Source organism: Notamacropus eugenii, chromosome 4 (assembly GCF_028372415.1).
Source record: "Notamacropus eugenii isolate mMacEug1 chromosome 4, mMacEug1.pri_v2, whole genome shotgun sequence".
Taxonomy (NCBI): Eukaryota; Metazoa; Chordata; class Mammalia; order Diprotodontia; family Macropodidae; genus Notamacropus; species Notamacropus eugenii.
The window spans coordinates 227,193,854-227,265,942 of record NC_092875.1 but is presented as its reverse complement, the minus strand read 5'-3'; positions in this window follow the sequence as shown (position 1 = coordinate 227,265,942).

Sequence of the window (72,089 nt, the reverse complement as noted above, 5' to 3'; positions counted from 1 at the left end):
TTGAAAAAATAAATGAAAAAATACAACATAAAAAAAATTTCTGGTTTTCTAAATCAGTATGGACTGGTGGGGATCCAAGTCTGTTTAAATTTGACACCACTGAATGAGGTGAATCCTAAACTCCCCTGGAGCTTTAAATGGATCATAACCAGAGTACAAAGTAGTATGTAATGAGTGCCTCAGTAAGGGCATAAACAAAGTGCTATGGAAATTTTAAAGTGAGAGAGAAGTTATCATGGAAAACATTGTTCTTGTTTTGGATTTTCTGAAATAGTCCTTGATTTGAGACCTGGGAACAAATGCAGCTGTATACCATAATACTGAGTTAAATTTGGCAAAAGAATAAGAAGGAATTGGATTGATGAACACTGCGCTTATGCATACTCTAAATATGGAAAAGATTGAGTAGTTTTCAAACAAAAATATGAAATACCCACTTTCCCTACAAAACACACACACACATACACACATGCGCACACACACACACATACATGTACACAAGAACCTCAGTCAATTTCTTCAGGGTTCCAAGGATCACAATCTGAAAAATACTGCATTATGTGTATGGTACTCTTTGCCTCTCTGTTAGCCAGTAGGGTCTCAGCAAATCTCAGGTGAGAGGCTCCTGCTGATATAATACGTCTGATGTTCTAGTTCCCAGAAACAAAACACAAATTATCTAAATAGAAAGCATCCCCTAGGTGAGAAAAAATCAGTTTCAGTATTCAACCCTTATCTGGTTCACATAGCCCTGAGCCAGACCCCAGTCAGGAGGCCTTTGTTTCTCACATCAACCTGGAAGCATCACAAAATTGTTGCTATTATTTATTTTATGTTGTTAGCAACAAGCAACTTTCTAAAACCAGAAATTGTAGAAATTGCCAGTCTGTTCCGATAGCATGAGTTTCTTTCCTAGAAATTCTCTATACCAATGAAATCACATAAGTGTCTATCATCAGCCAGGCACATTGATAGTTACAGAGCAAAATGAAAAAAGTCTCTTCCTTCAAGAAGCTACATTCAATAGAAATATACAACATATTCAACGTCTATAGAATGTATACTTAAATGTATATATATATATATAAATTTAAAAACCAAAAGGGGCCTATATAGTGGACACCTTTCTTTAAGCTTTGGAGGTCTCCCTCTCTCTTTTTTTAATGAATCCTAACAATGTACAGTAGTAGAAGCAGAGCCAGGTTGTGAGAGAAAAGCAAAAGCCTAACACATGTACAGCAGAAGGTTGGATCAAAGAGGAAGAAAAGGAGAAAAAAAATTAATGGAACAAAAAATAACTTCCTTAAAATGAAATACCTTTCTTAGGAAAGCCATGGATGTCTACCCTCAGCAAGAGAAAAGTTTTAATCAGTGTGAGTTTAGCCTCCAGCACCCAAGCTTTCTCTGCTCAGACTGTTTTAAATGAGAGATGGAAGCTAGAGCAGGGCTGACTGAGGTTAATTGGGAGGGCTGGATCCGCAAAGGGCAATGCTGTCTTTAAAGGGCAATGACAGGAGACCGCTGCACTTGGGAGCTGCATGGAACATGTTACTCACTAGTTTCTCTGCTTACGGTGGAACTGTGGCACAACAGTGGGGAAGCAGGAAGGCATTCTCTTTCCACTCCCCCACCCCCCCAACGCTCATGTATTTCTCCCTTCCCCCTCCCTTTCTAGGGTAAAATTCTCATTACACATGAAATGAAGAGTGATTTCTAGGGAGGAAATGCTATTTAATGGACAGAGAACTGGCCTAAGTGCCAGAGAGACATTTTAATCCTGATTCTGTTAATAAGTAGTTACGAAGAATCATAGAATTATAAAGCAGGAAGGTCATATTACAGATGAAGACAGAGGCCCAGAGACAAAAGGTGAGCAGAGGTTTTTCTTCAGGATGGAGAATTTAGAGGCCACTAAGCATTATTTTAGAATATGCTTCTTTCTTACACTGATCTCACCCTTATGACTTCACCCTTATGCCAATACAGTCTCATTCTGATTTCAGAAGCTTAGACACCTTGTGGGGTGCTAAGGTAATACTTCTCCCATATAGGTGGCCATAGCCCAGACAACTCACTTTTCTGTCCTCTTGCCTGTCCCCACCCTCCCATACTATGTTTGGCCCTATTTGTAAAAAGAATATTAATTATGACTCTGAATAAAGCGACTTGTCCAAGGTCTCATAGCAAGTTAAGCTGGCACTTGAATCCAGGTCTCATGACTCATAATTCAGCACTATTTTACTTTACTATGTTGTTATATGAACTTGATCAACTCACATAACTTCTCTGATTTTCTTGTCTTTTTTCCCCCCAGATGAAATTATGCAGATGGATGAAAAGATTTCAAATGTCCTTTCTAGTCAACAGACACTCCATCTTCTAACATTTAACCTGATTTTCTTGGAAGGAGGATTGGGGGAGGATGTCCTATAATTAAGGAGAGGAATGGCATTCTACACATGTTACGTTTCATATTTACTTATGGGAAATACTATGCCTCTCCTCATTCCCCTCAATCACTCAGAAGTGCCCAGCTCTGAAGAATTCTGCTGGCTAAAAAAATCTGAAAGGAAATATGACTGAAATGTGCCACAGATATCCCATTTCCAACCAAGATAATACACCACAAAGAACTTGGATTATTGTGTTATTAGTTGTGGGACTTTTGTCTCTTTTGATATAATACATATTTCTATACAGTCCCCCAGTTGTTTGATTTTATATCTGCAACGCCTGGATCATGGTCTAGTCCAGGGTTCTTAATCTTTGTGTGTGTGTGTGTGTGTGTGTGTGTGTGTGTGTGTGTGTGTGTGTGTTTGTGTGTGTGTGATGGACCCTTCAGATGTTTGGATGAATAAAGACTTCAGACATCCCAGAAAAGTGTTTAAATACATAAAATAAAATTAATAAGATAACCAAGAAAACCAATTATTTTGAAATATAGTTATTATATGGAAAGAAATCATGACCTTTAGCCTAGGAATCCTTGACCAAGACTATCTTGGGTGTTTAACAACAGCTCATTGAGTTATACTTCTGGCTTCAATGATATAGTGTATTACTTTTTATCAGGGAAAGAAATGAGTCAATCTTATTTCTATAAAAATTGTTTTTTCCCCTTGTCTTCCCTAATTGATTCAAGAAGAATATTGCATGTCTTAAGCTGTCTTTTGCCTACCTCTTCCCAGATAACAACTGGCCAAAAGATGGATATTACCACATTGGCATAAGCCATGAAATCATTTGACAACCTAACTTAATTCGCATATCCACCACAGTCAATGCTGTAATTTTGAGTGAAATACTACTATGTCTCTAAAAGAGAGGAAGACAAAATAGCCAATATGTTTGGGGGACAGTTCAGATAGTCACATACATTAATGTAATATAACTTGTCTTCTAGGGTGAGTGGTTAGGAAACTATGGACTTCTTTTTTAAGACATAATGCTATATTTTCTTCAATTCAAATCTGTTACCAATGAATGGTCTCATCAATTTCAACCAGTGGGATAAGTGGGAGAGAAACTGGGAATTACAGGAATAAAAAAATATGAAATCTTCTGAAATATAATCTCCATAAGAACAGCATTGGCTCTTTCTGTGTGTACAGTAAGAAAGATCAAAGTTACAAATATATTTTTTTCTCAATCGGAAAGTTATCACATGATCTTAATCTGAGATCTTGAAATTTTATTTTTCAGGAAGGAAGTGGTATATCTGAAAGAGGTCAAATATTGACCCCTTCTCTAATCTCAAATGAAGCTTTAAACAGAGCTATAACTAGGAATTTTATTACTGAATTAAGCAACACAAAACATGCCCTTCCAAAGCATATGAGTGGTATCTTACGCTATCTTTTTTTTTTTTTTTAAGACAAATTCCATTAGCCAGGGAAGTGGAAAAGGTATAAGAAGAGTACCTGGGAAATCATTCCCCTCTGTGGTGTTCAGTACAGGGAGAAAAATTAGAACAGAAGGGCCAAGACATGGTTCCTATTGACAAGAGACCTCGTTATAGTAGGAGGTCAATTTAAATTGAGGGAAAAGGATGAGAAGTGACATTTCTGAAAAGTACTGTCCTTGATCTCTTGGCTTCTGTATCCTGGCCAAATCACCAATGGTTCAAAACTAGTTGTAAGCTGTGTTAAAGTTTAAAAAAATGCAATCAAATTAACATCTACCCTCTATCTATCCTATACCCAATTCAGTATACTTTTTTCATCTTAAAATGTTGGGGTAGAGGGAGCTATTACTGGACCAAATCTAGCAGATTCTCTAAAATATATGAGGTATAGAACAAAAGGGATAAGGTAAGTTATGCAGGAGTTATGGGGGTTAGTGAGTTTTTTTTTTTCAATTTTTTTAATGAGACATCTTCAAATCAGAATTTTTACTTCTAATGTGATAATAGATGATATAAAAGGATAATATGAATTCAAAGCTAAAAAGAAAACATTTTTCCTAAAATATCTTGCCCCATTTCCACTTGATTATACCTTTGGGTAGTCTGACCTTTTCCCCATTACTATACTTTGAAAGATTTCATTTAAACAGTAAAAGGCAAAGGAAACCAACAAAAACAGGGAACATCTGAAACCACGCCTGAGTTTGGATTTCATGCTGCACATACTGTGTGGCCATGTGTGTGCTTGAATTCGAGTGAGTGTGTTTGCAACAGACAGATTGCAACAGTCTGACTCTGAGGGAGCTTACATCAGTGCCATCATTTTTGATGTAAATTGGTAATTGCCCAGCATGTCATCTTGAATTCTGTCTCAAGCTGTTTATATTTCCTCCTCCTAATTCTACTCAATGTTTTCATATTTTGGATTGAGATAACAGAGCAGAAAGGACAGGAGTGCCAATGTGTTCATGCCTTATTAAAATGATTATCTTCATTATCCATTATTAAGTATGGTCTAGACAAAGGGCAATGCATAGGGCAGAGCTCGGTTACCATAAAATGCATTAGCCCTTTGTGCCTAGTTGGGAGGTGCAGAGGAACTAGCCTCATTGTGATATTAATTTCAATGGTATATATAGGCATATACATGTACATATACATGTCTATACACACATACACACAAATATATATACATATAATGATAGAGCTATATATGCACATAAATACACTATATGCAGGATAAAACATATGGCATAAATTTAACTATATATATATATATGCATATGAAAATGGCACTTCATGCTTTCGTGTTACAAAACATATGTGTGCACTATATCATTTGGTTCTTCCAAGCCTGGAAAGTTGGTAGCATACATGTTGTCATCCTCATTTTATAGATAAAGAGGCAGTATGGTAGTAAGACAAAGTACTGGAATCATCATAAAAGGCCTCCTGAGAGAGGTACCATTTGAGCTGAGTGCTCAAGGTAGCTAAGAGTTCTAAGAGGTAGAACTCAGAAGGAAGAACATTCCAGGCATGGGGGACAGACTATATTAAAGGCAAGAGAAAGGAAATAGAATGTTGAGTTTGGCTGTACTGAAGAATAGATGGAGAGCAAGGAATAAATAGCTTAGAAATATCAGCAGGATCCGGTAAATTTCAGACAAAGGAGTTTGAATTTCATCCAGTGAGCAATGGGGTGCCACTCAAAACTTAATGTCTGAGGAAATGGTTTGACCTATACTAGGTCAAACTAGTACTAGTTGTGTGACCAGGCAGCTGGGGAATAATCCTATCATTTCTCCCAGATAACACTTTCAGTCTCAGAAGATTTGTTGAGCAGCATTAGAATTGGGAAGTTTTTCCACTGAGAATCTCCACAATGCAGTCACAGATCTGGACAAAAAAATACAATTAAAAAATACAAATGAGGAAATACATCAAAAATGTTATTGGTCAAGAGCACAGAAAATGGAGATGAGTAGACATGGTCACACAGGTCGTCCTCATTCTCTAGCTCATGGCCAGTAATGTTTCTGAGATCTCTCTAAGTCTTTTGATTTTGAAAAAAATAAGTGTGTTGAACCTGGTGGGGAGTTTCACTATCAAAGATCCAATATTCTGTATTTTTCTTCCCCTGGTGCTACCTGACAAGTTCTATACATAGAACTTGTTAGAAACCTTTCTGTGCAAAACAGTTCTCAGAAGAGCTATTGGTAAATTATAGTTTTCATTTCCAAACACTAATAAACATGATTGTATCTAATTACAGACTGGCAGCAACATCCAGCAATTTTCTTTAGTAATATTGCTTTAGATATCCAACCTGGAAATAATCAATTGCATTACCCTAAGCTATATTTATAAGAATTTGTTACATCCGCTGTATGCTTCCAAATGTGCTTTTTCTTCTACCTTTTCCCAGAGCACTCTTTCTTGGAATATATAGCTAAAATTAAAATATGTGTATGTATATATACTCACCTAAGTGCTATACATTTTCCCCAGCAAGGACAATGGTACTCATTTGGAAGACTGAACCTTAAATATTCCAGGAATCTGAGTATTAACATGATTAGTCTAAGTTTTCATCTTAATAAAATGATAATTAGGGATGGACGTGTTGGCTCTGAATTTGTTCTGATGAACTTGGTTTCACTGTCTCCATGCCCAAAGATCTGATTTACTTTGATTAAGGCAAGGATAAGTTGGGTTATTCACTAGATTTAATATAAGAGGTCATACAATTAGTGTTTTGGTAAAGTACCCAAAAGGTTTGACTCAGTGCACAATATATTTATGCAATTTTGTAATTTTCTACTCAGTGGGTATCTACACACACACACACACACACACACACACACACACACACACACACGCACGCACTCTTCATGTGAAATTAACTTAATGTTTTTCTTCAACCATTTTCGGGTCAAATAGGACTAAAGAATGTGTATTTTTAGTGCTTTTTGCCTCAGACCTACCCCTTTCAACTCTTCATACCGATGCTTGATAAAGACAAAAATTGAATATAAAAAGTAAAAAATAATTACCTTGGAAAAAGTGCTTTTTTTTCCCCATTCTAGACTGCAGGCTTTAGGTCCCATGTTTAGCTGTATCCTGATAACAAAAAACAGCTAAACCCATCACAACTTCCAATCAGTCAAAATGTCAATGAAATGAATTCATTGTGTGTTCAACTATTCTTCCAGCCACTCACAACTAAATGTTTCCTTTCTCTTCTTTAAATTCTGAGTTTTCTCAGGTTATAGTTATAGTAACACTCAGGATGTGAAGTATGGTGTGTGATCTTTATGTTTGATCATTTACAAGTACTGAAAAGTGGATTCAAACTTTCTCCACATTAGCATGAAAATGTGGAGTAAATAGTATTGCTGGTTGATAATTCAAACTTAAATTCAAAGTAATTACATATATATATATATATATATATATAAAATATACATACATACACACATATATGTATGTATAATTTGATTGTTACTATGAGTAGTACACGCATTAGTATTCCATTTTCCGGAGAAAATCTAGGCACAGAAAGTTAAAATTGTTGGCCCCAATATCACACAACTGATAGGTGACATCCCTGGGTTTTAAACCCTGGTTTTCTCAGTCCAAATTCAAAGCCAGAGTTCTTTTCATTAGACCAGAATTCTGAGAGCCAGAAAAAGAAACATGATGAAGAAAACTCAGTTGAATATCAATGGAGGTAGAAACAAGCAACATTGTCAAATTTATAGAAAGGGCAAAGCTGGAAGGCATATCTAATACTGAATAAAACTGTCAGGACTATGTGTAAATCATTATTCTTAACCCTCCCCAGGGCAACTGCTCTACATTAGCACTAATGTGGGGTGGGACTATTGAGATATTCTTCAAACAAAGTCTGTGCCAGTCATCAGATGACATTGAAAGGTAGGGCTGTACCAGCACACTTACACTGTATATGCAGTTCAAGCATCTTAGCCCTAAGCAACTTGCTCTCTACACGCTGAGCATTCTCATATAATACCTATTCCTTTTAAACTCTTTTAGGTTTCTTTCTAAAGGTAAGAAATTCCCAACTACAAATCATGTGTTATCAGACTGATACCAGTAGCACAGTATCTTAATCCTTTTCTCAATTCAGCATGACCACAGAAAAATCACTTGCAACTGTATAGATTAGCATGCATTACAGAAGTTTTTTGCTTTGTTTCTTTTTAGTAAATAGAATATTAGAATTCCCATGCAGTGGGGTCACAACTCAATAGGGTATGAAATTTCCACTCTCACCATCATTCTCTTTTTCACTTGATTTTCTTCAAATTCTCAGTTTTCTCAGGTAATAGTTACCTTTTTAGTAAGAATGTGAGGGAGGAACCATGATTTTTATAGGTTCATTTACAACCACTGAAGGGTGGATTCAAAGTTTGTCAACATAGGCATGAAAATGTTGGCCAATTACTACTAATGGTTGACATTAGTTTAGTAGTGTTTTCACAGTCCTACTTCCAAGGTACCATTGAGAGATTGGGGTGGGCATAATCGTTTCACCAAGCTAGAAGTCCATGGAATTCAATCCCATCATGGTTTTTCATTGTCTTCCTGCCCATTTTTTCCCATTGTTAATAATCCTCTAGGAAATATTTGTCGGAAACTCAATGTATATTATCAGTATTTTTTCTTTTTCTTCCTGGCCTCTCATGCCTCTGTCAAAACACTATAACTTTTTAAAAAATTTAACTCAGAGTATGAAATTCATATGACCTTAATTCCATTTATTTAAAATGCACACAAATCATCTCAGTCATACTTTCCTTGCTCTTCTTGGTGGTTAAAGATATAGAAAATGGCAAATAGAAGCCAAGCACAATCATATTTGGAGGTAAAAGAACCAACTTCTGCAATGTTAATGAGAGTTAAAAATCTTCCTCACCCTTTAATAGACCTCAGGTGAAGACCATTAAGGGAAGCTTGATTAGGAGAGGTTTGTTCTGTGGGAAGGCCCACACCTTTTGTTAATTGATGATGCACTGGGTGGCAAGGGTAGTGATGCCCTCCAGTTTTGAAAAGTACATATATGTGTGTGTGTGTGTGTGTGTGTGTGTGTGTGTGTGTACACGTACATACATACATACTCTGAGGTAAGGTTTTGCTTCAGGGCTTATTCTTAGGAAGAACATTCCTGTGCCAGATGAGACTCTGGGTACCTGTTAAGGACTCCACCCCCTCCCCCTTCTCCCCCTTCAAAATCCAAGTGCTTCTCTCTCTGGAAACTATATATGTATGTAATGGTAAAACAGCTGGATCCATCTGTTGATCTGTGATGTATTTATTGCTTATGGTCAGACAGTTAGAAACCCTGTCTGTTGATCTTTGTTACCCTGTTTGTATTTTTTCTGTTGTTATATGTAATTAAAGAAGACTGTTGACCCCTCAAAAGTTCCTTTCCTTTTAGAAAAGCAGATCTAAGAACCTGAGCTAGCAGGCCATCCTGGAAGTGTAGCTTGCGGCTACAACTTCATGAGTACAAGATGGCATTGTGTTTAGATAGCAGTTTATATTTTAAAAATTGGTGATTTTCCTGAACTACAAGGTCAACATGAGACATCGTTGTCTTATAGCAACTAATCCCTCTCTCTAAATAAAAAACAAAACAAAACAAAACAAAAAATCCTACTGCATTTTAAGGTTGCATGAAGAAAACAGAAGCATCCAGACTTAGGGAAATGAAATTCCTGATATAATGTATCTTAAGCACACCATTTATGGATATTTTTTTTCTTTTCTGGGTCTGATAATGTAGGAAGGCCATTGATAAGTGAGAAATAGTTAGGAAGAGACAATCAGAATGGTAAAAGTTTTCAAGTTCATAGTGAATCAGATGTTAATGGACCTTAATCAGCCTACCTCCACAAAATCTCTAGAATCTGTTTCCTTTTCTCCACTCTCAAGGCCATGTTTCAAACACTGCTCTCTTTTCAACTGGATTAGTGCTGCAGCTTCCTAGTTGTTCTCTCCTCATATCCCTGTCTTCTCTAGTCTATGTCTACATCTATAACAAAACTGATATTCCCAAAGCACAAGTCGAAATATGTCACTTCCCTGCTCAAGAAATTCTAATGGTTTTATCATTTCTATGATAATATACAAGCTCCTCTTTTTGGTCCTTAAAGCCAAATATAGTCTGGTTTCTATTGACCTTTTCATGCTTATTAAAAATATCTCTCTCCAGTTTTGTTTTAAGCAAACTGATTCAATTACTGTTCTTCATACATAGCATTCCATTTCATATCTCCTTGCTTTATTCATGTCTGGAATATCATCCTTCCAGAACTCTGCCTTTTAGAAACAATGTCTTTATGAAACCTCATCTCATGAGCCACTATTTATGTGGGGAATTTTCTGATTTCAATAAGCTCATAGTTCCTCGCCTACTCAAGTTATTCTGTATTTATTTTTAACATATTTTATGCACAATTCTCTCTCTCTCTCTCTCTCTCTATATATATATATATATGTATATATATATATATTTTCTCAAATGAGTTTAAGCTCCATGAGAGAAGACATTGTTCTCTTTTTCTTTGTTTTCCCAGAGATTAGTACAGTGCCTAATACATATCAGGTGTTTAATAAATGTTCCCTGATTGATTGAAATGAAATTGTTTATCATGAAGAGAGTATGAAAGCTGCTGATCGTTGGTTGGTTGTTGTCCATTATTGAAGAGGACCAAAATGACATTACCATGATAAAGTGAAGTTTCAGTGTGTCTGACTGTGGCTGATCAGACCAATACGAGTTCAGAGTGCTCTACTACAGATTGGGCACAGATAGCCAGTGTGAATATTTGGGGTGCCTATTCCAAATTTGTGCATCCTCCATTTCATTTCTGCTGTCTCAATTCTGCTTTGCTCATAGAGCACAGCAGCTTTTCTGATGTGGGCATGCCATGCTGAGCAGTCCTGTGCCAGTGTCTCTCACATTGCACAGTCAAATCCAAAGTTCTTGAGAGAGACCTTGAGAGTATCCTTTTATTACTTCTTCTGACCATCATGTGATCACCTGCCCCATGTGAGTTCTCCATAAAATAGTCTTTTTGGCAAGCATACATTTTTCATTCGAGCACAGTTAGCCCATTGGAGTTGCACTCTCTGAAGCATAGTTTGAATGCTTGGCAGTTCAGCTTGAGCAAGGACTTCAGTATCTGGTACCTTATCGTGCCAGGTGATCCTCAGAATCTTTCTAAAACAGTTAAAATGGAAGCAATTCAGTTTCCTGGCAGGGCCCTGGTAGACTATCCATGTTTTGTAGGCACACAACAATGAAAGTCAGCACAATGACTCTGTAGGCTTTCAGTTTGCTAGTCAGTCAAATACCTCTTCTCTCCCAAACTTTTTTTTGGAACCTCCAAAACACTGAGCTAGCTCCAGCAATGTGTGTGTCAACCTCATTGTCAATGTGAACATCCCTGGAAAGTACACTACCAAGGCAAGTGAACTTATTGACAGCATTAAGAACTTGTCCATTTGTTGTAACCTATGTTTCCATGTATGGATGGTATAGTGATGCCTTACAGAGCACCTGTGTTTTCTTGATGTTAATTGTTTGGTCACAATTAGCACAAGCAGCAGAGAATTGATCCATACTTTTCTAGATCTCAGCTTCAGAGGCTGCATCGAATGCACAATCATCTGCAAACAGAAAATCATGCACCAACACTCCCTCCACTTTGGTCTTGGTTTGTAGCCTTTTCAAATTGAAGAATTAGCCATCAGTGCAGTAGCTGACCTTGATACGACGTTAAACTTCAGTGAAAACATTTGACAACATAACTGAAAGCATAAGACTAAAAAGCATGGGAACAAGCACATAGCCCTGTTTCACTCCATTGATGACTGGGAAGGCACGAGAGAATTGTTCACTGTCCTAGGCAAACATGTCATCATGAAATTGATGTATGGGACTGATGAACTTCTCTGGGCAACCAAATTTTGACATAATTTTCCATAAACCCTCATGACTAACAATGTCAAAGGTCTTGGTCAGATCTACAAATGTTGTTTACAGACCTTGTTCCACTCCTGGCATTTTCCCTGGATTTGTTGGGCAGGAAACACCATGTCGACTGTTCCTCAGCTCTTTCTGAAGTCACACTGGCTCTCAGGTAGATGACCATCTTCCAGGTGAGCCTATTAAGGAGAACTCTAGCAAGAGTTTTGCCAGCAATGACTAAGAGAGAGACCCACCCTCCCTGTGATGGTCATGTGACAGTCTATTCATTTTATCTTTACAGAGATGGACAATGGAGGCATCCTTGAACTTCTGGGGGATAACCTCCTCTTGCCATACAACCTGGAAAATTTCATTCAGCTTTTGTATGAGCAATGGTCCCCTACCTTGTAAATCTCAGCTGGAATAGAATCAATATCAAGTGCTTTGCCACATGAAAGGAGCCTAATGGCTCAAAACCTCTTCTTCAGTTGGAAGTGCAGCAAAGAAGGGATTGACTTCAACCTGAGATAAATGGTCAATGGCCTCAGCATCGATTCATGATGTTCTGTTGAGAACACTATGGAAGTGTTCAGCCCATCTCTCTAGGATCATGTCTTTATCTCTAATCAATGTGGCTCCATCAGCATTGAGTACTTGTGATGCACCATAGGTTTTTCGTCTATAAATATCTTTCAGGGAATCATAAAAGTGTTTTGGATTGTTACTGTTATCAGCATAAAACTGAATTTCATTTGCCTTCTCACTGAGTGAAGTATCCTACACCTCTCTAAGCTTTACTTGTACTTTGCTTTTGATGGAATTAGATGCTGCCTTCTTAGAGGTGGATAAACTATCCTGCTGGTAAATCCTGTGGAGTTCTTGTTTTTTGTTTAGCAACTTCTGAATTTTCCCATCATTTTCATCAAACCAGTCTTGGTGTTTGAGAGTGTTCTGACCCAGATGAGCAAGTGCAGTGCTGCACATCAAATCTCTGAAAGCTGCCCACTCCTTTTCTGCTCCATTGTTACCAACTGTGTGTTGACTCAACTTTCCCTCCAAGTTAGCAACAAGCTGTTCACACTCAGAGAAGAGCTCTAATTTGTTGACATTAATTCTTCAGGTCATCATTTTGCCTTGGGGACAGCACTTTTGATGAATTCAAATATTTAGCTTAGAAAGGATATGTTCAGTCCAGCACCCTGTACCACGCATTGCCTTTGTCACTCTCACATACTGTCTGTCTGTTCTTACAATCACGTAGTCTATCAGATGCCAATGTTTGCTGCGAGGGTGCATCCATGAAGTTTTATTGCCTTGAGGTAAATGGAAGACAGTGTTGGCAATGAGAAGGTCATGTCACCACAAGTCTTCAGCAGTAAATGACAATTGCTGTTGTTTCCAACTCCATTCCTGCCTAGGACTTCCTGCCAAGTCTGGTAGTCTGAGCCTCCTCTAGCATTAAAGTCACCCAGAAAAATAAGCTTGTCCTCTTTTGGTACTTTGATAATAATGGTCTTGAGGTCTTCATAAAATTTTTCTTTGACTTCATCAGGATTTGTCGTGGTGGGAGCATAAGCACTGATGATGGCATGGCGTGGCATTTTCCTGTGAGTGGCAGTTGCATTGCCATGAGCCTGTCATTCACTCCTTTTGGTAGTCAAATCAACTTGTTGAAACCTACACCAGTTTCACAGTGCTCCCCTTCACTGTGACCACTCCAGAAAAATGTGCATCCAGCTCCAACTTCAGTAAGCTGGCCTTCATTTCCCAACCTTGTTTCACTCAGGGCTGCTATTTGGATGTGATACCTGTTGAATTCTCTTGCAGCAAGAGCATTTCGTCTTCCAGGTCTACTGGATTTTGTGTGATCTAAAAGTGTGCACACATTCCATGTGCCAATGGTGAGTAGAATCATATTTGCAAATGGTTTTTGTACATTTTGTACATTTCTGTGTGTTTTGAACCCATAGTGGAATTCCCTACCTGCCACAGTAATCAGGTCAGGTTTGAATAAATAGGCAATTTTTAGGGCTCCTTTTCTAGCCCCCTTCCTCACACCAGGAGGTGAGCAGTGTGATCCTTAACAGGTTGCTCAGATACCCAGGGGGCTTCTGAGTTTCACTGCTGCTTCCAGTGAGAAACAACCCTATGGCCTAGGCTGCTTGTGTGCAGGGTTGTGATTACAGCTCCCATTGTATCTGCAACTGCTGCTTCATCACTTGCCTGTGGCTGTAGGACTTTGAGGTATAATAGTAAAATGTATAGCATACATTTCGTATAATAATAAATAGATATAAATAAATATAATAAATATTGTGTATTTATACCATATATTATTTTTATTTATTATATTTATATTATATATTTTATTATATTTATTATATATTATATATTTAATATTATGTAATACGTATTATAATAAATATATAAAAGTAAATAATAGTATAATAGTAAAATGATATAGGTGATGTTATTTGATTCGTGCATAAATTTGATTTAAGTGAGGCAGAGTTGCAAAAAGTCATCAGTCTCCCTCTCTTCTCCAGAGTATGGTCCAGTGGCAGGACAGAGTTCAAGATGGCTAGTGATGGCTCAGGATGCAGTGGATGACCTAGGTGTCTTTGGTGTCTAACTAAGCTGTTAAGTGCTCCACATTGCCTGCTTCAGCTGTCTTCATGGCCATTGGAGCAAATTGTTCTCATTCGCCCATTCCACCAGGGGAAGTCATGAATGAAAACTGTATTAAATAGTTGAAGGGCTGCCTGACAGAAGAGGATTTCAGCTTCTTCCATCTGCTTATTAGAGTTAGAAACCATAATAAAATTTGCAGGGGCACATTTAAGTTTGAGTTACAAAAAAGCTTCCTTAATAATTAGAGCTATCCAAAAGTGAAATTGACTCCACTAGGGGACAGAGGTCCTCTCACCAAAATATTTCTGGTTCAGGTGATAAAACTACATTTTTGGTATGATGGTGATGAGATTTCTGTTCAGATACTCACTGAACAAGAGCAAAGCACTATTAACCAAATGTGGCCTTAGCCATCATTTGATCCAACCACCTCATTTTTAAGTTAAAGAAACTGAGATTCACAGAAAAAACAATTCTACTCTAAGTTTCTATAATCATCTGTGGAATAATGTCTTTGAAGCTATATTTTCAATGTCAAGGTGAGTATGTTGAAGGAAAGGATACAATTTTACTTGCAACCAGTATTTCAATTATCTTTTAGCAAGTCATAATCTTAAACAGATGGACGTGGTGATAAGGTTAGAAAATGGCTGTGAGACTGGGCAACTTACTAATCCTGTCTGGATCACTGTTTAATTTTGACTAAATCATTTCAAAAGTCCCTTACCATTCCACGTTTCTATGTGACTCTAATTCTAAGTTCATAGGAGTTGAGAAGAAAAAACCAGAATCAGAGAAGGTCATTTTTTTCTTTTTGAAGTTGGAGGACTTTTGTGTCCCCTTGGCTAAAAGGAGATGATAACACAATGAATAATTAAAAATGATACTCCTCTTTATTCATGTCAGTGAATTTTTCAGTTTTCATAGACTTGTTAGGCAGTCCCTATGTCTTTTTCTAGAGTGATGATGTTGGTGGAAACATCATTATTCAACAATCTTTTCTGAGTTCCAAGTATTTTTACAACTACATTTTTAGTTCTTATCTATTCTTCAGCATTTTTGTTCTTGTCTCTGTATCTTTAGCATCTAACAGTTCCTAGAACATAATGTGTATCTTTAATATGTTTATTGTTTGGTTGACTGAGAATAACACATTAAAAGATGCACTGTACAATGTTGAAAACAATGGAAAAATCAAAATTTTTGTAAAGAACAGTTCAGTGGGAAAGAGAATCAAGCTAGCTAATCGGTCTGGCAATGACAAAATAGGTCATTAATTATTAACATATTCACATTTCAACTTATCAGAGTAGGCCCTAGGCAAAGTCAGAAAGTCTTTAAAGACTGCTTGGCCCTTTCTCCCTTTCACTACATAGTAAATCAAGGTATACTATTTAATTTTCTTAAGTCCCTTAGACTCTTCAGGTTACATCATGGTTTACTATGTTCCTTACCTACCTTCTAACCATCCACCTTTGTCCAAAGGGAAACAAACAAACAAGCAGATAAAACCTTTCACTTTTTCAAATTCTAGGCTCTCAAAGCTTTGCTAGGTAACAAGTTGGCTAATATCATAAACTGAAAGGCCCTTATAGTGTCTTTATAAGTAGGAAAGTCCACTTGACTTGGAGTCTGGAGACTTGAGGTCAAGTTGCATCTTTATGAGCTGGGACGAGTAATTTAGTATCTTAACATCTCAGCTTAAACATCAGCACATTGATGGTGAAGATTGTGGACTAGGTTAACTCTAAATTCCTTTGTAAATGTTATAGAAGGTTTTAAAAATTCACTTGAAAGTGACAGCAATTTTCATTTGGACAGAAATTTTCAATATCTTAACTAACAGTAATGATTAATGCACAAATTTTAGGCACAATTATAGGCTAAGAAGAGAATATTTTTTTCAGCCTTGAAAAAGCATTCTGAGTCATACATACTATGTCAAATGATATGCCAGTGTTTTTATATCAGAACACCAGTACAAGACTAGAGTCAGTATGAAGAAATATAATTATACACCCCTACGTACATATTTTTTAATTCTTTTCTTTGATTTCATTGGTGTGTAGCGGAGGTGTCAGACATATCCCACAAAACTTCCCAGTTCTGCTAGAACCAAATTAAAGTGTAATTGTGAAATATTACAAATAAATGAAAATATAGTACAATAGATAATGTTAACTTGTAATTTTCTAAGCCAATATGCTTCTTGTAAAGATTTGTTTCTATTTGAATTTGACAACAATGGGGTAGATTGTAGAGGGGTAATTCCTTCTTCCAATATACATGGGACTCTCTTCTAGAAGATATAGTTTTTGAAAATCATTGGGCACAGTGAAAACCTAAGTGACCTGTCCCATATCACACTGTCATTATCTATCACAGGAAGGACTAGAAACTCCTGCCTACCTGACTTCAAGTTTGACTTTCTATTCATTCTACTATGCTGCCTCTTTATATCCCTTTAGCTTTCAATTTTCTTGGTTTTATGAGCTTCTTGTGAGTATGTGTTCTTGTGTGTGATACTATTTTCCTCACATCTGTGACAAAGGGGAGTGAAAGAGTGACGCTACCTTAGTGCAAAGAACATTGAATAAGTAGTCAGAAATGCTCAGTAAGAATCCTTGTTTTGATATTTCATATGGGTATAATCATGAGCAAGTCAGTTTACCTCAAGTATAAAATGCTATTAGCACACTATCAATCGAAAAGATTGCTGAGAAAAAAGCACTTTATAAACTCATGCAAATACGAGCTATCAGTGGTTTTCAAGATTATGATCAAGTAGCTTTATTCCTTATAAGCTGCAAGAATGTCCTACCTTGTATGATCTACAAAAGCAAGCTTGACTTTTCTGAGTCTCAATTTCTTTGTCCATGAAATCTGCCTCCTTCTATCTTTGTTATCCTGGGTTCTTATCTCTCCTTTTGAGACCACTTCCCCTCATCGGTACAAGATGGTTGTTGTGGGAAACACAAAAGTGAGGGAAAAGAAAGAGCAAAGCATTTGGTGCCAGGTTCTCATTGCCTTATGACTGAGAAGATGGAAAGTATGTACAGGAGGTAATCAATGTCCTCCATTGACTTTGTTTCCCCAATTTTAGGATTTGTTGTTGTTTTTCAGTTGTGTCCAACTCTTCATGATTTCATTTGAGGTTTTCTTGACAAAGTTACCGGAGTGGTTTGCCATTTCCTTCTCCAGCTCATTTTATAGATGAGGAACTGAGGCAAACAGGATTAAATAACTTGCCCAGAATCGTATAACTAAGAAGTATATGTGGTCAAATTTGAATTCAGGAAAATGATCCTTCCTAACTCCAGACCCAACACTCTATCCTCTGCCTGCCCAGATGCCTATAAATTTACTTTAGAAATTACAAAGTGCTTATTTCAAAGAACAAGTGATATGTAAATAAAATTAGTAACATTTCAATTTTACAGAGAAGAAACTGAATCTCAGAGAGTTTTAGCAGCTTACCCATCACTATCTGGCTGGTAAGTTCTGGAGCCAGAACCAAACTTTTGATTCATACTTCAGTTTTCATCTGATAACCACACTTCCTTTCAGATTATGACATTTGGTACCGCTTTTATGGATTATTTTTTTTCTTTTGGGGAGAAGCCCAGACATTTTATTTCATTGATATAAGGAAACCTTCAAGAAAATAAAAATTAGCAGTGGATCTATAATTTATAGACTTAGAGAATTACCTGGAACAATGAAATGTTAAATGATTTACCAGGTTCACACAGCAAATATGTCTCAAAGTTGAGATTTGAACCATCATTTTCTGATTTTGAAGCCTGTATTTATTATCCTATACTGACTCTGTGTATATAAGTAAATTAAGGTAGAAAAAAGTAAAAAAAAAATGCAAAACTATTTATATGCATAAAATTAATATTATAATCTTTTAAATGATCTGTTTTATTTATCCTTAATTACAAAGCAGCACAATAATTATAATGAATGTCATTTATTATGACCACTTAATTTTTATATATGTTATTTGATTATAACATTAAAATCCATTCAGCTAGGCAAGGCCTCCCATAGACATTTGCTCATACCCACAACTTTAATAAGAGGCAGACATGTTTGGAACTCAATTAAACCCAAAATAAAATGTTCCCTTTCAAGCCATCTACCAATAGAAATCACCCTAAATCTCTGTTCCTGACCTAGGGCAGCATGAAAAGACCCTGGAGGTCTTGAACTAATCTGGAGATCACCAGGGGACTCTCATTGGAACTAAGAAATTAAACCACTTACTGCACATAACGACAAAGAATAGATCATGTTGTATGAGCTTCATTGCTTCAGTAGCTACATGGATGTTGTCATTCTGTGCCTGGGAATTAGCTTTACAACTGAGGGGCAACATAAAAGTTGGACTCTCCATCATTCCCTTCCCTGCTGTTTGGGTAGGATTAGGAGGACTATCTGTTCTCAGATTCCATTACTGAATCTATTTCCCTTGCTGGAAGACAAAAACAAACAAAAAAGAAAGAAAGACAAAAAAGAAATAGAAGAGAGAGAAAGTAAGAAAAGAAATAATAAATATTTTTATTAAAGGTTTTTTTTTAAACTAACCTTTCCACTAAACTACATCTTTCTATAGTCTGTTGAGTAGAATAAACCTTATTTTTGTGTGTGATATATTGAGAGTTGTTTTAGGAAATGGAGTAAAGAGTAAAAGAAATGTACAGTGGAATGAGACGAAAATGGTGAATGAGGACAAACCCGTAGATATAAATGTCTATTTCTTTATTTTATGGAAAGTATGAAAAGAATCTCTTTTTCTGATATAAAAACTGTCATTTCCCTTAACTCTTGTTAGTGCTTAAAATCATAAGAAAGAAATGTATTTTGGACTGCTGAAGTTTTTTTAAAGTTAAAATATTCAGCCAGTGTGCTACTATTGAATGTCACATTTAGGGGATGATAAGGACACTGCCACTTCCTATTGACAGAGCTACAATTTAAGCAAATGCCACACTGCAGGGCCACCTTCATGGGCAGAGGGAGGTGAGAGCACAGATGGGAGTCAGGGCATGGGGTAGGTGTGGGGTGGGAAATCACCTGCAAACAGTGAGGCAATATGAAAGAAACAGAAGACATTGTCATGAGCACTACTGAGCAGCCTTTTTAGATGACAGGAGATTAAGGGGAGGTATATGATTTATAAGCAAAACATACAAGCCAAGGTATCACTGCATAATGTCTTCTGTATTTTATTCTGCATATTGGCTCTGGAGCAGCACAAGTTTCATCCATGGACCAACATAAGGATGTAATATGAGCTCTGGATTGCTTTGTCTAAAGGGTCAGCAGCTAAAGTTCTCAAAAAAAAAAATTCAAAACCAAACAACAAAAACACATACACAGAGATAATAAGGAAAGCCCAAACAGTATAGCTGAGCTGCATCAAGCCTTACTAGGGACTTGCCTAACTGTCCATTCTCATACATCTCACATGCTACATTTTGAATCTCTGAAAACAATGGGATGGTTTGGTGATTTTCCAACAATACATGATATGTGATTAACCAGTAACTCTGCTTTTCTGATATAAATGTGGGTAGAATAATAGAAGCTCAAATTTATAGGATGACAACTATCTTCCATTTCAATTCAGTTTCAAAAACATTTAAGTAATACTATGTACTAGGTACTAGGGATTTGAAAACAAACATAAAATACTCCTGCCTATTCTCAAGAAGCCAACATTTTACTTGGGGGGAAGGAGGTTTTCCAGCCCCCATTATTGTATGTAGTAAGCTCCATAAATATCGAATTTTGTCCAAATGCCTCACCCCACTGAGACTACATTATTCCCTGTTTCATTAAATCAAATTCCAAGTTTTCAAGGCGAATTTCTACCACACAGTACTTTAAATGACATGATTGTTTCCCATACTTTTCTAAATGGTAAAGTTCAAGAAGGGATTAAAATATGACTCCAGCTTTAATGATACCTCAAAAATTAGTAATTATAGGCCATCTTCAAAATGAAACCATCTCACTATAAATGTGATACCCTTATATTGGCATATCCTTTCATTGCGTGGAGCTGATGCCCAGTTCTCACAAGCTAGACCAATAGAACACAAGGTTTGGAAATGTTGATCACATCAGAAACATTTTCAGAATAGTCACCTTAGAGACTTGCTTGCTATATGAATGCCAAATTACCTTTTTGGAGGGTCTCGTCATTAAGTTTGCCACAGAATGATTGATTTTCAGTTGTACAATCTTTCAGGATCCATCTATGAAGGCAAACAATTATTACAGTCTGTATTATTGAAAATAGGATCAATACCAATGAAATTGTAGATTTTTAAAGTTTGCTTGTATATCTAGAAGGATATACAACACATGCACAGAAAGGATAAAATGAAAATTGAATGTAGAACCCTTAACCCTACCCCAAAAAGATACTATTTAAGTCTCTCTAGTACCTCAGAGAACTGCTCTAGATTGGACAACGAATAGTCTATTATTCAGTTAAAAAACATTTAAGAAACACTAATTATGTAGAAGACATTGTATAAATTAAATAGAAAGTAATCAAGGGAGAGAAGTAATTAGAATTAAGAGAAATTGGGAAAGGCTCCCTATAGGAGTTGGAATTGTAGATAGGACTTGAAGGAAACCAGGAAAGTCAGCAGGCAGAGATGAGGAAAGAGAAAATTCCTGGCATGGGAGCCAAGAGATGGAATATCTTTTGTATGGAATATCAAGGAGTACAGTGTGATGAGATCTAAGAGTGTGTGTTGGAAAGTAAGGTACAAGAAAACTGGGAAGATGGTGGGGAGGATCTAGGTTAAAACAAGCTTTGACAGCAAATAGGGTTTTGTACTTGATCCACAGGTGCTAAGGAGCCACTGGAATTTATTCAATAGAGATGAGTGACATGTTTGGACATACATTTTATTAGAATCATTTTGGCACCTGAATGGAGGAGGCATTGGATTGGAGAGAAAATTGAGGCAGGGTAGATCTAGCCACAGACTGTTGAAATAGTCAAAGCATGGAGACAACGAAGACCTGCACCAGAAAAGTAGCAGTATCAAAGAGGAAAATATTGCAAAAGGGAAATAGACACACCTTGGTAACAGATTAGCTACAGGAAGGAAGAGATAGGTACACCAAATTGGAACTAGGAGGATGGTGATGCCCTTGACAGTAATAGTTAAGTTTGGAGGGAGAGAGGGTTTGGGGTAAAAGAAAATAAGCTTAGTTTTGGAAATGCTGAGTTTAAGCTGTTTACTGGACATTGCGTTAGAAATGTCTGAAAGGCAGTTGGAGATACGGGATTGGATGGAGGTCAGCTGAAAGGTTGTAACAGGGATAAGTACTTTTGAGAATCATCAGCCTAGAGATGGTAATTGTTGTAGGATCACCAAGTAAAGTAGTATACACACATATATCCTTATCTATCTATCTGCACATTATTCTATCTGTCTGTCTATTTTTTCTGACAATTTTGCTGATGGTAAAATGTTTCAATGGGTGAAGGAATGGCAACATCCTTTAAAGATTCCCCATTGTTAGGGATATGTCCAATCAATATTCCAGATAAACCTATAGTTTGGCATCGGTCTGCATCTAGGGATGCCTTATCGACTTACTTAAGAACACGAAACACATTCCCTTTCTGAATTAAATCATGTGGAGCCTTGGTGAGCCTTCTTCTAGTCATGAGTGGCTAGTATTATACTGTGAAGAAATAGTCTTTTGGTGGGCTGAAGAGCATGTTTTCCACTAAATTCCTTTTTTTATAGAAGCTAACTGCAATCATGATTGATTGCCACTGGATGTAGGCTTAGTAGTATCAGTATTAGAAATCCCAAGCCCCTCAAGTTATTCAGTGATAAAATTCTGAGGGGAGAAGTAGTCTACTACTGTTCCAGGACTCACTTCAGCAGTGAAACAAAGTCGAGGAAGCAATATGGAAGGGGGTGCTATGTAGAAAATGATCTAGACAATTTAATCAGCAAATTCTAAATCTTCTATTATCTGGATGTTTGGAGTGAATGTCTCCAAATATCTTTCCTTTGCTGGCTTACCTTTTACATCACACCGCTCAGCTATGGGTGGTCTCCACTTTTCTATCCTAGCTTCTCTTTGCTTCTAACTATACATTCTCTCTTGGTAATATCAGCTCTTATAGGTTTAACTATCAACTCTCTGCAGATTAATCCCAAACCTATGTATCCATTCCTGTTCTCCCTCCTAAGCTTAAGTCTCACATCATCAATACCTATTGGACATTTAAATGTAGATAACCTGGCGATTTTTTAAGTTCAATGAGTCCAAAATCAACTTACTAACTTTCTTCCTAAACCTTCCCCTATTCTATACTTTCCTATTTCTGTTTAAGGCATCACTTTTTTTAAGTTTCCCAGGTTTAGCACCTTAGCATTATCCTGGACTCTTTATTCTCTCTTATACCACATATCCAATCAATTATGCAATTTGTCCATTTCTATATTTACAATATCTCTCAAACTAACCCCCCTTCTCCTCATAGAATCCATACCTTGTGCAAGCCCTCATGAACATTCACCTAGATTATTGCAATTGCCTCCCTTCCATAAGCATCTCACCATTTCAATTCATCTTATACACTATGGTTAAAGCAATTTTCCTTAAATACAAATCTGACCATTTTTCCCTCTTCTTGTCAAACAACAGAAATTCCTTACTACCATTAGGATAAAAAAAATTCCACTCCCTAGCTTTTAAAGCTCTTCAGAGTCTGGTCCTAATCTGGAAAGCCAATCTCATGGTATATCATTCTCTCTCTCCTGCACTCTCCATTTAAGCCAAACTAGCCTTTTCTTTGTTCCCCATGGATTCGATTTTGTATTCTATCTCTGTGCTTTTGCACATACTGTCCTGCATGTTTGTAATATAATCCCTTGTTATGTCCATCGTATATGTTCTGCCTCTTCCTTTAAGTTGCAGCTCAAGCATGATCTTCTATGTGAATACTTTCCTGATTTCCCCTAATAGCTAGTTGTATCCCTCTAAAAGTATATTGTATTTAAGTAATGTGTATGTATTTGTATTTATTATGATATTTAAAAAAAAAACCCCACAAAACTATTACTTGTTTTCTCTCCTCCATCAAAATCTAAGTTCATAGTGAGTAAGGTTTGTTTCATTCTTTATACTTTATTCACAGTACCAGGCTCAGAGTAGGTACTTAATAAATAACTTTTTGATTGATTAAGATAGATTAAATTTCAGGGATCTGCAATAGGATGAATTTCAGAAGCTCGCTTAAATTCAACAACCAATGAATTAACATCTCTTAAGTGCCAGGCACCATACTCCAGTCTAGTAATATAGTGAAAAGAAAATATAATGTTAGCAATGGGTCACATTATAGGGGTTAAAACCCAGAGTAAAAGAGAACCCTTCATAAACAATCTGAATTTATTTTTTACAAAGTTCTTAACTATAGATTCCAAAGAGTGGGTTAGATCGGTGAGATTCTCTGATTCATATTTTGTGTATGTAGTCATCTTGATTATATAGAAGATATAACTTTTCATGTATTTAAATGAGGAAGCAGATGGCTATACCTTTGCTGTCTACAATCTGTTTCTACTTGCTTAAATATATGAAGTATACATTTCTTGACTGGAGCAGGTTTTAGTCTTTGGACTTTGGATTTAGAGTCCAGCTTGTCCCTTATACATAGAGTCTGACTATATCAGGACCTTTTATCTTTCCTTCTTGAATTTATTTGTCTATCACCTATCATCCAGACCAAGATAATCAATAGGGTAGCTATTTGGGATAAGCAGTGTTTATAGACAGTGATCCTAGGGTACTTCATGAGAGCCTTTACAATGGACTACTATTTGGGTCTAGTCCTTTAGCCACTTCTGAAGGTATCTACTTGCATTCTCACTTAATACACACACACACACACACACACACACATATTTTCATTTTGTTGATAACAAATGTTTTATGAAAAATGTAGCCATTTCTAACTTCTTTCTTCATTTTCTCTCTTCTTTCTGAAGATGAAAAATCAGACATTATGTGGTCAAGGTTCTTTTTTTGCGCCACTATCTTCTGAGAAGTGTGCTAGTTGCTATGGTCAATTCAATGAAACTTTGATCAATTTAGGGAGCATTTCTTAACTGTAAATTACATATAAGACACTGCCCCAGGCAATGGGCTACAAAGACAAAAAGGAAAGAGTCCCTGTCATCTAGATGGCTGTATTCTACTGGGTATACTGATATTGTATTTTTGCTTATTGTTAATGTAATTTTGTTTCTTAAGGGAAATATCTTTCTCATCCATTAATAGACCCATGTGATCTGGTTGGGTCACATGGAAGCCTGAGTCTTATCAGTCAAGTTACATGGAACAGGAAAGGTGTGGAGCAGGAAGGGTAGAATATGAAGAGGCAGATCTAGAGCAGAGCTGAGATGAAGTTAGTAAGAGAGCAATCAGAGCACAGAAAGACAGAAAGTAGCAAGGGTGGGAGAGCTTGTTTGTGATTTTGTTTAAGGCAGCTGGTCTGTGGGAAGCCTAACAGCGGGAAGGCTTGGGGTTGATATTGCCCACAACATTGTTATTATGTATGGATTTCTTTATTGCTGTGATGGATTTGGTTTCTGGTGTTGGGATTTGGCTTTTTGGTGTTTGAATAAATGGTTTGGTTTTGTCTTCCGTGTGGAGAGTCTGCTGTATTTCATGATTCAGAATAGTGCCGGCATATTCATGGCTTCCGTAGGCGCTGTGAATACCCTTTTGGTACTACACTGGGGAAATGTAATATCAATAGATTTGAATAAATATAAACTTATGCAATGTAATTTTAAGAGAGTGCCCTTAGTGGGAGGATTGAGGGAACTAAAGAGGTCTCATAAATGAGATAGACTTCTTGGGCAGGATTGTTTAATAATAGGTTGTTCTTTTCTTTCCTCCACCAATCATTGTTATTTTGCCCCAGTTTTCCTGAAGGACTATATTTTTCTATGTAAATTTAATGTACTTTGAATAATATAAAATTATATTGAAAAAGCAAGTGGGAGCTAACTTATCAAGGTAATAATTCAGGTTGAGGATCTTATATTTTATCATAGGAGAAATAGAAGTTTTTGAGTAAGACTGATTTGGAAATATCTTTGTTTTATGAAGACTGCTTTTTAAGCTATATCAAGGATGAAGCTTAGCAGAGAGAGAATATAAGTCTAAATTTAATTGGAATATTGAAGTAGTCCAGGGGAAAGGTGATGAAGGTCTAAATTAGGATGGAGAATGGGTGGAAAGGAACGGATAGAAGGCATGTTGGGGAGTTAGAACTGATAATACTTGGCAACTGATTGGATCTTGGGGCTGAGGGAGATAGATGGGAGTGCCAAGGATGAGTTTATGATCTTGGTTAAATATTTGCTATTAAAAGGCATAGAGAAGTTTGGTAGAGGTATGGTTTCAGGGAACATGAGTTGTTTTGCACATAGCATTTGATGTGCCTGTGGGACACCCAGGTGGATTTATCCAAATGGCAGTTTGTAGACAGAACTAGGGTTCAGGGTAAATTTACTAGGCATCTTCTGAGTGATAACAAGTAAACCCATAGGAATTTATGAAATTACCAAGGGAAATAATGTAAAGAGAGGGGAGAAAAGCTTTGTGGTATACAAACACTGAGAAAAAGTGAGAGAAGGTTGATAATCCCACAAAGAAGAGTAAGAAGGAATAATCAAACAGGTAGTAGAGCCAAAAAAGACCATTTTCATGTAAGACAAGGAAGACCAATTTCTAGAAATGGGAGATATTTGATAATTTCCACAGCTGTAGAGAAGGAAAGTAGAACAAAGACCGAAAACAACCCCAAACACTGTATTTAGTAAGGTTTGTTTTTGTTTGGTTTTTTAGCATTTTAGTATTTTTGCAGTTTCCATTGAATAGTGTATTTGGATGCTAGATTGAAGAAGGTTCAAAAGTAATTTGGAAATAAGCAATGATTGCAGATGATTCTTTGTAGGAGTCTAAACCTATTAAAAAAAAGAGAAGAGTTATAAGATGATAGCCAGAGGAGTTGGCAGGATCAATTGAACATGATATTTTTTTTAAAGATGGAGAAGACGTGGATGTTTCTATGGTAGGAAGGAAAAAGTAGATAAGAGGATACTTAAGATTAGAGAAAGAGAAGGAATGTTGTATTTAAATTGTATATATTCATATTTAATCCCCTTCTTATATATGATACATAGTACAGGGCTTTGCATGAATTTAGTAATTGGGCATTTTACGTACACGTACTTTTATCAATTTGGTGATTTGAGATTAATTGGACTAAATTATAGTATTACAGTGTTGAAAGGTATTTCAGGGCTTATTCAGTAATCAATGTTTTAATCTCACCTCTTTGACAAACATCCATCCAATGTTCACTTGAATTTCCATTGACAAAGAAGTTACTGATTTTCAAGTTAGATCATTCCATTTTTGCTGCAAGCCTGTTTTTCAAAGTTTTTCATTGTGGTAATTCAGAATATGTCTTTCTGTAACTTACTTTTTTCCTAATAGGATCAAGAAAAATCTCAGACTTGAGAGCTGGTACTTAATGACCAAGTAATCCAGTTAAGACCTGAAAAGAATTCCAATGTAGCATACTTGATAAGCAAATTTTTTTTTAAATTATTTATTTATTTTTACTTTTCAACAGACACTTTCAGAAGATTTTGAGTTCCAAATTTTCTTCCTATCCCTCCCCTCCCTCTACCCCAAGAGAGTGTGCATTCTGATTACCCTTTCCCCCAATCTGCCCTCTCTTCTATCACCCCTCACCCTTCTCTTATCCCCATCCCCTCTATTTTTTCTTAGGGCAAGAGAGATTTCTATACCACATTGCATATAAAAAACAATTTTTAACATTCATTTTTCAAACTTTGAGTTCCAACTACTCTCTCTTCCTCCCTCCCCACCCATCCCCACTGAGAAGGCAAGCAATTCAATATAGAATATGCATATGTAGTTATGCAAAACACTTCCACAACAGTCATATTGAGAAAGATTATATTTCCCTCCATCCTATCCTGCTCCCCATTTATTCTGTTCTCTCCTTTGACCCTATCCCTCCTCAAAAGTGTTTGCTTCTAATTATTTCCCCCTCCCATTTGCCCTCCCTTTTATCATTCCCCCAACTCCTCCTTATCCTCTTCCACTCTTCTTTCCTGTAGTGTAAGATGGATTTTCATACCAAATTGAGTGTGCATGTTATTCCTTCCTTAAAATAAATATGATGAGAGTAAAGTTCACTCTTTCCCTCTCACCTTCCCCCTCTTCCCTTCCATTGAAAAAGGTTTTTTTGCCTCTTTTATGTGAGAGATAATTTTCCCCATTCTATTTCTCTCTTTTTCTTCCCAATATATATCCATCTCTTGCCCCTTAATTTTATTTTTTAGGCATTATCTATACCTATTCAACTCACCCTGTGCCTTCTGTCTATATGTATATAGTTCCTCTAACTACTCTAATATGCAAAAAGTCTCAAGAGTTACAAATATGACCTTTCATGTAGGAATGTAAACAGTTCAACTTTAGTAAATTCTTTAAGAATTCTCTTTCCTATTTACTTTTTCATGCTTTTCTTGATTCTTGTATTTAAAGCCAAATTTTCTGTTCAGCTCTGATCTTTTCAATAAGAATGCTTGGAAGTCCTCTTTTTCCCTTGAAGGATTATACTCAGTTTTACTGGGTAGGTGATTCTTGGTTTTAATTCTAGCTCCATTGACCTATGGAATATCATATTCCAAGTCCTGAGATTCCTTAATTTAGAAACTGCTGGATCTTGTGTTATCCTGACTGTATTTCTACAATACTTGAATTGTTTCTTTCTAGCTGCTTGCAATATTTTCTCCTTGACCTAGGAACTCTAGCATTTGACTACAATATTTCTAGAAGTTTTCCTTTTGGGAATTCTTTCAGGAAGTGATTGGTGGATTCCTTTAATATCTATTTTATCTTCTGGTTCTAGAACACCAGTGCAGTTTTTCTTGATAATTTCTTGAAAGATTATGTCTAGGCTCTTTTTTTTAATTATGCCTTTCAGGTAGTCCAATAATTTTTAAATTGTCTCCTCTGGATCTATTTTCCATGTCAGTTGTTTTTCCAATGAGATATTTCATCTTGTCTGCTATTTTTTTCATTCCTTTGGCTTTGTTTTATAATTTATTGATTTTTCATAAAGCCACTAACTTCCATTTACAGCATTTTAATCTTTATGGAATTATTTTCTTCAGTGAGCTTTTGGACGTCCTTTTGTATCAGGCCAATTCTTCTTCTTAGGGCATTCTTCTCATTGGCTTTTTGGATCTCTTTTGCCATTTGGGTTAGTCTATTTTTTAAACTTCTATTTTCCTCAGTCTTTTTTTGGGTCTACTTTGGCAAGCACTTGACTCGTTTTTCATGATTTTCTTGCATCACTCTCATTTCTCTTCCCAATTTTTTGCTCTACTTCTCTTACTTGTGTTTCAAAATCATTTTTGAGCTCTTCCATGGCCTGAGACTAATTCGCATTTTTCTTGGAGGTTTTGGATATAGGAGTTTTGACTTTGTTGTCTTCTGTTTGTCAACTGTGATCATCCTTGTCTCACTAAAGTAAGATTCTAAAGTCCAGTTCTTTTCCCAATTTTTGCTCATTTTCCCAACTATTTACTTGACTTTTGAGCTCTTTGTGAAGGTAGTTCTCTGCTTCCAGGGATGGTGGTGGGTGTACTGTCAGCTGCTCAGTACCACCTTCCCCATCAATCTGTGAGCTTAGAGCTCTTTAAACAGTCACTGCCACTGCTACTGCCCCTGCCCCTGCTGCTGCCAGGGGTTCCTCCTCTGTGTGATCCTCCATCCCCTCGTCACCCTGGTGCTGGTGCCTGACCACTCTACTCTCTCACACAAGTCCCACAGGTTTTTTTCACTGACCTTCCAATTTATCTTTGGCATTTTGGGGTTTTGGAGTCTGAAAGCCTCCACAGGTAACTGATTTTCAATCCCCCCAAGGCCTGCTCAGGTCCCGTCTGTGCTGATATGGCACACACTAGATTGCACTCTGTTTTCAGTGCTGCATGGGACCTGTTTTCTGGCAACCTTGTAGGGTGTGTTTCTCTGGAGATTTGCTTCACTCCATCATTCTGTGGGTTCTGCAGCTGTAATATTTGTTTAAAGCCATTTTTTACAGGTATATAGCTGGATTTGGGGGCTGAGTGCTAGTAAGTCTGTGCTATTTACCTGCCATCTTGGTTCTACCTAATAGGTGGATTTCAAACTTCTCTTTAAAGACCTCCTAGGAAGGAAAACCCACCACTTCTAGAGGTAGACCATTTCACTTATGGATAACTCTAATCAATAGAAAGGTCTTTTGTTTTATCTTGTATTCTACCTAAAGTTTACATTTAGTTCTTTGTACCCTCCACTTATTATACTTGGTTCTTCTGAGACCAAATATAAAGAGTCCAATAAATCTTCCACATGACAGGTCTTCAAATACTTAAAGAAATCATCATATTCTCCCCTGTATACCCTACCCTCTACAAACATTGCCAGTTCCTTAACCTGATCCCTGACTTATACTGAAGGTTTTCACAAACTGATTGTTAGAAGAGTAAATAAGATATGCTTGGCAAAATTTGTCACTCCAAGAATTTCTTCCATGTTAATCAGTATTTTTTTTCTATAACAATATCATAAAATGAAAAAAAAATACAAATCATCTTTCAATTTTTTTGTAGCCAAGTTCCTTCTACTTTCAAATTGACTGAAGGGCAAAAATGAAGATGTCAAAAAAAGCATAGTTTTGGACTGCCCACTAGTGATCAATGATATCAAATTAGGAGTTAGAGACTTCTCTGGTAAATAAATGGAACTCTCAAGAAAAGTTATTGATACCTTGGAGCAGTTTCTGTTTCTTCTACCTATGGAGGCTGGCTTCTTTTCTGAAACTTAGAGTCCTCCAGTTACCCAGAGCATTGAGAAGTTAAACAACTTGTCTAGGGCCCCATGGCCAACATGTGTAAAAGAAAAAAACCCTTAAATATATGTTCAAAGATGTAAGCACATCTCTTTCTTCTGCATTTCACTGTTGATTTTCTGATGTTAGGAGACACTTCTTTCCTATTTCTAATATATGAGTTGAATACATGCTCTTTAAATAAAGCAAACAAGAAAACATATATCTTTCTTTATGTTAATCACATTGTTTTATTTTATTGAACTAGAAGCTACTTAAGAAGTAGCTGAATTTATTGGCTATTTGTTCCTGAACACAGAAAAGTAACATTAAAGATCACAAAGCTTGAATCATTATACTTAAGAAGACACTTTCCAGAATTTAAGTAACTGTCTAGCATGTCAATGGTAACCTTCATTGGCAGTGGAATTTTTTTTCATCTTGGAGTTACCTATATCATTGAAATCATATGTATAAGTTATATCTCTTATTCTGATGCTGTTAAATTGATTGATGTCTAGTATACAAATTGAAACCATTTCTTGGCATGTTTGTTTCTTCGTTCTTTTACTACTACTCTAGAAGAAGGAGAAAGTTGATCAAAGAAGACTGGTGTTTGTGTGTGTGTGTCTGTGTGTGTGTGTGTGTGTGTGTGTGTGTGTGTGTGTGTGTACATATACACCTTTGGCAGACACTGCAGTTAGAAAATGGGATATATCCAAAATTGAACAAGATGAGAATGAAGCTAAAATGTCTTTGGGAAATTGTGCTGTACCTTTAATGATCTCTGTATAAAAGGCACATCCTTTTAAAGATATTCTAGCAGTGAAGTTGTATTTCTGTAAGCATCTGAATTTAGCAATCTTCAAAAAATTAATAATTTTCAGGTCACTTAAACAGCCATGAATTAGTATGTTGATAGTATGCTTCAATACACACTGCCAATGAAATTATCATTGTCGATTCTTTTTAAAGATTCTTTTAAATTTATGGGATAAAACAAGCATTTGCCTAACATAGTATAATAGAAAAAAGATTGCACATGAAACTGAAAATCTATTATGTGTAACTTGCTATTTATATATATATATATAAATACAATTTTGTTTTTACAAATATGATTTATATGCAATACTTTTCTTTTTTTTCTTCCCTACCCCTACTCTAGAGATAGCTACCATTAGACACAAATAGGTGTGTGTGTGTGTGTGTGTGTGTGTGTATATATATATATATATATATATATATATATATATATATATATATATATATATATATATATATATATATATATATATATATATGTAAAACTCTTCTATACATGCTTCTATTTATTAGTTCTTTCTCTGGATGTAGATAACATCTTTTTCCTTTTGTCCTTTATATTTAATATAGTATTTATAATATTCAAAATGAATTATTTGCTCAAAGGTATTCTTAAAACAATATTGTTGTTATTATATATAATGTCTTCTTGTTTTTCCTCATCGTTATTGATTGCTTCATCATAATTCACTCTTAAAGATACAAAATCATAGAATTAAGAACTCGCAGGGACCTTAGAGGTCATCTAGTACTACAATATCATTTTCCAGGTGAAAAGTACAGAAGTTAAATAAGAAATGGTAATATAGTTAGTAAGTAATGGGGCAGTGATTCAAACACAGGTCCTCTGAATGCAATTTAAATTTTTTTCCACATTCTACATTCCAGCAACCTGCTTCTATATCACTCTATTAAATATGCATCTTTACATAATTTGTCAATGTACTAAGAGGAATTAATAAATACTGAAGATTTAGCCCTGTTGGCTGAAGGGATTAAGGAATTAAAATTCAGTTTCCTATTTTAAAAAATCATCAGTGATAATCAGTGAAAAGAACTGACAAAATTGATAGTAAAACAAAAGGGATTAATAATTTAATATTTGTGAATGATTGAAGATAGAGGCTTCTTGTAAATAAATAAGAAGATTGTCTGAAAGCTATTTACTAAAACAAATTAAAAGTAAAATGTAGAATAGTGGGTTAAATTTACTGGAAATATTTGCTTAGGTTGTTCTTCTTGAAGTCCTATCTTCCTTCATATCTGTGTATGTGTTTTCATTCTTATTTACTATATTAGAAAGAATATCTAGAGAAACAATAGAAGTTGTAACTGTGTCATTTTATAGAAATTCTCTAAATATTCTATTGTCATAGAGCTACTGGAAACAAGTAACATCAACAAAAGGAAAGTCCAATCAATCTTTCTGTCATTAGTTCAACACTCCAAAAGGTCTGACAAAGATTCTTTACAACCCTTGTGGTGCAGTGATATAAACTTCTTGTCTCCAGATAGCAGTGCTGAACAGGCTAGGAGTAATTATTATTGACATATAATGTAATTACCAATAACATATTGGGTTCAAACGAAGAGGTACATTTTAATCTGCTCATGAAGCAATTGATGTGTTTAGCTCCCAGTGGTGTTAATGGCAGCAATTTATATGAATCCCAGTGTCAACAGAAAAGAAATCAAGCCAGAGGAATGGAACATCAAAAACTCAAGCTGTTTTATGTAGGGAACAAGAACCTAGTACTTTGAGAAAGGTTAATCTTAAAACAAGAGGCATTTTTTTGGGGGGAGGAGGAGAGGCAGCCCTCTCCCTGTCAAGTCCCCTTTCCTCAATATTTTTCCAAAAGCTTAAGAATATGTAAGAGAATTAGGAGTACATTCCCTAAAACATAAGGGCAGATTAAACTCATTATCACTATGAAAGAGAGAATGGAAGTCAGAGAAGAGATACAGTGACTTGACTTGTAGAATGTCAGCTTTCTGGGAACAGGGTCTTTCATTTTTCATCTTTGTTTCTCTAGAGTCTGTTATTGTTGTGTTCATCCTTCATTTTCAAAGAAGACTATGATGACATCAGAGAAATGATGGCATGACTTGCACTTGACTTTGTTTGGAGTGAGGGAGGGCCTCACTCACTCCTTCTTAAGCATCTGGATCCAATGACTAGATATACATCAGAATGACTCAGAGATGGCCCAGGATACAATGGGAGACCTTGACCTTTTGGGGCTAGTCCTTATCATATATTCATGGAGAGTATTGAGTGAATATTCAACATGCCCATTGAGTGAATAGGCCTCTTCAAGAAGTAGACAGGGAATGGCCCTTTTAATGAGTAAAAGAAAATATAACTAAATCAAACTGGGAGGGAAAGAGAAACTGTTACTATTGATAATCATTCCAAGTCAACCATTAAGTGGAGCTTGAACAGGGCTTATTGTTGTCCAACCTATTGGCTTCAGAGTGCACTGAGTTTAAGGTTTTAAGAATAACAAGGAGAGAAGGATGGAAGGAAGGAGGACATCTATCCAATAAACTTCAAAGGAAGGGGAGAGGGAGATAGAAGGGAGAGGATGAGCTGGGTTACCCAACTATCTGGGTCCCCACTCTAGCAGCTTGGTCTACTCACAGATTGTGTTCATCCTTTGTTTTTGAAGAAGACCATGACATCCGAGAAATGATGACATGACTTGCACTTGATTTTGTTTTGAGTGAGGGAGGGCTGTTCAATGTCGCCAGCCTCACTTTCTCTTACTGAGTCATCTGGATCCAGTGACTAGATATACATCAGGATGACTGAAGATGGCCCAGGATGCAATGGGAGACCTTAGCATTTCTACTCACTAAGAGGGAGGTAACACTATTTGAGTGAATAGGTCTCTTTAAGAAGTGGTCAGGGAATGGCCCTTTTAATGAGCAAAAGAAAATATAACTAAATCAAACTGGGATTGAAAGAGAAGTTGTTACTATTGATAATCCCTCTAAGCCAGTCATTAAGTAAAGTTTGGGCAGGGATCTATTATCATGCAACCTATTGGCTTCAGAGTGCACCAGGTTTAAGGTTTTTCACAAATGTTTCTTGAATTGAAGTAACTCAAACTAGAATCATAACTCAGATCTCCCAATGTCTACATTGGTTATATTTTTCACAAATATTTCAGTCTCTTAAATCACATACTGTGAGTATGATGAAAGCCCACTAATTTGAAATGAGGCTCATTTGTATAAATGAAAAAAAAATGGCAATTATGAGTTAATTTTTTAAACATTGCTTTATTAGAACCATACAATCCTAGAGATTGAAGGGATATGAGATAATTTGATTCAACTGTTTAATTTTGCAGATGAGGATAGTGAAGAAAAAACAGATATTAAGAAACTTATTCATTTTTATTCAGCTAGTTAGTGGCAGAAATGGGATACAACTCAAATCTTTTGTCCCCTAGTCCAGTATTCTTTTCTCACATTCAATTACATGGTGTTGAAGAAATCATCTGGAAAAAACTGTGACCAGTTTGAAATCTCCTACAAGCCTATTAATAAAGAGAGGTGTGTGGTCTGTAATTAGCACATCAATTATTTTCAACAATTTTTTGCAGCTGTTGGTACTTTTATTGAAGAAACATCTTCCTTAACATTTTTTACATGAATAATTTGCTTAGACTTTTTTTCCCACATATGTAATATACAGTTGAATTTTGTCCCTTTTTGATGCTGTTTGATTGATGACATATGCTAAAGTTATGTATGAAGTCTTAACTAATGGTTTTTTTTCACTTTTACAATACAAATAAATTTTTATCCCTTAATGTATGACCTTTCAAGTCTATTAAGCAATTCACAAATGCTTATTAAGAATTATAAGTCAGAGACTGTAAGATATAAAGAAAAAGTAAAAAAAAAAATATTTCCTACCTTTCAAGAGCTTTCATTCTAAAGGTGGAAAGAATATGCACATAAATGACCCATTCAGAGTAGATGGAAGGTAAACAGAGGTGAAGGCTCTAGTTGTTGAAGGAAAGAAAGTTGCTGAGAATGGCTTTTTGCAGAATGTACTGTTTGAGCTGAGACTTGAAGAAGCCACAGATTCTAAGAAGTGCTGGTAAGGAAATAGCATTCCAGGCATGTCAGATCAGGGTCAACCATTCAAAGACACAGAGAGGTAAGATGGAACATCATGTGATGTGTGAGTAACAAACAGGCAAGTATAACTAAACAACAGAGTTCATGGAGGAAAGGAATGTGTAGGAAGTCTAGGAAGATCCAAGGAGAGCATGTTGTGAAGAACATAAAATGCGATGTTTGGGGAAAATATTTGGGAAGGAATATCTTTCCAAAATATGAAGAAAGTTTTATTGTTGACCTTTTTACTTTTGGAAATGGCCAGAGATTAAAATACTCCACTGAAGATTAGATGGTGCAGGTCTGCTCTAAAGAGACAGATGATATGTTTAGATTATAGGTATATCTATATATTTATGAAACGAAGAATTAGATAGCTTGTCAGCCTCAAAACCTAGAACATCTGGGGTCAGTTATTTCCTTGGAAATTAACTGTGTGAACCTGGGCAAATCATTTAACTGTCTAATGCTTTTCTTTAATTTCTAATAATATAAATAGGAGAGAATGCACAAATAATTTTGATAGAGTTACTTTTCTGAACTTCAGTTTCCCTATTCCAGTGCTATCACAGGTTCAAACCACTCCCTGTTTCTGGGTGAACAATGTCCTTTTCACTTATTTCAAGCTTATACTACCCTATGGTATCGTGTGTGTGTGTGTGTGTGTGTTCGTCCTTCGTTGCCGAAGAAGACCATGGCATCAGAAAAATGATGACATGACTTGCACTTGACTTTGTTTTGAGTGATGGAGGGCTGTGCAGGTCACTAGCCTCACTTCCCCTCCACAGTCATCTGAATCCAGCGACCAGATGTTCATCAGGATGACTGGAGATGACCCATGATGAGGCAATTAGTGTTAAGTGACTTGCCCAAGGTCACACAGCCAGTGAGTGTCAAGTGTCTGAAGTGAGATTTGAACTCAGGTCCTCCTGACTCCTGCATTGATGCTGTATCCACTGCACCACCTAGCTGCCCCCTATGGTATTATAGTTTTTGCCAAATACCATATTTCTTCATTAATTTTTCAGAACTGGTTAGTTAGCTCTGTAGTATTGGCCCAAACCATAAAAATATTTTATAATAATTGACTACAATAGTAAGTTTTTTTCAGACATCTCATTCAATTCATAAATTTCAATATTTTATATTAGATATTGATTTCCATGACCATCACCCAGTTATTTGTTAGCCATTTCCATGGAGGATATGTTGGTAGATAAACATTTTGCATGCATGTTTGTGATTTATTTATTTCAACCAAAAGCACAAGAACGCTTCTCTAAATATTGTTGGTGGATTGAGAGACAAGGCAAGGTAGACAATAAGGAAAGCAGTGAGGACCATAACATGTAAATGTAGAGTGGTAAGTTATTGGATATTATAAAGGAAGGCAGTGTTGGGGCTTTTACCCACAGAAAGGAGTATAAGCTCATCAACTTGACATTCAAGGCCCTCCATGGTCTTCTTTCCTTGATTGTCCATCGCATATTCTTTAATTCTTTAAGTTTTTAAAGTCTTGTTCTACCTCGTCTTCCTGTCTTGCCTCACAGTATCCCCTGCACCTAGAACAAAGACCTCTCTACTTCCATCTTGTTCTATTAAATTCTCTCCTCTCCTCCAACAACCAATGCAATCTATTTCTTTAAAATCTGTCTCTTTAAAAGCCTTTAAAACATTTGGGATTTTTTGTATGTTGTTTTATAGCATTGAGACATAAAGGACTAATTTGGGAGGGGATGATTTTTTTTTTAACCTGTGCTGTGGTACTTTAAAACTTAGCCATTTTTTACTTTTTCTGATGCTGGATTAAGTTGAATCTCTCCTTTGTTTAATTTCTTACAAAACTTTGAAATTTTAAGTTAAATCAACAAAAATTTGTTGTCTACTATGTGTGAATTGTAGACTATTCAGGATGTTCTTGGAGAGGGGATGATTGGCATAAAATACTTCCTACTTCCCTTGTCTTCATGGGCCTCACAGTCTAGAAGGAAAATATGATCTATATCTATGTCCATATAGATGTAAATATATAGATATACCTATATCTAAACACAGGTAACTATAATTCAACAAATAAATTGAATCAAACATCTATTTAAGCAACTATAATGTGCTTTACAGAGGGTGAAAAAACACAATGTTATTAATATGCAAAATTTAATGTGACATACTTCTTTGTTTTTTATAATATTAGGTCTTATATGGCCTCCTAATGACATAGTAAAATCATCCCAAGGCTCTATGGGAGAAGCTGCTGAAGTTGGGATTATAGAGATCTATGTGAACATAGAAATTGTTATCTAATATTCACAAATTTTTTTGAGGAAATTGAGTTTTTTAAAAATAACTTTGTTTCACTAAGATCTCTAGTTCTTGTCTTAGAGATAAATGTTTGTTGGAATAAAAATAGTGACTTTTTATCACGATGATGTGTACTTATATGCTATGATTCCTTATGCAAGGATTGTAGTGATCTCTTTAGCAGGGGCCATGTTTGGGACCTCTTAGATTCTTTCATTATTTTAGTTGATAGTAAAGAAGAGCTTTTGAAGGAGGGCTTTTGGTCAAGTAAAACTATAAAGTTTTAGAAGTGTTAAAGAAAAGTTCAGACAGCTAGATGTTATAATGGATATAGTACCAGATCTGGAGTCAAGAAGACTTGAGTTCAAATTTGACTTTAGGCAATAATTTGCTGTGTGACCCTGAGCAAGTCACTTAACCCTATTTGCCTCAATTTTCGAATGTGTAAGATGGGCTGAAGAAGAAAATGGACAACCACTCCAGTATCTTTGCCAATAAAACCCAAATTGGGTCATAGAAAACCAGACATGACTGGACAACAACAAATGGAAAGCTAGGTTGACTCTACTGAGTGGCAAGGTGGAATTAGAGAAAAGGTAGTATAGTAAAAAGAGCAATGACTTGGTAGTTAGCAGACCTGGGTTCTAGTTCTGGCTTAATCTCTAACTAACTATGTGATCTTGGGCCATCGACCACATTTATGGTCATTGATTTCCACACAATGTAAACTCTTTAGCAGTTAGGATGGCTTCATTCATTGTATTTGTGTCCCCTGAACCTGATATAGTACCTAAAATATAGCATCTGTTTAATAAATAACTTGTTAATTCATTGGTTATTTGAAGTCTAAATTCCCTTTGAATACTAGCATTGTAGGGTTACATGAATAATTCAATGTTTTACAAGTCAGCCCCCTGATTTCTTCATAAGTCCTTTTCATTTTAACTCCAGATTCATAGCTATATATTGGTTAGCTTTGAGGCTTTTCTTTTCTAAAAGGATATTTTTAGAAGAATTTAAGATAAAGTTAGATTTTAAGTTAATTTAATTATGATAGAAAATAATTAGTACCACTTTTAATAGTTATAGAGTTTATTTAGTAAAAATCCAATGGTTGTGGGATAAAGAAAGACCAGGGCATTTCCTAAAGGAAAGATATGTCACTATATAACTTAATCTTATTTAGCTAGAAAATCAAAAATTATTAAACAATTTGAAACAGGAAGATGGCTAAGTTTTAAAATACCACACCACAGATTAAAAAAAAAAATCCTCTCCCAAATTAGTCTTTTATGTCTCAATGCTATAGACCAACATACAAAAAGCCCCAAATATTTTAATTCTAAGTTAAAGATTCCTATGGTAGTAAGTAGTTCTGCAAATATCCTTTAAGGACTCTTTACTTCTGTGTTTTGGATAATCCAAATATGAAATTGTAACATCTAAGCAAATGTTAGACTATCTAGAATAAGGAATGAATCTTCCCCAGCTTCCTAGTGCTGCTGATACCAATAATGATGATGGTGATAGTAATAATAATGATGATAACATCATATACTAGTGTTGGTTGTATGTTTCAGTGTTACAAAGTACTTTGCATATGTAATCAATTTTAATCCTCACCATATTCCTTTGAATAACATTTATTAAATTCCATTTATTAAACATTTATTAAATTCCCATTTATATAGTACTAAGGATTTTAATGCCTTCATATGTTCATGTATAGTATTACGTGTGTTTGCATGTATAACTTATACACATATATGTAATTTTATTTTGCTATGTATTTATGAGCTTTCATGTGCCCTTGTGTGACACACATCTATGCACACAATAAAATATTCATATATGTAAACTTTAAAAGGTGAATTATATACATACATATATATATAATATGTGGATATGTTTATATCTGTAGATATGTGTGTATGTGTTTGTGGGTGTGTGCATACAAACACCCACAAACACATAAAGAAAATACTGCATAGTAGATAGAAATTCAACTTAGAAGAATTCTGTTCAAGTCCTACCTCTGACACGTACTGGTTTTGTGAACAAGTTACTTATCCTCTTAGCAACTCTATAAGGCTATAAGTTGCAAAAAAAAAAAAAAAATAGATATTGTCTGACATTGGCAGAGGGGTTTCCTCATTCACTTCTCTGCTTCAATCAAATCACAAGTCCTGTCATTATCTCTATCCTACACAAATACATAGGCATATAAAAAAGATCCATAGCTAGATAGATATCTGTCCTACACTCAAGAAGATCTTTCTAATTGTCTATGTCTGTCTACCTATTTAACTAAATTATGGACTTCTGATACAATAATTGAGATAGCTAGCACTACTCCACCCATTTCTGCTATGATTTTACTTATACATTCACTTTCTCCAGGTTCAAAGACAAGGTGATTGGTATGATCTGTGGTCACATCAGTAAATTATCAGAATTGCAAAAACTTTCTTTATCTTTAACTAGCTAAGTCATACTCTAAAATGAAACTGAAAAATTTGTTCTCAGGAGTTTTCTTTCAATCTCAAATCATAAACATATAAACTTAGAGAAAATTGTTGTTAATGGTATGTAACTTAGCAAAATTCATCAACATAAAAATAGAAATAGACATTCAAACATTCTCTCAGCCAGACTGAGGAGGGGGGCAGGAAAGTGGAGGTTCTAAAGGGAGAGATTTTGCTTTAAACTCAGGGAAAAGCAGGAGGAAGAAAGAAGCTGTTTATGGGACTTCCCCAACTGCTGTTTTTGCTTGAGCTTACATTGAGTCTAATATGTTTTCATCTCTTCTCCTCTCCAATCTGCATGATTATCCCTCTCTTCTGTGACTAGCCCCATCTCACTGTCATATCTCTTCTCTGAAATTCTAAAACTTGGGCAAGAAGCCGTTTTCTCAAAGTCACTGGAAGTCCCTAATAAACTAAGCTCTCCTGAATGCCTTGAAACAATCTAGTCTCAATATCCGCTAGAAGATAAAGAAGGTACTCATAAGTCTGTGTTTAGGTGATGGTCCTAAAAAAATCATTGTGTTGCTGAGTTTTGGTAACCCAGCAATATGTGCATCCCCAAGGCAAAAAATTTGTATTTTTTTCTAAATCATTTAGAAAACATATAATGTCAGTAAATGGACATCTTAACTACCATAACATCATCACTTAGAATAACAGGAATGCCTTATCTAACATTTCAGTCAGTCGTCACATGATCCCATTTACATCAAACACATATGAATATAATAAATGATAGGAATACAGCAATTCAAGTTATCAGTTGGCAGGCTACTTCGATGACCAAATATCTTTATTATAGGCAGGAAATATTATGTGCATTCATTAATTACCAAATGTATAACCATAGTTCACAAGAAAACTCTCATGAATGAAAGAAATGTCTAATAATAGCAATACCATTAGTTATTTAAAGCAATATCATATATACTCATATGGGCAGAGATAAATAAACAGCAAAACTATTCATATCTAAATGACAGATATAGCTATTCTAATATACATTTGAGACACTAGGTATAATTAACATATGCTTCAAAATACACCAATATGAGCAATTATATGCAAGGTCTACAACACATTTGCAAACATTAAGATTATTGTCTGGTTCCAGCTCCCTCTATATATGTGAACTGGTTGATGGTTTGATTGATCATCATTACCATCAGATCTCTAAACTTCATACCTAAACTTGATCTCTTTGAGTATCCATCCTTTCCATCAGCATTGTAAGCTGAAATTCTAAGGAAAAAAAAGGTTACCTTCAGTTTTAATCCTCCCTCTCTTTTATGAACTGGAATTTTTTCCTCAGTTCTTAGGATCTATAGGATCTGGGACACCCTCATCCTCCCTACCCTGGTATCAAGCATTAAGACTCAACTACAGTACACTGTGGATTTATACAAAGATACAAAGTTGTTGGGTCCCTCCTGCTCCTTTTTTCCTGGTATATTTACAGCTGAAGGACCCTACCTAGTTCCCAGGCTAAAAGGCTCTTTTTAGACCTTTTTGACTAGAGGATGGTCTTCTGAGGATAGAAGCCAGAATGCAGAGAGATAAGAAGAGATTGAAAAGAGACCCAGTAAAAAGCGCTTCATAAACATGCCAAGAATTTTTGGTATTGCTTCATGATCTTTGTGCCTTCAAGCACAATGTGATTTCACTGTTTATAGAGATAAATAGTGAAAAGATTTTAAACATTTTTATTCTTATTGTTGTTTTATTGGAGCTCATGATTACCACTCTATTTTTCAGTTTATCTAGGGTGTAATAGAATCTGTACCAATTTCAGCCTTGGTGACATGAAAGTATGAGTCACCTGGAGCCTGTGGTGGGAGGAGTTTGCTGAAAGGGTGGAACAGGAAGAGGTGGAACAGGAAGGGTGGACCAGAGAGGGTGGAATGGGAAGAGGCAGAGCTAGAACAGAGGGGAAATTAGTGAGACAGCAGTCAGAACTGAAGGATGCAGGCAAGCTTGTAGCTGGTTGTGAGTGAGAGAAGGGCATTTTGTTTAAGGGAGCCTGTTTGTGATTTGTTTAAGGGAGCTGGTTTGTGAGAAGGCTTGGGGCTGGTGTTGCCTTCTACATTGTTCTTGTGTAAAGATGTCATTGTTACTATGATGGATTTGAATTTCTGGTGTCTGAATAAATGTTTTGTGCTGTTTTTCAGGTGGAGAATCTTGTATTTCGTGATTCAGAATTGGCCAGGATATTCATGGCCACTGAAAATGCTGTGAATATCATGTTGGCACTACAGTGGACCATTCTGCTTTGTGTACCTCATTAAAACAACACATTTTAGTTTCTGATCCACTCTTCATCACTTTGTGGGCAAGTTCACCCCATTCACACTCATGGTTATGATCCTTACATTTGCTTTTCACTACATCATATTTTATGATAATTATTCCTTCCTTTGCTCTCTGACCACCTTTTACAAGGAAAAAGAAGGTGGAGTAAAAAAGTAAATTAAATCAACAATAGTCAGTCAAAATGAAATATTTTAATCCTTCCCCTTTCCCTTTTCAGTCATTTCATCCCCAGATTAGTGGGTCTTGCCCTTTTTCTTCTTTTAGTTTCCTTTTATTGATTAGACTTGGGGCAGCTAGGTGGCACAGTGGATAGAGCACCAGTGCAGGAGTCAGGAGGATCTGAGTTCAAATCTCACCTCAGACATTTTACACTCACTAGCTATATGACCTTGAGCAAGTCACTTAACCCCCAGTGCCTTATCCTGGGTCATCTCCAGTCATCCTGATGAATATCTGGTCACTGGATCAGATGGCTCTGGAGGAGAAGTGAGGCTGGTGACCTGCACAGACCTCCCTCAGTCAGTCAAGTGCAAGTCATTATTTCTCCGATGGCATGGTCTTCTTTGGCAATGAAGGATGAACACACAATTAATCAGACCTACATTAATATTTTTAGACAGGTCCTGATGAAGCACCCACTAACCTTTAATTATTATAAATAGATAACTACTTGATGGGCAGTGCTCACAGTAAATATTAAACGAGGCTGAAAGAGAAAACAAGGTTATAAAATAAAAGAAGGGGGGAAGAAACAGTAAAAATAGAAGATGGTAAAATATAAAATAGACGTACTTCAAATCACAATAGACACTGCCAGAGTAATCCTTGGTCTGATGCAACACCTTGAATTTAGGAATAAAATCTATATCAAGGATGGGATAGTTCCTTCACTATCCTGGGTAGAGCCTCACTTTATACTGGCTGCTTTGATTGGGACCTGGATTGATCTTCACTGTGGGAGACAGAGAGGGGCATGGAGAGTCAATCCACTTATTGCAAATTGTTTTGGATCTGAGCTTGTATCACATATCCTTACCCTTGGTTGAGAAATGTTCTTAAAAATAAATGAACTTTTTCCTTTATATATCCTTTCTTGTTTATTAGCCTCCCAAATATCTCTCTATTAAAGTTTCTATAAAATTCTCTTAGCATTGTAGGATAAATTATCCTTTATTTGAAATCTTTGGCTTTTGCCTTTTGAATTATAGTATTCCTTTATTATAATTTGTACATAATATTGTGTGATCATGACTATGAATCCTTATGACACATTTGCTTTCTTCCTGGAGGCTCCACAACTTTTTTCTTTCATAGACTAAGAAGTTTGGGAGTTTTGGCAATTGATAGCTGGTCATGTTACATTTGAGGTTTCTTTCAGGTGATGATATGAATTACTTATATTCTTTCATTTTGTTCTCTGTCTCTCTGGTATTACTGAACATTTTTTGCTTGTGATTTCTTGAAATTATATAATATGAGTTTTATTTGTCATAATTTTTAGAGAGTATAATGATTCTTAAATTATTTCTTTTTGAATGTTTCGGTGTTTTGGTTTTCATATATATATATATATATATATATATATATATTTTGCTCTGTTATTAAAGTTTTCAATTATCTTTTTCTGTTCTGTTTTTCAAGGTGCCAAACACTTGGTAAGTTTATATATCTTTTACTCTAGTGTGTTTACTTTGTTTTGAAGGTTTTTCCTCAATAACTCTAAAATTATTATTCATTTTTGCTCCTTTTGAATAATCCAATATTTTTTCAAGGTTCTACCTGTAATTATTGAATATTGACTTTTTGCTGGAATTTTATCTTGAGGTTCTCTTAATCCAATATGTACACACACATGCACACATACATGCACACACATACACACAGAGAATATGTATTCCATATATACATAAAACACACATATACATGTATACACACATATATACATATGTGTACACACACATACACATTCACACATATGGAATATTCTATGATTTGCTCATATCTCTAACCTGTTGATTATAGATGACTTGTAGAGGTCTCTGTCTTTGCTATTACTTTAGAATTTCTTTTGACTCTAAAACTGCTTGTAGAGTAGTCAGTACAGGCCTTCACTGCTGGATGGGATTTGGAGGGGAGCAGGATACCATGCTGATGGTTCAGGCAACAGCATGGAGCTAAAAATCTTAGACAATTTTAGTTTCTTAACCCTGTTCCTGTTTATGATATTGGTCTGACAAGACAAAAATCTTCATGTTGGATAGGGAGGCTTAGTCTGGGCTTCTGATTTCTCTTCTCTGGTCACTCTTTTAAGTGAATAATTGAGTATTTGTATCTTAATTGTCTCTGAATTTTTGGATTCTGATTTAGCTCTGGACTAGGATTGTTCCAAATCCAAGATATGCCCTCTTCCACAATCTTGCATGGGTTTTTTGGATTTAGGACTTAGTTCCTCCCATAGTCTTATTTGGGAACTTATACCCACAGTAGGCCCTACTACTCTTCCTTCCATGGTCCTGACCATGTTAGATCAACCGAGGATTGAGATTTCCTGAATGGTTACCACTATGCAGTTGCTCTTGCCTATACATCTTGTTTCTGAAACAATCCTAGAAATGTTGGTCAACATCAGAATTAAGTCTTAGATACACAGATCAACACTTGATCTTTGGTTGTTGTTGCTTTTTAAAAAATAATATTTTTCTTGCTGCATGGTGAGGATTTTCTCATTGTTTTTTCTCCTTGTGTTGTTAATCCTTTTCTTTGTTTGGCTCTTGCATTATATTGTCCCTCGTAGGATTCTGATTAGAGATGGACTTGACCAGAACCTTGCTTGTGAAAAGTTTTGCTAGAAGTTCCCTAGATTTCTCTTGTTGGAAGTTAATGCCTCAAAGCCCAACATTCCAAAAATATTCTTATGATATTTTCCTATTTGATGATATTGTTGTGGCTTTATTACTTTTTATTGTCAAGGAGATGACTCATTTTCTCTTTCCCATTTCCTCATGATGATTAGGGGTCTGTTATCTTTGGTTAACATTAACAGATGCAGGTAATTAGTCAGGATGTTATAGGGTTGGAAAAGTAAGAAGTTGTAGAGAAAATACTATACCTATGGGTAACTAAAATGATCATAAGATTGTTGATTTTTTTTACATAATCTAATTAACCAAATCAAAAACAAAGAGAAAGAAAACTGACAGCTAAGTAGCAAAAAAAATGTTATTTCATTTTATTTTTGACTAATGATTATTTTCTGTCTGTATATGTCTACTTTGGGTTGCTTAAGCCATCATGTCTCATTTTATCATTACCCCTGTGACAACTCTTCTCTTACTCAGTTCTTAGACACTTCTCTGCCTTCAGTTTTTTCATTTACTATTTCTCTACTTCCTGAGTAGTTGAACTGCAACTATAGTGGGATGACTGGACTTTGTTCCAGACAACATTATTTATTGAAAGATTTTAATATATTCATTGAACTTAGCACCTAGTTAGAACGCTGAGAATAACATCTACTTAATAGGAATAATTAATTTAAAATACATAGAAATTTATCACTGTCAATAATACCCAATTTTAGCAATTATAGAAACTAATTTTCTTTCTGAATTTATCTTAATTACTTCTTATATTATTTCATTTCATGAAGTGATTTCAATGAATTGTGGGTATTTCCTACTGATAACACCAGTGATCAAAATTGTTAGATAATTTTCTTCTGAGTTGTCAGAAGTTTCTTTAGTTATTCTCAGACAACATTTTGGGAATACTTTGAGGTAAGTCATACCTCTAGTAATATCTTGAGACTTTTTAAAAGGAGACTGTGATGTAGTTTGATCCTACCTAAGGTGATTTTTTTTTAAATCTATGTGAATGATAAGGAAGTTGGACTTACTCCAATGCATAACTACCATATGTTCAAACAAATTTAGGTTGTCTACAATGAAATGAGTTGCTACATTTTTTTCCCATTTTTATCAGTTATTCCTATAACAATAATATCATATTTATCAAGTGCTTTAGTATTTGCAGATCAGTTTCTTCTCATAAACCCTGAAAAGTAGGTCTTAAAAATATTAGTCTATCTTTACCTCCTGCCAATATCCTAGAGACATTGCTAAGATGATGATATAAAATTTCAAATTTTCTGTAACCACTTAAACTCACAAGATCTTTCACATAAAACTGAGACTGAGTTCCAGGGAAAGGCTGATGTTCTCCTATTCCCCCCTCCACCCACCTTCCTCACAAGTGATTACTAAGAAACTTGGCTTTCTATTCATTCTTTTTTTAAAATCTTTGTATTACAACTGGTGTGTTATTTCTATATATCTAATAGGATATAACCAAATTTCCTCAGACAATCTAAATGAACTTCCTTTACAGCCTCACCAAAGTTCATCCATTGACTTTCAGACACTGAAATTGATCCAAGACTTTGTTTTAAGTGACTATGTTTGGAGACAGAGCCAAGATGGTAGAGAAAGGGCTAATATTGCCTGAGCTTTTCCCCAAACCCTTCAGAAAAACCTTTAAATAATACCCTAGAACAAATTCTGGAATGACAGATCCCATAAAATGATGGAGATAAATATTTTTTTTTGGCAAAAGACAACTAAGAAGGTCTGCAGGAAAGGTCTATCACACCTGGGTTAGACTGAAACATAGTCCTGTGCAGGCCATACTAGTAGACTAGACCCCTGCAAACCAAGAGCAGGTTTTGTGAGAATCATGAAAAGGTAAACAGAAAAGAAAAATCATAAGGGACTTAAGAAGGTTACACTGTTTATATTCCTATGTGGGAAGATGATACTTGTAATTCATTAAACTTTCTCATTTTTAGGGTAATTAGAAGGAGTATGTATAGACATAGGGCACAGGTATGAGTTGACTATGAAGGGATAGCATAAAAAATAAAACTAAGGTTTGAGAAGGAACAATGAGCTAGGAAAAAGTGAAATGTAGAGGTAGAATGGGATAAATTATCTCAAGTAAAAAAGATAAGGAAAAGTTTTTACAGTGATGAGGATGTTGGCTGAAACACTTGAACCTTACTCTCATTAGGAGTTGCTCAATGAGGGAATAACATAGACACTAAATTGGATATAGAAATTTATCTTACCCTATAGGAAAGTAGGAGAGGAAGAGGATGAGAAGGAAGGGTGATAGAAAAAAGGTAGACTAGGGAACATGGTAGTCAGAAACAAAAAACTTTTGGGGAGGAACAGGGAGAAAGAAGAGAGAGAATAGAATAAATAGGGGAGAATTAGGATGGAGGAAAATATAGTTAGCAAAACTAAATGTGAAAAAAATTGAAGAATATTTCTCTGATAAAAGTCTTATTTCTCAAATATATAGAGAACTGAGTCAAATGTATGACAAAATAAAGAGCCATTACCCAATTGATAAATTATCAAAAGATAGGAATAGTCAGTGTAATAAAAGTTATCTGTACCCATATGAAAGACATGCTCTAAATCATTATTTATTGGAGAAATGCAATTTAAAACAATTCTGAGGTACTACCTCATACCTATTAGATTGGCTAATAGGACAGAAAAGGAAAGCAATAAATATTTGAGGGGCTGTGGAAAAATTGAGACATCAACACATTTGTGGTGGAGTTGTGAACTGATTCAATAAAACTTTAGAATAATTTGGAACTATGTCCAAAGGACTACAAAATCCTGCATATCCTTTGCTTCAGCAATACCACTATTAAATCTGTATCCCAAAAGAGATAAAAAAGACGCAAAGGTAAAGAAACTATATGTACAAAAATATTTATAGCAGTTCTTTTCTAGTGGCAAAGAATTGGAAATTGAGGGGATGTCCCTTGACTGGGGAATGGCTGAATGAGTTGTGAATTTGATGTAATACTATTATTATGATATAAGAAAAGATGAGTAAGATGCTTTCAGAAAAACCTGGAAAAACTTATATGAACTGATACAAAGTGAAATGAGTAGAACCAGAACATTGTACACAGTAACAGCAATATTGTAAGATGATCAATTATGCATGATTTAGCTCTTCTCAGCAATACAATGATCCAAGACTACTCTGCAGGACTTATGATGACAAATATTATCCATCTCTAGAGAAAGAATTGATGGTGTCTGAATACAGAACAAAGCATTTCTTTTTTCCTTTTGATCTATGTTTTCTTTTGTAACATGACAAATATGTTTTGCTTGATGACACACTTATACCTATACCAAATTACTTGCCTGCTCAATGAGGGGCTGGGAGAGGAAGGGAGATATTTTGGACCACAAAATTTTAAAAACGAATGTTAAAATTGTTTTTATATGTAATTGGGGAGAGTAAAATAATAAATAATTTAAAATATAATGTGACTTTGATTAAATGATTCACTAGACATGTATTCTGACCAATAACTTAAGAGGGGGTTGGAGATGAATTGATCAATGCCCTTCTTACAGGATAATTATTGAGCTCTTGCTAGCTGCATAGTGCTTTGATAGGTGATGAAGGGAAGTACAAAAAGAGTCCATGGTATGATGCTTGTAAAACAAAAGCATACAAATCAATCTGATGAGCAACGCTGATTAGTTCTGCGACTACTATCCAATAATATAGAGCAGACTGTATGATATCAAAATGTGTATTGCAGATATTTATGGCAAGAAAGTAAACATCTAAGAGGTGTGATGTGAAATAAATTCTGGTTTACAAAGGTGGAACTGCTAAAGAGCATTATAGAGAAAAGCAAAGACATGGATTGGAAATGAACATACCATCACTGAGGTACAGTGAGGAGATAACTGTGATTGAAACCATAGGATATGCCCTCTCTCACAATAATTGGAAAGAGGTCAGATTGGATAGCTATTGCATAGATATTCAGGGGAAAACTGAATAAGGCTGAGGAATTTGAGTTTTATCCTGTAACCAATTTGGAGTTATTGGAACTTTGTAAACAGCAAACAGCTTGTTGAAAAGCGTGTTTCAGGAAAATTAATCTAGTAACAATGCACAGGGCTGATTAGAGAGAGGAGAACCTGGAGTAGATGGTACTAGGCAGGAGTCTAAAGCAGTAATATAGGTCTCTGATGATAAGAACATGAGGAGGGGTCATGGAATTGGAAATAGACAAATAATGGAGTTGTTAGACAGGACTTGGTGACTAATTGAATATTGGTAATAAGGGAGAGAAAAGTCAGAGACCCCCTTAAGAGAAATGATTTGTAATAACTCAAGATTGGGGAGATCCAGAATTCTCCCTTTTTCTTTTATCCTCATTTCAAGACCTAAGTCTCTGAAAGTTAAGCTAACCGTCTCCACTATCCAGACCCTACCCAGGTGGGACAGTCATTGTGTTCTGCTCAGGTTTGCATGGGGACAAATTCTTTGAATAGATTACCCAAGGATGGGGTTAAATTAAGAAGTAAATGGCATAATTAAAGTTCAGGTCTAGCCCCTCATTGTAACATTCATTCTTTCATTAATTATTAACAAATCAGAGTTGATTGTCACACTAGGTGTGACTATGCTTCCAAGAGCCTAAAATTTCCATGATTATCTTTGGTCTAAGAGAGAGATGGACAAACGGCCATTATTTAATTAAAATGCTGCCATTCTTAATACAATGGTCAGATTATCCAGAAATTATGTCTCTTGAACCTTTTAAAATGCCACATTCAGCATTTCCAAGCTGTCTAAAAGGTAAAAATGTTGTTCCAAAGAAAAGGAGAAGCAAAGTGGGACCAGAAGATAAAGGAAAATAGAGAATGTCTGGTACTGCCAATAAATGGAGCAAGGTAGGGAAATTAAGAGAAACTTTTTTCTAGAAAGTTATCTGAAAAAAATATTTTTATTGCAAGTACACTGTGTGTATGAGATTTCCAAGATCCTTAACAAATAAAGAAATTAAGTGGTTTATCTTTTGAAAGTTACATTTAATACTGTGGTAACTTTTATAGATATATCTATAGGGAGATGGGGCTTTAAAAGTCATCTAGTCCAGAGTTGTCAAAGTGACCTGAACCAGATGAAAATTTATTTGAGAATTACTGTTCAACATAGATAATATTAATTTGTAGTTCTCTGAGTCAATATCTTGAAGCACAGGTTCATTTCTATTTGAGTTTAACACTACTTGTCTGGTTCTACACCTTCATTTGATAAGGAATAAATTGAAGCAAACAACTAAGTTGAATACCTAGCATCTGAGTCCAAATCCTCTACTTCCTGGTACAGCGCTATCTTCTATTTTTCTATACTGCTTTTCACATGAGTATTACTCTAATATTATAGATGAAGAAACTGAAGTTCTGAAAGATTAAGTGATTTGCCTAAGGCTATATAACTAGTAAGAACTTGAGGCAAGATTTCAACCCAGGTCTTCCTAACCTCAAGGCTAATGTGTCACTTACATTTGCCTTACTTCCTCCTATAATTATAACAATAATATATCACTTCATCATTTATAAGTTGCTTTGTCATAATAGCCACATGAGTCAGCAAGGGGTGACATTACTCCCATTTTTCAGATGCATAACCTTAGGATCAGAGCATTTAAATGATTTTCCCATGCTCCTAACTGATCACACCATTATCCTCCTGTGTTAGGAGGAAGATTTGAACTGTTTGATCCTAAGTTCAGATCTAGCAGGTAACGCTCTATAGTCCAATGCTTTTTGTAACAAAAGTGTGAGAGTATGGATGCTGCTTTTTGCAGATGAGTAAACTGGGGCTCAGAGAGACAGTAACTTGCTATCAATCATGCAGCTAAGTATTGATGTTGAGATTCAATTCCATAACTCAGTCCCATATAGATGCTTCCTTGGATGATTATGGAGGTGGTAAGACACTAATTCCTAACACATTACAAACTCATTCCCTAGTATTTGGCAGAATTAAAAGGAAAGTGCATGGAAAAGAATGTTGACAGGTTAAAACTAAGGTTTGAATATGTTTCAACTGTATAAGAAACTATTTCTGTACCATACCTAAACTCCATGCTACCAGACAGAGGCAATTGATGATCTTTTAATGGAACCAGTCTCAAACCATCCAGCTATCAGGGAGATTGCTTTCTCCCCATCTCAAATCAATAGCAGAAGTAGCAGCTGACTTTTTTATGTGTAATTGGGGAGAAATGAGGGCATGGCAATAGGAGAACAAAAAGTTTTTAGGTAGCCTGTTGCTTTTACCTGTTCCCTCTTCTAGAAGCAGTCTTCTCCATGTGAGCTGAGAAGTTGCAATCATAAAGGTAGCAGCAGGATGAAGAAAGAGGGAGACTCTGCAGCTCCAAGGAGGGGGAAAAATCAATGGGAAAAATCAATGAGAAAGTTGTAAAAGCTGCACCAATTAGTTCTCTAATATACAGCCTTTTGAAGTGCCAAAGAGTATTTTTAAGTGCTGTTTTTTTTTTATTTTTATTCGAACAGACTGACTGCTAATGGTATAGAGGCAATCATGTAAAATCAAAAAAGACCAAACCAAAAAAAAATTTAAAAAGATCCTTAAGAAGTCAACGGGACATTTGTTAAATTTATGAAGGGCTTTTCTCAATGATACTCCACACTGTTTTGCTCCCTATATCACCATTATTTACTTCCTATACCATTACCTCCACCAAAGCTACCCCTCCTCCAGTTATACATACATGTGTGGCACAGATACCCGCTTTAGTTTCTGGGGGAAAGTGCAGATGAGTTTGGGTGCTGCTCTTCATTTTTGCTTTAATGAAATTTTGAAGGATATTTCATTTCCATTTGCTAAAGCACATTATTTTGAAGAAGACTAAAATGAGACATTCACTCTCACTAGTCCTTTAGAGTAATATTCCAACATCATTCACAAATAAGAGTCACAAGAATGTGGGAAATTCCAAGCCTAATTGAAGAGAGTCTATCGTTACTTATTCATTTTTGGTTAAACATGAATAAATTTTAGGAGTAAGTTCTGTACTTCCCTGTGTTCAGTTCTTCCAGGATGTGTAATTTCTTCAATGATAATGATCCCTTCACCATTCAGATCATGGCATTTCTGTGATATAAATAAATAAATACTATTGATAAACATAATAAAAAGCATAAAATGGAAAAATAGATACTATAAGCACCCAAATAGAACCTTCTTCCAAAGTGACATCAGACAACTAATGACTATTTTTTAAACTACTTATATGCAACTCTTTCCTAATCTACTAAATTTTACTATTCTGTACATTTTACAACAATATATCTATCTTGTTCTTTTCTATAAGAAAGATATAAATGACTATTTTAACTGTTTTGATAAAATTGGGTAAATTCTGTCTTCATCATTTCTCTATTATTCTATAAAGTCTGCCAAGCACAAGAGAGGGCAGTCTAGCATAATATTTTGTTGATAAAGTCATTAAACATGGCCTCTGGATGATAGGACAGAGATTCTGAACCATTACCTTAAAAGGAATGTAACAAATCTCAAGGATTCATTTAAAACATAATAGACACAATTAAAAACCTACGTAAAGTAGTCGAATATAAAATAAGTTCATAATAATCATCAGCTTTTCTCTGTATTGCTGACAAAATGCAGGTGGAAGAGATAAAAAAAGATATTTTAAATGAAATAGTTTTATAATGTATAAATCATTCCGAGTATACCTACCAAAATATACACAAGAAACTAGCAAACACTCTTTGTAAAAATGAAGGAATACTTTAACAATTGTAGAGGAATTAATTGTTTGTTATTGGGTTCTGATAATATAATAAAAAAGGTAAGTAGGTGAAACGGTGGCTAGAGTGTTGGGCCTAAATTCAGGAAGATTTCTTTTTATGAGTTCAAATCTAGCCTCAGGTGTACTAGTTGTGTGAATTTAGGTGGGTCACTTAACACTGTTTGCTTCACTTTCCTCATCTATGAAATGAGTTGGTAAAGGAAATGGCAAACCATAGCAGTATCTTTGCCAAGAAAACCCCAAATGGTGTCAGAAAGTGTTAGACATGACTGAAAACAACTAAACAACAACAAATATATTAAAACTGATAATGCTACCTAAATTAATTTATATATTTATTGATTTACTAGTCAAACTATCAAAGGATTACTTTATGGAACTGGAAAAATAATAAAATTCATGTGGAGGAACAAAAGTTCAATAATATCAAAGTAAATAATGAAAAAATAGTGGGAAGAAAGATCCCCTAAGAGTAGTTGGTCTCAGACTATACTATAAACTGATAAACAATTTGGTTAATACTCATTTAAGTAGAAAAATTGGTTAAAGAAATAAATTAGCTACACTAGATTTAGAGACAATTGAATATAATATTATAGTATTCAATGAATCCATTGGCATTGGATGCTGGGTAAACTATTCACTACTTGATAATATTGCCAGGAAAATGGAAAGCAGTATGGGAAAAAAATTAAGTTTAGACCCAAACCTTACATAATATAACATGAAAACTTTCTGATTAAAAAAAAGAAATATCATAAACTTATTAGAGGATCTGGAAAGGAGATATCTTTCACTTGGATGCATACAGGAAGTGTTCTGGTCCAGTGCAAGGCTAGAAAGGATTACCAAATATAAAGTGGGAAAGTAATTGGTTGCAGAGTATTAAAAAAAAAAATAGGATAAACAAAAGTAATGCAATCAAAATGAAGAGGGAAGCAACTAACTGCAAAATAATCTTTACACAATTTTTCTGTTAAATATATTATATTCAAGATAAATTAGGAATTGATACAACTACATAAGAAGAAATTTCCTTTCTCAACAGAAAAATACTAAAAGGATATCAATAGACAGTTATGAATAGAAAAATTCTAATCTGTTAGCAACCATTTTTTTTTTAATTCACAAGTATCACAATAATTAAGATGACAAAAATCAGAAAATGACAGTGGTCAGATGGGCAATGGAAAGCAAGGCATACTGAAGTATTTTTTTTTTTAGAATTATGAAATGACAATAATTGCAGAAAGTAATTTGGAATTTTACCCCAAAAGTCACTGAATCATATATACTCCTTGAGATCATTATAGACTAAAAGAATTATCCCCAAGAAATATCCCTAAAAGAAGGAAACAGTCCATATATAAACAAATATGTGTAGCAACATTAAAAATTAGCAAAGTACTAGAAATAATGTTAGTGCCCATAAACTTGGGAATGGCTAATTAAATTGTGGTATATGAATATAATACAATATTATTGCCTCATAAGCAATGAAAAAAAGGATAGATTAGAAATAAAACTTTTGATGACTTGAATGGACTGACATAGCATGAAATGTGTTGACAGTTTCATGTGAAATTGTCTTGCTGTCTCTATTTGCATCTGGGGACATTAATGTTTTTTGGACTTTTTAGTTAATAACATAAACAGTATTTACTTTAATAATGTTAATTCAAAGCATTCCTGAAAAGTTCTATCATTATAGACGCAACACTGACCATAATACCAACATCTTGCCATGTAGGAAAGTTTACAGAGACTTCCTTTATGTGGAAATTCGTGAACACTAAAAGGCATAGCAGTCATCTTGACCAAAATAATTATATTTCTTTGCTTTCATAATGCCCCTACCTTTTGCTATATTAAATATTATTGATGTCTCTTCCTCTGTACATTACACATCATAAGACCACATAGTACCTATGCTTCTATCCACTTCTGTAAGTGATTAACTAGTCATTAATTCTCAGATTTGTCACAATTTCTGGTGTTAATGATTAAAACAAATGCCACATTTTGTCTGGAATATAGTGATTCTCAGACAGTGAAAAATCAGAAAGTCTTTGGTTTATTCAAAAAACCCTTGAAAATTTTCTGTTTTTCATATCAACTAATTGGTGGGCCTTATACTTCTTGTGTGTCAGGGAATTAATTCCATCTAATTCTGGAGTCATTCATTTTTCTTTTCCAAGTTCTGGATAGTTCCCTAGCATATACTCAGTTCAACAGTTTGGATCAACTTTTGTCAAAGTTCTGAGCCTGAAACTAGTAAATCTCCTGCTGGAGCACTAAAGAAGCAAGCAGTACTGTCCTTGTCCTAAGTTTTGTATGCTGTTGTGGTATTGTTTCAGCTTGGTCATGAATCAAGATTGCTTTATTCCTTCATCAACATTATGCAATTTAGCCATGACAGAGACTTTTGGGTAATTGGCAAAGCTGGAAAAAAAAAGGGGCTATTGCTCAGTCAGAAATCTAGGTGAATCAGTGAAACTTATATAGTACTTGGAAGTTTGTGATGCATTTTTCATATATGATCTTATCTCCACTCCCCCACTCCCCCCAAGAATAGACCTATGAAATATACATTTTATTTTATTGTCACACATTTATAGATGAGTAAACTGAGCTTTAGAGAATGACTTGCTCAGGGTGATATAGTCATCAAGTGACTGAGTTAAGATTGAAACTTAGTTCTTTCTGACTCTGTTGAACATGTTATCCTCTATCGCCAACTGTACCTCCTAACGAATCTGTGCATAGCTTGCTTCAGAGTCAGAAGTTTCCAATAGCAACAGATCTAAGGAGCAAGTCAAGAAAAACCCAAGATGAGTTTTTGGTATCACTGTTATAAGCAGTTCATCCAGGAGATCAATTCATTCATGCAAATTTTTTTTGTGTGTGTGACTCTTGTCAAAACACCCCCACAAATCTTCCATAAGGTGTTTGGTCATTATCCCAAAGTGATTGCAAAGACACCCATGAAGTACTCATACTTTCAGTAGTTTTTTTCTCCCTTATTGTTCTCATTTCCATTCTTTAATTTCATATATTTCCTGGATCATATTTTCAAAACTACTTCTGATATTCAAGTTCTCATTGCTGACATATTCTCTCTTAGTTATTCTTGCCATATGTCTCTCAATTATTCTTTGTACTGCTCATGATTTTGATTCTTCATAGTTTTAATTTCTCATAATTATGAATAATATAACATTACTCAGAGTCCATGGGCATCAAATTGTGTGTGTATGTGTGTATGTGTGTGTGTAAAAGGGAGGAGATCAGCTTGTGATCACTAAAAGTGCTATACAATTTCCCCAAAGGAATGGAAATTATTCTTCCTGTCATCAAACTCATAGGCCAGGTTGTTGTTTATATATAGTGCCTGTACAGCACAATCATCACCAAACCAGTCTGGACAGTAAACATCCTTCACCCACTTGTTTGGTTTTTTTTTCCTAAATGGTTTGGTTAAAAATTACTTTCCTATCTCAAGTAACTCCTTATTCCAATGCATTTTCCATTCGATTGTTAAACTGGTAATCTGTGGAACTAATCTAATCATTTTATGTCCTTCCACCATTCAATAAAATACAGTAGATTCCCTATTATCTTCAGAATCAGATCCTCTGCTTGACTTTTAATGTCCTTTATCAATTGGCCTCTTTCTGCCTTTCTAGTTTTCTCAGGTCTTATTCCCCTCCACATTATTTGATCCAAATTTGGACTGTTCTAAGATTTTTTGGGGTTCTCTGTACACACAGATACAAACATAGACAGAGAAGCACACATGCACAGACATATTCAGATTGTTAGACACATATCTATAAACTTCTATGTGTATACATCTATACATCTATATATCTGTACTTCATTAATCTAAGAAGGGATTATAGACTTCACTAGATTGCTACAGGTGTCTATGCCACATGCAAAAAAAAATTAGAATTCTCTACTGTACATAGAGAGGAAATTCCATTAGTGCATGAAGCACACCACCCCTGCAGTGTATAGGTGTTATGTGGCCCAACCTGTCTCAAGTCTAAGGAAACAGTAGTCTCACAATTACAACTACTCACAGTTGAGAAACAGCACATCAAATATTATGTGGAGCTAGGAATCAGGAAGACATAGGTTCAGATCTTACATCTTACATATTAGCCTTGTGATCATTAAAAAGTCACTCAACTTTTCTGATTCTCATACAGTTTTCTTATAAATTTATAATTGTAACAAAATTTTCATTTGAAATTTACCTGAAAATTGACAGCATGCTTTCAGTAAGGGCATATGATTTTAATGGCTCTATTTCATTTGTGAACTTGTGGCCCTCTGGTAAAATCATAGAAAAAATTAATGATACAGAATAATATAAGCAGATATGACAAGCCATGCAACTTCAGCCCACCTGAAGAATCCTTGCAGACCTTAAGTGACCTTCAAAAAAACTTTGAAATCTTCTATTCTAATGAATGCTTTACATTGATTGTAGGAAAAGTAAGATTGTACTCTTGCCTTTTTTTCCATCAAATATTTTATATCTTTTATGTCTTTCTAAAAAAAGGTTATTCCAGAATTATAGCTGAATTTTAATTGTGGGTATAAACAGATGAAAAGTAGCAATCTGACTAAAATAGTAATTAGATTAAATAAATAATCAGAGAATAATTAATAATAATACAGTCTGTGGTTCTTTCTGTATTTTACATGATTTCATACCACTGGGAAATCAAGCTTTCCTGAGACAGTGACATGCTTATTGGTTTCTCACTTCCATTTACAAACAGTGCAGGTTTCATTATCAAGATGCAGCCTTTGATAAGTTCACTATCTGAGATCAGTTACTCATGTTTAGCTTTGAAATGGCAAATGAAGAGAGGGAGGCAAGAAGATGGAGAATGACTCTATTTCAGTAGACAGTAACTAATTGCTTCAAATTCCTAATGTGGGTATGAGGCCATTAAAAAAAGATAAGAAAAATGGAATTAGCAAGGGAAGTCCCATGGAGAGGATGAAAGAAGTAAAAGGGAACTCATAACACTAATCAATGATAAATAAATGATGACCCAATGGAGATCATGCATATGGTCTTAAATAAAAATGCCCCGGTTGGTTATTTTGCTTTTCAAACCACTTTCTTATCTTTATTTCTTTTAATGTCTGTCTAGGTCTACATCCTTGACTTGTGTTCCTCTAAAAATAATCTTTTTCAGCTTATCTCCCCCCACCCTAGACAAATACTTCCATTAGCAGTTGATTCTCCCTCTCCTCTTCTCTGTGGGAATCAAGAAAACACTCTTTAAAAGCTTTCAGAAGCTCCATTGCTTTTGACAATGTTTGTTTCAGTGTGCGGAGGAGGACAGAAGTGAAGGGCACAATCTTCAGTATGTCAACCCACTCTGATCTAGAGTCCCAAGAAACAATTGAGTATCTAGATTCTTTCCATTAATGCCACATTAATTCTCCTAGCTTGATTCAGTCTTTTGCTCCCCTGTTGCTTTAGCAGGAGGAAAAATCTTCTAAGGGAAAAGTACTTTCATTTTGGGGGGTTGGGGTATGCATAATGAAAACAATAAAATCTCCGGGTGTTTCAGAGGTTTTCCATTGTCTTTGTTCGTTTTTGTTGATTTGGCCATATTCATATTTTAACAAAATTAAATTGAAAATTGTCCTTTAGGATGCTTTTCCAGAGAATACAAATTTCCTCTAGCATAGTACCTGATCTTCCATGCTGAGGTCTGTATATAACTTAAAGACAACAATTTAAAACTCCTCTAGGAAAAGGACAAATACTACATTTCAAATCAAATATGGCACAGATTCAAAAAAGTATATCTTCTTCCATGCATGGAAAAATTTTAAGTTCTTTGTGGGAGTAACTGTGTTTTATAATCTTCATATCCCTTATATATTCTCTTCATAACTGTTCTCTTTTTCCACACTTGGTATATGAGTAATCAGCTATAGATATTCCAGAGATGTGTAGGTTAACAGTTTAATGTATTCTCTCTCTCTCTCTCTCTCTCTCTCTCTCTCTCTCTCTCTCTCTCTCTCTCTCTCTCTCTCTCTCTCTCTCTCACCTATCTATCTATCTATCTATCTATCTATCTATCTATCTATCTATCTATCTACCTATCTATCTATCTAAGACTATTGTACATATGAATGCCTCAAACTGGATGTGAAAGAAAAGATTCCTCAGAGACAGGATGAATGAAATAATTCCCCAAAGAGTAGAGGGAAGGGGTAGGACCATGCTGATGTTGATAATAAAGAAGTGCAAGTGTTAAAGACACTTTAAAGCAATAATTAGTCATATGTGCTTACCTTGGAGGTTGGAGTGAAGAAAGGAATTTGGAGGGGAAAAGTCCATGTAGAAGGATTAATAGTTGTTATTGATGTTAGAAATACAAGTTGACCATTTATATTTCAAGGCAATGTGATGTGGAAGAAAGAACATTGTACTGAATATCAGACAAATTGGGTACTAGTCTTGTTTCTTACTAGTCAAATAGCTGTGAGCCAATTACTTAGCCAATATTAGTTTCAATTTGTTCAATATTAAAATTGGCATAATGATACTCATGCCACGATGCTGGTGAGGCAGAAAATGCTTTGTAGTGTTATGGAAATGTTGCTGCTGGAATGTTATCTTCACAGTACATCGGAGTACATAAAAAACACATAGTAAGCACATTTACACTGGGAAAGTTGTTTCCCTCCCCTTCCTCTCCTCCCTTCCTCTCCCCTCCCTTCTCCCCCCCCCTCCCCTCTTTTCCCTTCCCTAAGAAACCAAACCAAACAAAACTCAACCACTGCCACCAGCAGCACCACAACAAGTCATGGTACCTATTTTCCCCAGGGAGTTACAAGGTATCACGAATTTTGGGACCTTTGTATCTTTTTCACTGTTCCTTGGAAAATGAAAAGTAGTTTCCTCCTTAGAGAGTTTCATTATATGCTCTCTTTGAAGAGTATCAAATTGTTCAATGGCCCCCAGGTTGAGTGATTATATTTTCCTTTGCTTTTCTATATCATAAAGACTAGTCATTTACTCTTTCTAAGCCTCAGTTTAGATGAGGAGAGTAGTATCCATACAGGCCAAAGTACAGGGAGGTTGTGAGGATTTTTTTGAGATCATATATATAAAATTCTTTGTGAACTTTGAAGTGCTGTACAGATTCCAGATGCCATCATCATCTATTCCAGTTCAGGTGAGAATTTCTTTCTATAATTTCTTCCTCTCATCCCTCAAATATTTGTTTTCCATAGGCTTTCTAGGGGCAGCTATCTTCCCAACCAGTGGGATAGAATTAAATTTTCCTCTTTGACCTTTTAAAGTAAGAAGAACACACCATCTAATATCATTTTTTCTTTCTTTGGTCTAAAACACAGACACTGTACATTCTTTGAAAGTCTTTAGGTTATTCCCCTTATCCTCTATATCTGTGGGAACTGAGATCCTTATTTATCAGTTACTTTTTCTGTTCTCTCTCCTGCTCAAGTGTCTTGGCAAATTACTTGTTTGTTGCATCTGCTTCCTGTCTAATTGTTGTATTCAGGTTTTCTTAAATTGTGTCCAAATTTTCACGACCCCATTAAGGATTTTCTTGGCAGAGTTACTGGAGTGGTTTATCATTTTCCTTCTGCTGCTCATTTTACAGAGGAGGAAACTGAGTCAAACAGAATTAAATGACTTGCCCAGGGTCACACAGCCAATAGGAGTATGAGATGGAATTTGAATTCATTAAAATGAACCTTCTTGACTCCAAGACTAGTACTGCATCCACTGTGCCATCTAGTTATCCTTCTGCCCTATGGAGCCTGTCATTAGGGAATCCTGAGTGAAGCTTCACCCATAAAGGTCTTACCTTTTACTGAGGCTTTGTTGCATATTTCCTTGTTCACATATCTTGGATATTAGTTTGGAAGATTTCTGCCAAAGTTTTAATGAGAGGAGCATCTGTCCTTAGTTATTATATAAACATTCTTTTGTAGAAATGAAATGTTCAGTCTTCAAAACATATTTCATTTATTATGACCAATAATTATACTTCAGACTACCCTTGTAGAAATAACATAACTTTTATTGAGAGTGGGAGAAGGGGTTGTCTATTCTGTTGGGGTATTTAAATTTTAATATGGATGAAAATTTTACTCTACTGGATGAAATTCAAATATTAGTCATATAATTCATGAAGAATTATCACATTGTAGAGTGTATCATTGTATTTAGGCAGCAAGATTTTTTTCTTTTTCTGCTTTTCCTGGATACCAGCCCCGGAAAGGCAAAAAAAAAAAGGCAGAAGAAAAGAGGACAGAAATGGATGATTAAAGGAAAGTACCTGTTCTGGTTGAAATAGCCAAGTGAACTACAGGTCATATTTGCAGCTGGTACTATGCTCTCTGTCATAAGGATTTCAGAATATGCGGGAAACATTAAAGACTATGACACCAGAATGGGAAATAGCTTATTGCTGCTAAAAATAGTACATTTTTACTAGTGGTACAAGAATAGTACATTTTTACTAATAGTACAAGAAACTTCAAAGGATTTAAAGCTGAGAAAGTGCCTCCATCCACTAAAAAGGTAAGGTTAAATCTGATTAGTAACAAACATTTCTTGGGCCCATCAAAAAACAGTGCTATCCGTATCATAATTAGGGTGGTGGTGGAGAGGAACGGAGATTGTCTCCAATTACACTGTTGTGTTTTTGATCTCCTCAGTTTGTTCTTAAAAAGAATAATATCAATCAGATGCTAAACTACAAAAATAAGCATCATATTTTATTACAGAAAAAAGGAAGGAAGTGGGCTTTTATTACTATAAGATGCCTGTCACTTTTTCTTAATTTAAAATAAAAGAATTCTCTCCCAGGCAAAGGTTTTCTGCCAAGTGTCATTCTGTGGGGATGGCTTAAAATGAAATGATAAATCCCTGAACATTCATTTTATTACTGTGGAAAACATGATTGAGCCTCAGAGGCTGGATTCGGTACAGGGGCCTGGGAACATTCACACCAGGGGCAACTTTTAAAACTGTTATGACCAGAGTGGAGCAATAAAATCAAATTAGAGATCCCTGTTGTTTTAGTTTCAAAATCCACAGTGTTTTCTTACTGACCTAATTATCTATTATATTCTTTTGGATGAAAAATAAAGTGGAATTTTTCTTTGGGTGGTTGGAGTTTGAACCAATTCAACCTTTATCTGGAAAGACTGAAAAAAGAAAAGTTTATGGTGATTAAAACCTCCCTATTTTAAAAAGAAAACTACTTTGGCTGCAGATATCCTCTCATTAATATCCAGATTTCAGAGCCAGAAGTTATGAGGTTTTTAGGAAAGGGAAGGATTTATGTTCCAACCACATGAATGGTTACCTCCCTTCCTAAGAATTGCCACTTATAAGTCCCCTAAACTGAATGACTATAACTATGTGACTGCCCTATAAAAGCTATTGGAATAAGTGGATATATAATGGATAACATTTATAGAATATTAAGGTTTACAATTTTCTCATCACCTTACAAGATATCAACTCTCAAACTCACTCCTCAGTAGCCCTCTCCACTTACCTCTGATGGGAAAGAATGGAGGTTTACAATTGAAAGTTCCTCCCAGATCTTTTATAAATGGGGTGTCTAGGGAAGCCATTTCATAATTTCCCATCACTGTACTCCTCTGGACTTTCATTTTGTCCCTTGGAAAATAGTAGGTGTTTAATAACTGTGTAAATGCTTTTATACATATGCTTACATTTGATACTCATAAGAGCCCTGGAAATTATTTGCTATTATTACCCTTATTTTACAGATGTGGAAATGGAAGCACAGAAGTCTTGCCATAGCTCAAAAAGCTTGTAGGTATCTGAGGCAGTACTGGAATTCCAAATTCACCACTCTATTATACCACTTGGCTGCCTTTCCTGGTCCCTCTAGTGGTGAACAAAGCTACATGCATCAGCATCTGTGGGCCCAGGGATAGTTCTTAATTGACCATGATGTACATGTTCATTAGAACTTTATGAAGCTCTGCAGGGAGAGTTGGGACTAGATGTATATAAGGCAGCTGCTCACCTAGGACACAATATTACTTGAGGTACAAATGTTTAAAAGTAGTTTTTCTCTTTATAAGTGAATATATTTCTATTTTATTCAATTTAATAAACATTTATTAAGTGTTTGCTATGTGCCAAGCATTGTGCCAAACACTGGAGATACAAATAAATAAAAGAGATAGCATCTGTCCTCAAGAAGCTTTAAATCCAATGGAGAAAGGCAATACACTGAAAGAGAGGCAGGCCAAACCGGGGGACATGTTTTATGGAGGCAAAGCCAAGCAATGCTGCTTATGAAAACATGGAAGTTCCAGGAAGGTTGTAAGCCCTCTGTAAAGGAAGGCTTTGAGAGGAATTCAGTGTTCTTCCTTCCAGTCTTCCAAGCAGGAGGCAGAGGCAATTGAGGGTGACCTGAGAAAATGTAGAGTATTGAATTCTGAGTCGTTTTTCATGGCGATGATCAGTTTGTACTTGGCAGGCGAAGAGGGAAAGAAGGTATGTTTTTATTATTTTTTATGTTCACTTTGAAGACATTAGAGTAAAGGGTCAATTTTTTTTTAAATTTATGGAATAAGAGAAACATTTTTATAACATAGTACAATAAAAAGATGATTGTATCTCAAACTGCAAATCTACTATGAACAACTTACTGTTCCTTTCCAATGTACAAAATTATCATGTAAATTTCTTAGTAAGAATTTTTTCTTCCCTCTCCCACTCTACAGATGGCTCATATTAGACACAAATGGATTTGTGTACGTATGTATGTATGTATATGTGTGTGTGTGTGTGTGTGTGTGTGTGTGTGTAAAATTATCCTATACATTTTGCTATTTATCAATTCCTTCTCTGGAGCAGATAGCGTCTTTCTTCATATATCCTTTATAGTTAATTTGGGTAATTATAATAGATAGAATAACTTATTTGCTCAAAGTCATTCTTAAAACAATATTGCTTAAAATAATATTACTGTTTTCTCCATTCTGTTCATTTTGTTTTTTATTACTAATTGCAATGTCTAAAGCTTGCCTAATGGATTGCCTCACTTGGAATTTTGCTTTAAGGTTATATTCCTAAGAAACAGGTGTCTGTCTTTTTTTCCCCTACAGAAACTTCAAGGTATAGAGGGAAGAGACCTGGAACTTAAGTAAGAAAAATCGAGTTTAGCATGTACTTACTGTGTGACCATTAACAAGTTACTTGACCTCTCTTAGTTAATTTTGATATCCTCATCCATAAATCACAGGATAATATTCCTCACCTTGCAAATGATCTTATAATAAAAGTAACATATGGTTATGTAAATATATGCCATTTTGTATTATCATTTGAAGGAAGCAGTTGAACCTTTTCTGTCAAGACAGAACAGGATTGTGGCCAAGAATTATATAAAAATGTTGAATTCTTCAGCAGGAATATTCCATTTCATTCAAGCTTAAATGGCAGGGGAAAAGGGTGGGGTAAGAGTTTATCAGGCAGTCCTTTCAAAGACTCTTCCTGGTCTGCAGAAAAAGTCTTTCCATTATGAGAACTGCTATGGCTGGCTGTAGGATCCTCCTTCTTGTCTATATATGTCTAATAAGATGTTACCAAGGAATTCTTTATTCCTGACATGGCCAAACTTTTGCTTTGCTATTTCCCCAGGTAGGAGGTTCCTCTCAGGCCTGGGATCTATATTCCCTGACAAATGTTGGGGCTCACCACAGAAGGTTGGACAGCATGTCTTAAGTCCATTCAGCTGCCAGTGACTGACTGCTTTCTGTTCTACAGAGACCTTGGCATTACCACGAGAACTGACGTACATCTTATAACAGGTGTCCTTGTTTAAGTGTGTAATCCTCAGCTCAGGTGGAGGTGGTTCTTGCTTTTCAGCTACATTATGAGTCACTCAGACTTTTTCACTGGTAAGTAGATAACTTCTCATGGTTGAAGGCCCAGTGACAGTTGTTCATGGACTTCTAATTAAGGAGATTTCCCAAAGATAATATCCAAGGTAGGTTTAATGATTTGGGGAACTCTGTCTTCTACTCCATCACTTTTTTTTACAATAGAGCCAAATCAACCCATCTTTTCTTGCCTTAGGCAACCTAAGAATTAGTGAATACTACATGTTGACTTCTAATAATAATAGTGTTTATATAGTCCTTTAAATTTTGCAAAATACTTTACATAATCTATCACATTTGTTACAATAACCCTACGAGTTAGTTGTCATTAATATCTTCATTTTACAGATGAGGAAATGGAGGCTGAGACATTAAATGACCTACCTGGTATCACAGAGCTAGTGGTTTTGTTATATTTCAACCCCAGCCTTGCTGACACCCAGTTCAGCATTCTCTCTACTCTGCCATCTGAATTGTAGATAGGATTCATCTTAAAATTCAAAGCTATTCTTAGCTTTTTAAAAAAGAGGTAAACCATGTGAATTCTGTTACATAAATGCCCCAAATTCGTTAACTTTCAAATTTTTACTGATATTATTGTGATTATTACTGACCCATATCCATTTCTGCTTTAAATAGGGCCCTGGGTGTTAATTTTGATAATTTTCAGCTCCTTGTATGTAGAACAGATTTTGTTCTTAATTAGGTTCATACAGCATCTCTATCACACAAAGAGGGAAAACCTTTTCCCTGCTTTCATTAAATTAGGTTCAAGAAGACTTTCAAGTACATTGCATGATGACTAGAAAAATCTATACAGAATCTAATAAATCTGGAGGAGTAAAGATTCTGCCTCTGGAGGAAAGACGTTGAAAAGAATCTGAGTTTTTTATGGCATATGCAGCATGGAATACATCCATCAGTCATCAGATATTTCACTAGCAAAATTCACCACCTTTTTTTTAGGTTCGCTGCAGATATAGATCCTCATGTCCTTTGAAAACACCTATAAAATGAATATATGAAATACTCTGTAGAATAGTAGCATAGCCCAGAGTCAGTCTCAGGAAGGATTTTGAGCTTTGATCTTTGGCCTTGCCCAAAAGCTAGTATAGGGAAATTCTAGGCAGACCCTGGGGCCATGCATAATACATCAACTATGATTTTAATAAACCTACTCTGCAAGAAGAATTGAGGAATAACTACCAATCCCATAAAACAGTAAAAAATACCGGTCCTTTGGGGCAAAATGTGTCCAACCTCAATCAATGAGCATTTACTAAACACATGCTGTGTGCCAGGAATTGTGTAGGATACAACTGATACAAATACAAGAAAGCCATCATCTCTACTTTCAATGAACTTAAATACTAATGGAGGAAACTGTAAGTACGTATAATGTAAATACATGTATAGAAAACTATAAAAAATAACAATAAATCAAAAGGTGTTTGCATATATTATCAACTTGGAATCAGGGAAGACTTTATGCAGAAGGTGAAACTTGCTTTGAGTTGTGAAGGAAGAGAGAAACTCTATGAGAAAGTAAGTGTACTTGAATAGAAGCTTAAAACAAGTGTTTGAAAAATATCACGCCACATTATTTAGCCTGACTGAATTTGTACCACGGCAATACTCCCCTGAGCAAAATATCCTATGGGCCAGAGGGAAAAAATGAACGTGCTTCAAACTGCATCTCTATGGGTGCATGTCTTTTGAGAGCTTTTCAGCATTCCCAGTATTATAAAACTACCCAAAGTACAGAGTACAAGGTGATTCTGAAGTCATATTACCTCTTTCCCTGAGCAGAACAAGTTCCCTCAAGGTCACAGTGTTGATATAGAGTTGCATAGCAGTGGAACATCAAAAAGAAAATACGGTGTGAAGGTCTATAAGGACCAAGCCCGATGGGAGTGAGAGAAAGGAAAAGGTCCAGGAGTTCATCCCAGGTTTCTCACAACTTAGATCTGGCAGGGGTGATATTTCTCTAGAGGTAGATTATTGTGAGTGCTCTTTTTGAAGCATCAGTAAAATCATGTCCTATATTTCCACAGTGGGTAATAGGCAATTGAGTAGTCCAGAGGAGGTAGACTGATGGGCTCTGTTGTGTCTCTCCTGTGGAATAGTTAGGCAACTTTAGAAGCAATACTACAGAGTGGTGCTGTGCAAAATGTTTCACACCTCATTAATACTGTTTCAGGGAACAGGGGCCTAGTTTCCGTAGAGAACATAGGTAGTTTGCCCCTGTCCTGTGGGCTTGCTCAGTCAAAGTTCCTAGTAATCTAGCTCATTTTGAAGAAACAAAGAAACTTGACTATGCCTCCCCTACCTCTCCTCCCCCAGGGAATTAATGGGTAGTAGATACAGATGAAAACTAGTTGTTTGGATTATGTCAGGTCTCTTTAAATGAACAAATTATATATGAATGAGATTAACGCAGTTTCAAACTTTTTAAAAAACTCTAATGACTTCATCACAATGGAGCCATTCTAGATCATTCGTCTGCCATGTTGGTGGCCACTGGTGAGTACCTTCCAGGGGCTCTACTTTGTGGATGTGCCCATTCAAATGAGACTTCATTTCTCTCCTGTGATTCTGACTCTCCAAATTTCACCACTATGCTCCCTTCTTCCCTTGGGCTACTCCTCTCTCCCTATTCCCTTTCAGGCCTCTTTTATAGGTTGCATTTTCTGATTAGAATGTAAACAACTTGGGGGTAGGAGCTTGCCAGGCCTAGAGGCCTGAGGGCTACCCGAGTCTTACCTTACCTGTCCCAGGTCTTCGGTTGGCCAAACCAGATAAACGTATGAGAGAAGAGACTTTCCGGAGGCGAACAAGGGTTAGGCTTTATTCAGGGTCCTGGTTACATGTGCAGGGGGAACTCTTCCTTAGGAGGGAGAGAGAAGTCTCCCAAGGAGGCAAAGATCTTACAGTAAGAGATTGGAAGCAGAAGTGGAAGTGGGGAGAGAGGGGGAAGGGAGAGCGAAGAGAGGAAAGAGGGAAGAGGCGCCTTCTGTCCTGTAAGGGCTCCTCCCGCCCTAAGAGCGCCTTCAGGCTTTCCTGACCCTAATTAAGCTCTCCTGCCACGTAGTTTGCACCTGAATACCATGCCTGTTAGATAACAATAGGTGTGCCCAGATCTGGGTCAGTCTCGAGGGCGGGGATGCTCCTCCCATCACGTTTCTCACGGGAAGAGGCAGAAATACACGAGATAGCTCGGTCTCACTCCTCGATTCCCTGCTGTTTTCTGGGGGGCCTCATGAGAACTCTAAGATTTAGAAGTTCCCACCTTTACCTGCCTGAGACTGTCCACATGGAATTGAGCTTCCACCCCCAACAGGAGCTGTCTATTTTATGCTATTATTTGTGTCTGTAGTATTGTGCCTGATGCGTAGTAAGTGCTTAATAACTTCTTGCTGACTGGCTTCCAGCATGACACAATAACATTCTTGGTTCTATCATCTACATAAGCAAAATACCTGAAGAGTCATAGATGAGACTTAAGGACCTTGAAATTTTGATAGGACTGTGATGTCACACAGATTTCTGAATTTGTTTTGGGACCTATGTCACTATTTGACAGTTAACCTCACCATATTCGTTTCCTTATCTGTAAATTGGAGATTTTTCTTATGAAGCTCACAATCTTGCTGCAAAAGACAAAGGAGAGAATGTACAGGATAAAGGGTTTTCAAAACTCTAAAATGTAATTTAAATTATTATGATCATTATATTAAGAGTAAGAAATCTGTGATGATTCATACCCTTCACTTAATCTCTTCTCCTTCTTAGAGAAAGATAGGAATACTATAAAATACCACAAGGCTGACTTCTCCTCGCTGTATTGTATACAGTTCATTTAAATATTCTTGGTATTTCCAATACTGTTATGCTATATCAAAACCAGGTTGAATTATGGTGAATTGGACACAGATTAGAACAAATATTTGGGATCAAATACCAAACTATTCCTATTCCACTTCATGTTGTAGAAGAAACTTAAGCTTCTCAAATTCAGCAATTAAATGTAACGGCATAAAACGTCTGTAGCACCGTCTTTCATTTTTCAGTCTTTCACCATGCCAAGGACCAATCAATTTCTACTACATAGTGAAAAAGGTTAAGAGGGAAGTGACAATTCTCAGCTTCTATAGAAATTGAAAGTAAGGAGAAGCAGAATTAAAAGCAACAAAAGGGATTCAAGATGGTTATCAGATGGAAGAGAGTCTGCTCTAAATTTGGTAACATTTTTTCTCATATAAGACTGATGTTTGGGTGCTTTAATCAATTCATAAATACAGACACAAGGAAAGTGAGGATGGACATAAGGTCTAAGTACTAAATATTGCAAAGGAATACAAAAACAAATAAAAAACGACTTTAAATACTGCTGACGATCCTTGGTATCTCATGTTACCATCCCACAGAGAAGGGCTAAATTCCATCAGTTCTTGAGTTCTTCATCTAATCACTGCCCCTACTGGATACCATGTGCAGAACATCAGTTTAGAAAAACAAAAACAAAACAAAACAACAACAAAAAAAAACCACACAAAACAAAACCTTTACTCACTACTTAGAGCACTGGTTAGGTGACAGTGGTAAGCAAATTGAACCTGCTAAGAGGAGGAGGACAGCAGCATTTAGGTAATGGCTATTGATGAGCAAAGTCCTGTTTGGGAAGAGCTGTTACTATTCAGTTGAAATTCTCTTACGTATTGTTTAAGGAAAATGCCTTATAAAAGATCTGTATATATCTTTGTTCATGTGATTGATTGTATTATGTCAGTGGGATTCATTGAAATGTGGCAGAGTCTGAGAGGATATGGGATTTCTGCTAGGTAATGGCTTAAGAGCTATTCTGATTGGGTAAATCTAAGATAATGATACTCTGTACACTAATGAGATGAGTTCAACCTTCTAGACACAGGTGGAATTAAGGGATAGATTTGGAGAGTCATAGAAACCCTAAACATAGGTTTGTTCCTAGCAATGTGACCTGATATAAAAGGACCTGCCACTGTATGTGCTAGGCACTGTATTATGTGCTGGGGAAAGAAAGACAAAAATAAAACAGCCAGTGCCATCAAGAAGGTGTATTCTATGGGAGAAACAATTTGTATGTAGACACATACCAAATATGACAAATTTCACTGAAGGAAGGGTGATAAATGGGAAATCAAAAAAAAAGTTTCTCATAGTAGTTGGTACCTGTGTGCCAAGTGTCAGAGGGTAGGAAAAAGGGGATATAAACACTCTAAAAAAAGCAGAAATGAGGAGTGTGATTGATCATTCCAGGTGAGTGAGACAGTCTTTTAAAGACATCCAAGTGAGAGGTGGAATGTCATAGTGTCACATAACCAGTAGGTTAAGTGAGTTTGACTGCAATATAGAATGTGTAAAATTGAGTAATGCCAATCCAGTTAGGAAAGACAGATTGGAAACACATCATAAAAACCTTTAAATGTTGGGCAGAAGAGTCATAATTGGTATTTAATTGCAACTTGCCATATAACTAAAGCTGTGCTGGTAAGAAATGGAATTTGTTTAAAAAATGATCAATCCAATTGGTAAAAAACAAATTATGCTTACATGAAACAACTAGAAAAGAATGGAGAGAGAGAAGTAGCTAGGTGGCACAGAAGATAAAGTGATGGGACTGGAATGAGGAAGATTTGAATTAAATCCTACTTTCAGAGACTTACTGTATCACCCTTGGCAAGTCACTTTAGTGCTGCCTGCCTCAGTTTTCTCAATTGTAAGATGAGGTTAACAATAGCACCCATCTCCCAGCATTGCTGTGAGGATCACATGATATAATATTTGTAAAGCACTTAGCACTGTGCTTGGTACATAATAGCATTCATTTCCTTCTTTCTATCCATGACTAACATTAGGCCCAGGCCTCCCCCACTCAAAACAAAGTCAAGTGCAAGTCATGTCATTATTTCTCTGATGGCATGATCTTCTTCGGCAATGAAGGAAGAACACACACAACATTAGGCCTGTTCTCAGAGAGATAGAGGTTTGCTGGTGTTACCTTCAAAATTATGGTAAGAACAACATGTATCAGGGACTCTGCTATTTGAGCTCTGCTAGCTCATCCCCCAAAATACAATGAATCTGTCCTTGAGACTTTGTTGGCCTATGTATCTAATGCTTAAGAGAGACTGCAGGGAACCCTCTATGTCAACCCACATTGATTTGGGTCCCTTAGCACCTAGTCTGGAACACAGTAAGCACTTAATGAATGCTTATTGACTGACTGGCCTTCGTAGTTGACTTATATCCCACAACAAAGCAAGTTACCATAAGCTGTTCTACATATCAGATGTAATTCTGTATGGAAGCAAGGGAGACTGGATCTCACCAAGTTAACTGCTGCATCCTTAGGAGTGTCCTTTCTATGCCATGAAAAAGCCCTTTTTATTAACTCTTAAATTATGCACTAGTACTTTATTCCATTCCATTCTTGAACCTGAATGTAGCCTGAGTCAGGACTGGGCTACTGCAGTTGTCCTTTGAGAACATTCCTATAGTCATCCCTTTTTTCTGGTGGTCATTAATTTATAATGAATCTCAAGGTAAAACAAAGATTGAAGATGGCATCAAGTTTGCTCATGAATTGCATTTCTGGTTTAGCTCTTAATTTTCTAGACTCTCCAAGTTCTAAAGCAGGCTATAGAGGCAAGACATGTCAGTATATCACTAAATAAAAAAGGCCAAGAATAAATGTTTAATATACTGATAGCATATTTTAGAGTTGAGACTATGTTAGCAGAATTAAGAGTTAAATCAGAAATTTGGGCCATGAACCAACTTAATAA